Source organism: Gavia stellata, chromosome 12, assembly GCF_030936135.1.
Source record: "Gavia stellata isolate bGavSte3 chromosome 12, bGavSte3.hap2, whole genome shotgun sequence".
In the NCBI taxonomy this organism is placed as follows: domain Eukaryota; kingdom Metazoa; phylum Chordata; class Aves; order Gaviiformes; family Gaviidae; genus Gavia; species Gavia stellata.
In genome coordinates, this window is record NC_082605.1 from 20,657,527 (window position 1) to 20,728,981 (window position 71,455).

The following is a 71,455-nucleotide window of genomic DNA, read 5'->3' on the forward strand; positions in this document are numbered from 1 at the left end:
CTCACTCCGTTAGGTGCAAAGATAACACAAATAATGAATGTCATCTGGAGAGCTGTCTGGGAATTACAGGAAGCTGGGAAGAAGGATCCAAATCTTTCTTGTGCCAGCATCCGACTCAGGCCTCCGTTACCCCTTTCCGCTCCAGACTGACCTTTGCATCTCCTTGATTACTAAGCCTGAAAACTTTTCCTTGCCTGAATTATGTGTGATGGCAAAATTGTTTTGGCTGACTGCTCTCACCTGTCCTGCTTCCCGGTGGCATCTCAGCCATGGAGGAGCTCTGGGTTTGTCCTTCAGGCACGTCTAGACATTTCCTACTTCTTCCCTTATGTCACACCAGAGATAACACCGATTTCTACTACACTAGTACCAAGGATACAGGACACTTCTCTTTCCAGAAACATTACGCAGAGCTCGCAGACACAAGAACACAAATAACACCACCAATAATAAATAGCTAAGGTTTCGGGAAGAATACTGGTGGCTGGTGGAAAGAAGGCAGTATGCCACAGTATTTGCTGTAAGAGTCGGTATTTCAGCTGTCTTTCCCGTTCAAGGCAGCGAGCGGAGAACATGAAGAGGCAGCCAATTCAAGTAAAGCACATTGAAAGGTCAGAGGAATCCATCTAGCTTGTGCAGCACCATTTTGTAAGCACAGAATAGCTCTTCATTAAACTCGCTTTGTGAAAGTGATTGAAGTGAGAAAGGGAAATAGCTTAACATGCTCATTACAATCTCTGGAAATTACCTGTTCCCCACGACTGCTGCGATGGATCTGGCTTTTTTCCAGCTATGCCCAAATCAATATACACCCCGTGTTTTCAGCCCCTGCTTGGGCACTGGAGGCAGGACCCCGGTGTTTCAGCGCCGTGCCGTGTCCAGGGATACACCCGTGCACAAAGGTGCTCCCGCTCAGCCGGGGGCTGGATGCCCGGCAGCACGCCGCAAAGCCGAGCAGCACCGAGGGCGAAGGCTTCGCTGCGGGGATGTCGGGGCAGTGCCTGCAGCTCCTTTTGGCTCTGAACAGTGGACACCTCCCCAGGCACCACAGTCCCTGCGGGCTGGAAGAGCTCCCCGAGCAGACAGGTTACAGAATACCCTATTTCTCATTTTTTAGTCAAATACTGTAAATGCGGCACAGTCCTAATGTCCAAACTGAGACTGAGTGAGGAACTTGGTTGAACCTGATGGGTCTGATGCAAAGAGGAGGTGAAGCACCCAGAGGTGCTGGCAAGCCCTGCCTGCACGGGGCACCCAGCTTGGGGCAGGGAGGGCTCTTCCCCGGCAGGGAGCAGGCAGGGAGATAAGAACAAGGGCTGGGGTGTAACTAACGGGCAGTTATCCTGGCAGGTCTAACCCCATGTCAACCCCTTTGGGAGGCGAGGAGCCCGCTTGTGTGAAGACTCTTAACCCCCCACCTGCCCCTTGTGTTCCCCATTCCTTCTAGCCGGTCCTTTGGCATTGCGCTTCTCAGCCAGCCCCGCAAGGAAGCTGGCCCCAAATTCCTGGCTGACACCACCTATAGCACTACGTAGCAGCCCCATCAGGGAAGCAGGCCTGAGGAGATGGATGAAACACCATTCCCTCCCCTCGCTACAGGTGGGAGAAAGATGAGCTAGCAATTTGCTGCTGGCCTGGCAAGATAGCAGTGAATTACGGCAGCTCCTGAGCCAGCTCAGCTGCGCTGGCAAGCGTTCAGGGAGAGGAGAAACCCTACCCGCAGGCACGGAGGAGGGAAGCAGGTGTGTTATTCCCTTTTGCTCACTTGATGGCAGAGATCACAGAGCTAACAGGGGCCATAAGGTCTCCTCTGCTTCTCTGAAAAGCCACGCGCCCCCAAGGACAACCGATCCTCTTACTCGTGCTTGGCAAAGCACGCTGGCTGCTGGCACCCTGCCGTGGGAGAGTCTGTTAACGCGGTCCCGTGTTGCACTGGGGGTAAGCGAGGTACGCGGTGTCCCCGGCTCCTCCTGAAAGGCACCGCTCCTGACGCCGGTGCCAGGGCTGCCGAGGGGGCACCACGCACCCGGCGGCGCTCAAGTCACTGCATGAATGTGAGAAATGCCTTGAAAATTGCAGAAAACACTGAACAACCCGTGGGCAATTTTCTGTCACAGTAAAACTTCGGTGCAAATGAGAAACCTAACAACTGGAAACAGCTTAGATGCACTGGTTGGAAGCAAAAAGCAGCCTCAATTATCTGCCACTTTTTTTTTTTAACTCTCTGGATTTCTTCGCTCTCCTAATGCTAGCAATAAATAACAGATACAGACCAGATCCATGGGCAAATAAAGTCCTGCGTGTGATACAGATTGCCCTCAATACGTCTTTGGGCTGAAGTCTGATTTTGGTTCTACCACTGTTTAAATGCCAGCAGTTGAGCAGAGCTGCTCTGGATGGCTGGTGGCACGTTCGAGGTCGGTGCCTGGCCCCTGACAGATGCAGTGAGACTTTCTGAAACCAGCCAGAAAGATCAGCTCAAAAGCTGCTCCACCAACATCCGCTTTTGGGGCTGATGCAGACGATTTAATTGCTATCGTTTCTGGAATAACGCTGAATTTACTGATGGCTTTTAATAGAATGCTCAAAAAAGAATTTCAGGCGTGTCCTTCACAAGAGGCCATGAAGGAAACTCAGTAATAGTACGATAATTGCATTAGCATCTCCAGCGAGCCCAGGGCCGCGCAGTGGTGCCTTACAAGGCACTCAGAGAGGCCTTGCCCTACATACACAAGGATGGCAAAGTGGGAGAGAGAGGACAAGGACCTGTGTCTCGCTGCCCTACATTAATTAAACTACCTGTTATAAACCTGCACCAGCAGTACGGCTGCATCAGCAGAAGCTCTGTGCTAGTCAGGCCAAAGGTGTTTTATCCAGCTCACAAAAACCTGCCCAGTCCTCCACGGGCCTGGTGTAGAGCTGGTAAGCCCCTGCACACCGCAGAAACACAAAAAGCATCAATGTGGACATTTTGCCACCTCCCCTCCCCTTAGGTTCTTAGGAACCCCAGCCAGACCCCAAATGTCAGGCTCCTGACTTGTGGAAGCAGCTTTTCCTTGGTGGAAGCAGCTTTTCCTTGATGGAAGAAGCTTTTCCTTGATGTTCACACTGAAACGTTCGCCACGTGAGCTTGCTGCAAACCACCTTCTCCTGCAAACCTCCCTGCCCAGCAAGGGACCGCGCGCCCGGACGCGCCGCTGCAACAGGCGCTGCTGGACTTGCCGCCCCTGTGTGCAGGCAAGTCGTGTTAAACGGCTATTTAGTATGGCTAAATCTAGCGAAAGCACGTTGGTGAATGTGACACACGTATCGCTAAGGTACGGATGTACTGGCTCAATACACAGACGCGGTGGGTGTCAATACACGTGTGTATGGGCTTATGCACACCGGTGTCAGGCACAGACGCGCATCACCTCCATAAGCCATCCGCGGCTTCAGCCCTGCGCCTCCGGACGGGGACGCGGGGGCTCTCCGGGGCCACACCGCAGCGGGACGGCAGCAGCGGCCGGACCGCCCACCGCACCCCACCGCAGCCCACCGCGGCGGCGCCGCGGGGATGCCCGCGCTCCCCCCGGGTGCCCCCGAGCCCCCTCTCGGCTCCCGCCCCGCGGCGGGAGGAGGGCGGGGGCCGGCGGGGCCCCCGGCTCCGCTCCGCTCCCAGCCCCGCTGCGGCAGCGGGACCTCCGCGCCGCTCCGCGCCGCTGCGCGCGTGACTCAGCCCCGCGCTCCGCAGGGGCCGGGCTGCGCGGGGGGCGGAGGCAGGGCGGAGGGAAGGAGGAGGAGGAGGGAAGGGAAGGGAAGGGAAGGGAAGGGAAGGAAGGGACGGCACGGCGGAGGGAGGGGGATTTACCCCATTGTCCTCGGCGGGAGCTGGGCAGAGCCGCCGCCGCTGTGCGCAGGCTCGGCCGGCCCCTCGCCCGGCGCGGAGGAGCAGCTCGCCGGCGGTAAGGGGGCGGCTCCGCGCCGCTCCGCGCCTCGCCCCCAGCGCGTCCCCCCCCCATCCCCATGGGGCGGCGGCGGCGCCGGGCGCGGCCCTAGCGCGGCCGCGGGGCGGGGGAGCCGCATGGCCCGCGGGGAGCGCGGCGGCAGCGCCGCGCGTCGCCGGAGCGGCCGGGGCGGCGGCGGCGGCGTTGGCGGCGGCGGCGGCGGGGGGAGGACGGCGGCGGCGGGCATGGGGGCGCCGGGCGGCGCGGCCCTCGGCCCCGGCGCGCTGCCGCGGCGCTGAGCCCCCGGCCCTGCCTGCGCGGCGCCGCCGAGGAGGAGGAGGAGGAGGAGGAGGAGGAGGAGGAGGAGGGACCCGATGGCGAACAGCAGCGAGCTGGGGAGCAGCAGCAGCCCGCACCTGCCCAGCGCCGGCGGCCTGCTGAGCGCCTCCGGGCTGAAGCTGGCCACCCTGGGCTTGATCCTCTGCGTGAGCCTGGCGGGCAACGTGCTCTTCGCCTGGCTCATCCTCAAGGACCGGCACCTGCACCGCGCCCCGTACTACCTGCTGCTGGACCTCTGCCTGGCCGACGGGCTCCGCTCGCTGGCCTGCTTCCCCTTCGTCATGCTGTCGGTGCGCAGCGGGGCCGCCTGGCCCCACGGGCCCCTCAGCTGCAAGGTGCTGGCCTTCCTGGCCGTGCTCTTCTGCTTCCACGCCGCCTTCCTGCTCTTCTGCGTGGGGGTCACGCGCTACATGGCCATCGCCCACCACCGCTTCTACGCCAAGCGCATGACGGGCTGGACCTGCCTGGCTGTGGTGTGCATGGTGTGGACCCTCTCCATGGCCATGGCCTTCCCCCCCGTCTTCGACGTGGGCACCTACAAGTTCATCCGGGAGGAGGAGCAGTGCATCTTCGAGCACCGCTACGTCAAGGCCAACGACACGCTGGGCTTCATGCTCATGCTGGCGGCCGTCATCGCCGCCACCCACCTGGTCTACATCAAGCTGCTCTTCTTCATCCACGGCCACCGCAAGATGAAGCCGGCCCAGCTGGTACCGGCCATCAGCCAAAACTGGACCTTCCACGGGCCGGGAGCCACCGGCCAAGCGGCTGCAAACTGGACGGCTGGCTTTGGCAGGGGGCCCACGCCGCCCACCCTCGTGGGCATAAGGCAGGCCACCCACAGCCAGATCAAGAGGCTGCTGGTGCTGGAGGAGTTTAAGATGGAGAAGAGGCTCTGCAAGATGTTCTACATGATCACCTTGCTCTTCCTGCTCCTCTGGTCCCCCTACATCGTGGCCTGCTACCTGCGGGTCTTCATTAAGGCCAGCTCCATCCCCCAGGTCTACCTGACCACCTCCGTCTGGATGACGTTTGCCCAGGCAGGGGTCAACCCCATCCTCTGCTTCATCTTCAACAAGGAGCTCAGGGTCTGTCTCCGAGCCCACTTCCCATGCTGCCAAAGCATCCAGAGCACCCAGGGCACCATCCTTTGTGATCTCAAGAGCTTTGGGATGTAGGGGGGCTTTTCTCTTTCTAAAAAAAGAAAGATGGATATCATTTTCCATGTTTCTGCATACGATCGCGAGAGTGTGACCTGTGGGGGACATACTAAACCACCACCCAGCACCCAAACCTTAGGCTGTAAGAAGCTATTTTATTTATTTTTCTATATTTTGCGTATGCTCTCTTCAGAACATAAAAGGTTGCTCTCTATGGGAACAGGTACTTGAGCAGAACACCCCCAAACCTTAGGCAGTAAGAAGCTGTTTTTCTTTGTGATTGTGTGGTTTTTAAAAACAAAACAGGGCTCCGAGTTTCTGGTCTTGCTTCTAACGTTTCTAGACATGATTCCAACAGATAACGGATTAAGGCCATGACATTTTTCTTTCTTTGTTTTCCTATTCCTGTCTGTTTTGATAAAGGCTTAACAATTTTACTCATGTAATATTTGATAAGGGCCAAGACAATTTTATACTAAAGTTATTTTTGATGACCTCAAGAGGTGTTGTTTTATTATTATTTGATTTTAAGTGAAGAACAAGAAGAGGACGTTCCTAATGTGGTCAGAAGTCGGTTTTTGGTGGGAGCTGTTGGGTTCATTCATTCTCAAATGGTTTGAGTATTTGAAGCAGTTACTTAACTTTTGCTTGACATGCAAACAGTGTAGAACTAATTTCAATTTTCTTGTTGCACTATTCATTTGGTAATATTTCAGAACTATTTGTGAAATGTGATTTTAAAATATCAACTTTAAAAATAATCAACTATAGCAGTTTTTAAAACCTAGATTGAAATTCATATTTTACTGCCTTTATAGGAAGTTATCTACAAACCTGGGTAATACTTGTACATTTTGACTGTTTTCTTTAATAAAATATTGAAAACCTTTACTGTATGTAATTGTTTCAGAATGGCAGCATTCTGCTTTGCTGACAAGTAACTTGTGTATGTGGAAGGTTGTATGTCTTGTGTCTGAGTAGATTTCACAGCTGAGGTTATTATGGACAAGCACAATCCTTATTTGCTGTTAGATCTCAATTTAGGTGTTTATACCAATAAAAGTGACTAAAGCTATTTTTAAGAAGACTTAATGTTATGATGGGCAACAGGTTTAAATAGTACAATTCTTTGTGTCTACTGAAACCAAATTTCTGTTATACCTAATCGCTTCTCTGTTAATGATAGAAAAAGAGTGGATAACTGTGGATCGCTAATTTTAGTTGGCAAAGCAGTTTTTTAACATGGTGGCTTGGCTAATACTGTACTCATCTGTAAACTATATTCTTAATGGGTAATTTACATTTAATAAGCATGGCATTTTAACCTGCTTTATTGTTCTACAAAAACTTCTCGGAAAGTATTTTAACCGGCAGCCTGATGGCAGGATCCTGACACAACTTTTTTAGCCGTCCCTGACGTGCTTGCTTTCTGATGCATCATGTAACATTTAACAAACATCGATCGTGGCAGTGCTGGAGCACGTCGCACACAAAATGACAGAGATAAGCTCGATTTCCGTGAAGAAATCTGTGTCTGCGCTAAGAGCGTTTCAGCAGAGAGTAGCGCAAAGTTGTTAGACATCAACTGAGAAATAGTTGTCCTGACTGAAGCGAGCACAGAAGAGACGTGTGACCGTTAGATCAGAAGAGGGATAAGGTGACAGCTTCAGATTTAGCCAGGGAGTGAAGTGAGGTGGGGCTTCTGGTTTGGTTTTCTATCTCGCTTTCCACCCCCAACTCGGATTTGAACAGCAGAGCGGCGATGTTTCTCAAAGTGCGTAAGGAGGAGTTTGCAATCTGAGCTTTCGGTAGAGCTGCAGAGAAGGTAGGCAGGAGGGAGATGGAGCTGTACCGATAACTGCCAGAGCTGGGCTAAGAAATACGACCGCGGATGGGGTATCTTGCAAACAAAACGAGACTTAATGATCATTTCCAAAGCTGTTTGAAAAGGCGTCTTGGTACAGAAGGAAAACTGTCAAGAACTTCAGATCACAGCAGAAGTTGGTTGTCAGTGCTCATTATATTTTCATCCTGGAATATCAGATCATAGATTAGCGAATCTTAGAGAGTAATAGGGTCGAGTTGTGTTACAAAGACTTAGGGGCAAGGCAGCGATGTTGTTGCTGGGAATTGTGTTCTAAGTGTACCTTACATGCCTGCTTTACTGTTAGGCCTTTTCAGCAGGGTTCCCACTTTTGCAGAATCATTATTTCCTTAAAACTTAAAAAACTTCCTCTGTAGGGGCCTAGAACTGTGATGTCTAACTCAAATCGTGCCTTCTCTTTCCTAATCCTGCTGGTACCAAAGCCAATGTTTTCTTTCTCTTACTCTATTAAAAATGCCTGATATTTTTGCATCCTATCTCTCTTCCAGGCTATAAGTAGTACAGTTATGATTCTATTTAAACCAGAGATGGGAGAATAGTTATTTTAAAAGCTCTTTAAAAGCTGCAAGGACTAGATTTTTTACTTCTAGAAAAATTAAGCACAAGTTGTATATAGTCAATCGTATATGCGGGGGATGAAAAATCACCTTCGGGTGACCTGATGGTTTTATTTAGACTTAAACAGCATATCAAGCCGCGCTGCTGTACTGAATGCCTATCTCTGTGCATAGGCATCCCCCATCTCAGCGATACTCTCGCTAGATGGGTGAGTCCGGTTCTTACCCCCCGAAGATAACGGATGCTTTGCTGTCACCCATCAGTGGCAACCAGACCCAGCCTTGCAGCAGCAAAAGGATACAAAAAAAGTTTGAAAAGGATATCTGTATACTGTGCCTTTTGCTTGCATGTGGCTTCCAGGGCTGTCTCAGGACTTCTGACATACTCTGCGGGCAGAATCAGCGCTGTTTGAAGTTAATTTTATAGTTTAGGTACTCGTAATACCAGGCAGATTATGATCCTGGCTATGCTAGTACAAAAGAGAAGGAACTCCAGTAGCTTTAATTCGGGGTTTACATGGGTGTTGTACAATAGGGCTTCATTCCAGAAAACGTGAAACTAAATATCAAGGACAGACACATAGCAGAAAATGAAACAGTACTCGGTGCCTGCACACCAACAAACACTGCTTTGCAAGTCTATCCTGCTGACCGAGGGTGCACCGAGTCTGAAAAACCAGAAAGGGCTGGAGAGGCACCAAGGGATAAATATTCCTTCCGAAATCTGAGAAAAGATAAAGTTGCAAAAAAATAGCATTTCCGAAGCACAGTATTAACATGTTCTCACAGCATCCTTTAGGCTGCAGAGGGGGAAAGTGGGTCACAGAGATTAAATGCTTTGACCAAGATCAGAGAAGGGGTATCAGAGAGGATGAAAACCTGCTCTGGATAACAAAAGTAGACAAATAATGTTAAGAGAATGGGCTGAGCACAGGGGGCCGCCCCTGCTGCTGTTGGGACCTGTGAGGAATGGCTGTAAGCCTCCATGTCCCCAGCTGGCCACCAAAAACTGGAGTGCTGCTGGTCTCACTCAGAAGTGCTGATGGCTGAGACTCAGTGAGAGCTGGGTGTTAATAATTACCTCCCACATCCACCGGAGAAGCTATTGCAGTTTGTTGTGCAAGTCCTGGGCTCACTTGCAAAAACTGGGACGGTCTGAACCCCCCTCCCCATCCCCACTGACCAAAACGCAAAGTACTTGGAGGGTCTGGTGAGCTGCACGGCACCGGGGCTCTCCTGTCTACCTGCGCTTGACCAGAACATAGATCGAGTCCTCTCTATACCCCTCCAGGCATATGTAAGATAGTTTTCCATATTCTGGGCAACACGAGTGCTGAGTATCACAGGAAATACCAACATCATCTCCCCCAGAGATTCTCCACAGTCTGGCTCAGAGGTCACAGCCCATTTGGTTTTGCATATCTGTGGTGAAGAATTGCAGAGAGCTGTGCTGCTGGCATCTTCACTCACTCACCAGGTATTTAACACATTCCTTGCAAACGTTCCCAGTCAAAATCTTGCTGTGCTGAAGTCAGTGGAGGTTTTTAGCATAAACTTAAATGTCAGGCCAGCTTGAAAAATGACACTGGTCTGAAATCTCAACAAGTACTGGCTATGGCCATCTCTTGCTTTACAACACTCAAAGGCTGGAGTACTGTGGGGTGCTGCTGGCTCTGCTGCTAGATTTGGAAAGCGTTTGCTAGGAAAGGGGCTGAAATATTTGGCCCCAGCCAAATTACATTGTTGGGTACAGGTCTTATTCAGTGGTCGTGCTAGAGGTGAAGGATGAGCAAGGGGATGAACAGCCCCCAAACTGTCATTTGCTTTTCCAGTACCAGGTCTGCACCAGGGGAGACAAAGCTGCCTCCCAGAATGGTGTGAAGTCAGTAGCTTTGAGAAAAAGGGCAGAAATTTGGCTTAGTCTGATAGCAACAATTCTTTCCTGGGGCTCTACCTGGATGTGATACAGCTACACCTCCAGAAGGCTGCTCTGCCATATGCTGCGGGACTGCCCTGGGACGCGTGCCGAGCTCAGAGGAGAGCAAAGCTGGCATTTTCCCTTCCCACAAAGGATGCATGGAGTTTGGCTGGACCTCTGCCACTTGCCCCGCATGGTTAAGCACAGTCACCTTGCTCCTGTGTAGCACCTGCACTTGCTCAGAACTGCCAAGAAACCACCCGGAGAGAAGTGGCTCCAGACAGAGTAGCAGCCACATATTGGCAGAACACGATGTTAAGTATCTCAAGGCACTTCATTAACTTAGGCTGCAGATTAGATGACACTGTGGCATATCAAATACTTCAGAAACCATATTAGTTATGCTGCAAATAAAATGATTAGAAACATGGGAGGGGGGCTGTGTTCTAATGGAGGTCCCCTAAAATCCTCAATTTTAGCACAGCTTCCTTTATAGTTGCTCAAAACACTGCACAGGCTACAATTCACTCGATTGTGATATGAGCCAGGAACCATCTCCCATGCTATGCTTGTTCTTAAGCTTCAGAATACTGTAAAATACACATAGTTTTGAAACAACAGAGCCATCAGAGAAAGACCATCAGTGAAGACGGTCTCTTTAAAGCTGGCACAGAGTTGTACTGGACTGGGGCTGTGCCAATGGAAGTCGTACCCCAAACCTCCTTTTATGCTGGTGACCTCTGATGCCATGTCATTCATGAAGGACCTTATGTGGGGTAAATCCTTACTCATCCGTCAGTTGTAGAATTGGTGACCAAGAGCTGAATTTCCAACAGGCCTGACGTCTGCGGCACTCTGACTTTCCCTAAAGCTGATGATGCTGAGCGTCACTGAGCCTATTTTCACTCGGTGCAAGTTATTAACTGCCCCACACCTTGGTACTTTATCTGAAAAATGATTAATTATTCTTACTCACCTTTGGAAAGCCCAGAACTACTGATGGCAAGAGCAGAGCATTATCATGGGTGAACAATCGCTGACTACATAAGCTTTCATCGCTTAACTTTAAAGTCAAGCTAAGCCTTTAATGCAAGCTGTTGCATTTCTGTATTTCTATTCATGTTTAATGACCTCAGTACTTGCACTCTGTCTTTGATCTTGTGAGTCGTGCATGGTTGTATTGTGGATGTATTTATTGGAAAGCCACTTTCTTCAGTGCCACATTTTTCACCTCTACCGTGACCAGGTTGATAGCGCAGAGCACTTTGTGTAGGAGGCTTTCAAGTTCAAAGCCAGTCTTGCAAGGGTACGGGGAAGCTGTGAAGTCCCAGTTAATTTTAGGCAGTCATCACAGCACTAATGGAGTAGGCAGAAATCGAGAGATCGCCCGGTGAAGAGAAAGCCCGTCCTAAAGTTTCTGAATGTTATTTACTGGCATGTCATTAAAAAAAAAAAACAATCCTGTGTTTGTGTGAGGATGATTAACCGTTAGAACAAATCATCCAGGGAAAAAATGGATCCTCCATCTGTGAGACACGCAGCGTGAGCCTGCGCGCCTGCCCACGGCACACCTGCCCGGGAGCCTGCTGCCTGCCCAGCCGGGGTCCCTGCGCCGGGGTCCGGGGCTCGGCCCGAGCACGCAGGGCGGAAAAGAAATCAGAAACGCCAGTAAACAGCACCAGAACCCTCTCTGTCTCGTGATGATTCACCCCCTCCTTTTGCTAACTGTTTTACAACACCCGTTTTATCGTACCTTATAAATACCAGTGCTTGCTTCCCTCGGAAATTTTAGCAGAGGTAGAGCTAAAATGGCTTTGTCATTAAAAAAAAATGCAGAGAGGGAAACACAGGAAGATTCAGAAGGAAGGGCTGAAGTCTGCATGCTTTCTGACAGTGAGAGAGGAATGATTTAGTGGAATATTACCTCACTCCATCGAACCACTCAATCTGTCCCCATCTGTCACCGAGTGCTTGCAGGAGGGTGATGGAAAGGAAGCAGTCGAGCAGCTTGATAGTCGAGTAAATCAGGTGGGCTTTTTCCTTCCCCCCCCATTAGGCTTTGCACACTCACGCTACGCAGCAGGTCCCCCAGCGTGCTGTGCCGAGGGCGGAGCGGGGACGGTCCCCTGGGTGCCATGGGGCTGCGGTGGCCCCGGGGCAGAGGGACCAGCTCTGGGTGCCCGCAGGGCCAAGCTGCCCCGGGGAGCGAGCTCCGGCGGAGCCGCAGAAGACATCTGGGTGTGGAGGAAGGCGGATGAACGTGCAGTATGTTCAGCCAAGCTGCAGTGTGACTAAAGGCGGAGAACGTGGGCACCCGAGCCAAGGAGCCAGCAGAATCGCAGGCAGAGGTATAGCTTGGAGCCGTGGTGTGAAAGCAAGGAGGGACACGTTTAGGCTGAGCAACACCAAGGCGCTTCCCGGCAGGGCGATGAAGGGTGCTGCCGAAGCCGGGCTCTGCAGGACCTGCCCAAGGCGCTGCCAGCGGGGATGGAGGTCTCGGCGCTATTTTCACCCCTCCCAAGATGCTAAACTCTCAGCCAGACAGACTTTTTCTTACTCTCTGTTTGTGCAATATCTGTCTGAGCATAAGTGCTGATGTAAACCAAATCCAGATAATTGAAGGTTCTGTTGCAATGTGTGAAAGGCTTGTTAGCGACTTTGGGGAGTTTAATAAAACCAGGGTGGGGAGGGAGGTGAAATTATGACAGCACTGCAGTCAGGAAGTTTTGCCATTGAATTTGAAGGGGTGGGGGACCTTCCTCTCAAGGTTTCACCCATGTGAGAGAAGAAATTGGGGAGCGGAAAAAAAAAAATCTACTAATTTGACAGGATGCGGTGAAATTTTCAGAAAGAGTGAGCATGCTTGCAGCTGCCTCGCCAGTGCCTCTCCCTGAGCTGGCCTTTCTGGCAGGCCCCGTGAAAGCGGTTAGAGATGTGCTCTGCTGCCTGGGCTCTAACGTAGCCTAGAGGAATAAATAAAGGGTGGGCCCAGCTTTGCACCCCTGAAATTAATAGCAGCTTTGCTAGTTTGTGAACTCTGCAGCAAGAGCCACGGCTGGCTGCTCGCACTGGAAGAGCCCGCAAACATCTGCATGAAATGACATGAGTGCAGTCATATGTACAAGAGAAAAAGTAAATAAAGAAGGCTCAACCCTACTTGCTTGGCTGGAACCAGGCCATATTTTCAGTTTGCTTCTGAACTGTGTTACAGCCTTGGGATTTACAAAGCCACATTACATTTAAAACCAGATTTAATCCCTTCCACGTGTTGCAATGCTGCGGCAGAGGCACGGCGCTGGGTGTCTGGAGGCCTGGATGGGATTCCCAGCCTGGGAAGAGATACGCTGCCCACACGGTGCAGCATAGAGCCCCATGGAGCCCCCAGGATCATGCCTGCGGGGTGCTGGCAGGGACACAGCCAGGGTCCCTCCTTCCCACGCTGCCCGCTGGGACACGGTTCAGGGGCAGTTATGCATCCCAGGATAGCTCAGGCTGCAGCGGTGTGGGTACGCACTGTGTACAGTGCAGACACGTCCTCTATCTGGTCTGTGAGACTTGTTACCTCCTGGGGACAGGGACATGCCCGTAGCACACTGATATCTGGTGTCATGGTACAAAGAAGTATCAATCTGGGATGCTCCGGGCCCTCCTGGTGCACAGTTAACATGTACCCAGTTTCCCAGGCAAACTAGGGTTTGCAGAGGAGACTTTCTATCATTTTTACATTTTGCATGCATTCATTTTTTCCCCCCATACTAAGCTGTCTTACGCTCAGACCTTTGGGAAACCCCTGCCATGGGGGTGTTTACAAGCGTGCTATATGGTTATGTTGCTCATCTCTCCTTTCCTGCACACTTTGCTGTTACCCTGCTCTGTATTCCTTGCCATGAAACACACTGCCATCTGCTCTCCCTTCAGTGCACCAGCCTTACTCGGCTTCAGCCCTTCACATTCAGCCTTTCCCAGCCATAATGACCAGGCAGAGTGGCCCAAAGGCTACCACCGTCCTCCGAGGCAGCTGGATCACATGGGGGAATCTGCCCTGCTAAATCGTTGAGATATATCCTACAGCATTGGGCTGAGTCTGCACGCACTCAGGACTCTCCTTGAGAAATGATAGATGATTTGCTGTATATGTTTGATGTGCATTAAACTCATCTCCATTCCTGCGCTCAGAATTATTGATTAGTCTAACAGCTGTACCCCCACTGGCTTGGCATTTCATATCTATGTAATAGAGAAAGGCACATTGATTTTGCTATTATCAAAATCCTCTTGTATTTGCACAGTCTTTTCTCTTCCTGCAATTTTCTAATTCTTTCTGGAAAACATGTTACACATTGTCAAGATCAAATTCCTCAGACATCTTGTTTAAATCAAGGGATTCTTAGCGCCTTCTGTTTCTTTTGAATACCCATCTGTGCAGTAATAACAAACCAGAGAGCTACTGGGGCAGGGGGAGACATTAGTGAGGACCTCAGTCTGCAGTCATACTTGCCTTTATCATACATCATTATGGTACATTATGCTGATAAGGCAAATTAGCAGAGTACCTCTTGATATTGATAAAGTATGCTACAAGATCCTCTAATACACTAGAGTTTCAGCATAATAACAAGTCTACCGCTTTTAGCCCACCTACAACAGGATAAAACCAACTCTAATTTTCTGTCTTACCTTAAAGTGCTTCATAGAGACATACATTGCTCTAGACCATCCTCTCAACCACCAAGATGATTTTCAGCTGTGGGTTAACCAACCTCACTTCAGCTACTCCTGCCATAAAACCAGGGTTGTGGTTAGGGTGACCTGTCTCCTAAGTAAGCACCCACGCAGATCTGAGTGCCACTTGCCACACAACCAGGAGAATTTATTGTGTCAACCCTTCACTCAAAGACTTTGTAACTTCGTTTTTTTTTTTGTCTTTAAAGTGACAAAATTTCCCAGGGGGGAATTGTGGGCAGGAGGATGCTGATGAGGCTGACGTTCAGCTGGGTTTTCTCCTGCTCAGCAGCAGTGCTTTCCCTCCAGCCCCCCCAGGCTTACAGGTGCTTGCTCAGCCAGCTGTGCACCCGCAAACCCAAAACACCTTGCTTCACTTTTCCTGATAAGCATGTAATCAAATTAAGGCAGCAACTCATTATACGTGGTGGTGTCCTTCCCTGAAATGGCTCTCTGCTAACCCAAAATCTGGTAACAAACATGGAAACTCCTACAGTTTGGTGTGAGATCATCATTATTCTATAGCATATCTGTAACATCAATATTAATATTATGTTAAAAATTCATGCACATGTTTCTATTAATAATTAATAATATTACTTCAATATTAATAAAATTAAACCAAATGTTGGCACAGAACTCCTAAGTGGAGTGAATAAAGGAAAGTGTTTAAACCAGGCTTTCTCTGAACAAGCTACGTGTACTGGAGAATGTGACTTCTCCCTTTCACGAAGGTGTTTCCAGGGCTGCAAGAGTTTTGTTCTCTTTTCTCATCTGATTTCTCCTCAAGTCAAAAGCTGGCTCAAGGGAAAAGCAGAGGGGCATGCATAGCCATTTACATTTTGAAATACTTCTTGTGGTCACTGGTTTACCTATTATCACTGTGAAGCAAAGGTGAAGGGGGTTTTCCCCCCTTCCACTGCAGAAGGAAATCAAAGGGACTTTGCAGGTGTGCTTGGGTTAGGAAATCTCCCCTAGGATGGGAGGAAAGATAATTGATTAGAACAGAGTTTAGGAAAGAATTGGGATGCAAAAGCTTAATCTTCCTTCCAAAATGATCTCTCAAATCAAGTAACCTTCATTGTGAGTGTCAATTAATGAGAATTAAATTACTAAAAGGGGAATCGTGGCAATAATGATTGCCAAGTGAATATAGTGGGGATGTAGGACAGTGAGGTTTTGCCTTGAGCTCTTCTACACCAGCAGCCGTGCTCCGACAGCAGCCGGGAAGGTGTGGAGAAGCCCCTCGAGGGCAAGCACAGGATAACGTCTCTCTCAAAGAAGCATCTTCCTAATGCCCTGTCCAGGAGTGTCTGCAGGACACGAGTACTTCGACCTCCTGTACACAGTGTGAACTTTGAACTCATGTAATTGGGGCTGTTCTCATTACGCAGATAAATGCCTAATCCCACAAGTTAATTGGCACAAATTACAACTACAAAGTAGCTCTGCTCTTGTCTGATAAACTCTCCTAGGAGTTCGATTTGGCAGGTCTAAGGCAGTCATCAAATATAATTTCCCACTCACTCACAATGATGTAAACCAGGATTATTACCTTCAGTGGAGTCACTGGTGATTTATGCCAGTGGGAGATGAGAAGCAGGGCTGGTGTTTCCTGCTACGGTTCATCGTTTTGAGTACCATGACAATGTGCTTTGGTAAAAATGAATGGAGCAAGAGATGGGACACATACATATTTGGGCTACTTCTATTTTCTTTCTTGATTTTCCCTTTGAGTGTAAATTGAAGTCCATGGTATAAAGCTAGTATTATATTGATAGGCATGGACAGAGAAGCAACCCCCAGGCTCCCAGTGCGTTCCTCCTCTGCAGACTCAGACTGGGTGGGTGCACGGGGTGTTTGGGGAGCCCCACTATTTAGTGACAGTGGTAGGATCAGGTTTTGGTTTGTTTTTTTTTTAAAATCCAGGTTATGGGAATTTCTGCAGTGCTCACAGGTCACTAAATTAGCATGGGAATGAGGTGGTCTTTCACCACCGCAAACCAGCCCTTTGGGTTAGAACTGAGCTCCGCTAAGGCTCCAGATCTGATACAGGCACTTTGTACCTGATCTCATTAATGCAAACCACATATAAAATTACCATTTGGTGGCACCTCAGAGTTTCTTTTTTTTTCCCCCTACAGGACCTAAGTCTGTTGTCACTTGCACAGCTGCTGCATCACCACTGCAAAGGGTGAAGCAAAATATATAGGCTTTGGAGCAGGAGCCCTGGGGTTGGGGGGATGCAATCCTCAAGACACTTATTCTTCTAACGTGTGCAAGATCCACAAGGATCTGGCCAAACAGCAGATCCAGTTGTTCCTTTCTGTCTCTTCAGGGAGGCTATGGAGCCCAGTGGAAGGTACCTGGTAAACTCGCTGGGACATTTCTCATCTTCTCTAATACAGGTGTTTGCTTTAATACAAATGTGCTAACTTCTCTCAAACCCCTCATCGTCATCAGCAGCAAAGCACTGATTGTTAAATGATGAATGACTTCACTTTTCCAGTTCCAGCATATGTTTGCATGTCTGAGAGCAAGAAATGTGTGAAACTCACACAAACTATTGGAATTCCAGCTCCAGGGACTGACAAGTAAATATGAAGTTGCACAGTATTTCATAGAAAACCCACAAATTATATGTTTGCCGGGTTAAAGTTGATCCTTTGAGGCATGTGCCAAGAAAAACCTCTCGTATTAGCTACACCAAGAGTCCCCCATCGTCTAAGACTGCAGCTTGGTTGAGGAGTTCATGCCTTGTAAACTGTTGAGTTTCCCTAAAAGCAGCCAGAGGCATATGATCTTTTGCTAAGCTATCCGTAAGGAGCTCTGCTAGCTCGGGTGAATCAAGTATGTGATAACAGATTACACTGAATAAAAATGGAAAACCACAATGACAAAATAATGTTATAATATTAAAATAAATCAAATCATATACTGCCATTATTCTGATACAGAATTTTTACAGAGCAAATTTGATACATATACAAGAAGTCAGGCAGCCCATTACAATAAACTTCAGGGTTCCTTTTTTAATATAAACTACATCTTAATACATAATTTGAGATGATCAGGTAGTTTTACACCAACTCAAGTAACAACAGCTTCTTCTCATCTTAGAATACTAAAATAACAAAATCTTTTAATGCTTTGAATATTGAAATGCTTTGGTTCCACCTGCCACTTTTAAAAAGTGTAAAAACTACATCTATTGGTTAAACTTTTACCCTAGAGATGCGCCTAACTTACAAATACAGTTATATTACTAAAGATATGAAATGTAATGTAAATACAGTTTTTTGGCAATCATCATATGCTTCACACTATGCAGTTATTCAACTCTCAGTTCGATTCAGGTATTCCAAAGTGTAAAAACGTGGCCAAAATTTTCCAAAATTGACAACAATCTTGGATGTTTTCATTCCGGGGTTAAGCTGGAACCATGAAGACCACGAGACGGTTCAGAAATCGTTAAGCTCCTGCTCTCAGAAAGCAGTGTTGTCTCAGCAAATCTCATTTTGCTCACCCCGAAATGAAAGCATCTGCCACCGCGAGTCCCTCCTGAAAACCTTGGCCACTACAGCACAGTATCTCATCTTCAGTTTTAATGGTGGTGAGGCAGGAAAGTATGGTAAAGGGTTTCCCCTGGCAAGTACCTTGTTTGTCACGATAACAAGAAAAAGAATACATCGAGTGGGTCTTTCTAGCGCAGAATAGCTCCTGCTAAAAAAAGACATCTTCTTTTCTGAAATCTGGTAAACATTTGAATTTGCTGGGAGAAGTCCGTACGCAGGCCAGGCTGGGGAGACACGGGCAGGCGTGGTGCATCCGCCGCCCGGAGAAGGGAACCTGGGGACAAAGAGCACAGACGTCAGGGACAGGGAGCACAGGCGCTGGTGCTTGAGACGGATGGACTCGGATGAACAGTGGGAATACAGGGAACGCTGCCCACCTCCCTCCACGGCAGGAGATCCCCACGAGCTGCAGCACAGGGGCCGGAGAGCAGATGGCAAAGCCAACCCCGTTGCATTTCCCACTCAAGCCACAGTTAAGAGCAAAACGTAACAGTCCGTGTTGCTTGTGTAAATCTACATCTGTGACACATGTTCTCCACTTACTCCTGTTTCATAAAGGCATCTATTGTGAAACTACACTGGCCTTTAGCATCACGTTTTGTGGTGTTTACTGTGCAGGGGTTTCTGCTTGCCCTGATTCCTGCATTGCCATATGGCACAGAGCAGCCTGTCAGCCGCGTAGCAGGACCTGAGACCCACAGGATCCCGTGGTAATTCAGGCTGGAAGGGAGCTCTGGAGGTCATCTCGCCTGACCTCCCTTAGGGCAGGATCCCCTTGTCACGGGGCAGAGGTCTCATTTCATCCCACCCTCCTCCAGCTGTGCTGCGTCGCAGGGAGCACACATACAGACTGCATTAAACAAATTTAACTGCGCCACAACGTGCACATGCACTGACACTCTTTAACAACTTGATTACAACCTCCGTCTTTAACAGGAGCCGTGCCTCCGCCAGCACACGAGCCGAGCGGGACAGCCCGGTGGAGACGGCGTGGCTGGGAGCCACGGTGCTGCCGGCCAGCAGCGTGCGCTGAGCATCCGGCGGGATGCAGTGAGGGAAGCACAGAGGTACAAAGCTGCGGCTGCCAGCTGGGCAGGCAGCCCTAATTCCCTCATTTCCTGATTTCAGGGCATTTTGAGCCTGCAATTTTAATATTCCAAGATTGCTTTGTGTCAGTGTGCAATTTTTCTCTTTAAGAAAGTCGAAGGGAGAAAGTCCCACATGTTCCCGCATGCATCACACCAAGAGCCTGCCTGACTCCAGTGACACCCCGCCGGGTGCAGAGGGAGAGCGGGGGGCTCACATCGTCTGTAATGCCCTGGGCCAGCACCAGCTCCCTGCCCAGCACCGTCTGAAGAGCAGCCCCGGAGCGAGGGACGCCGTGGGCCTCCCCGTGCCACCCCCCACAGCCGCTCTGCCTCCGGAGAGGCCACGGACCATGGGTACTGGGGAGTCCCCCCGGGAATCACACCTCTTGGGTGCCCACGTGCAGTGCTGCAGAAAAACCCAAAATCTGAGCTCCTGGGGCTGGTAAGGCTGACTCAGAGGTACCTCTCTCAGCTCCAGCAGCTCAAGTGATTTATTCAAAATGTTACATTTGCCACAAGGAAAGGTTCATTTCAGCAGGACTCCCATGCTAAAGATGTGGCTTAATAATGCACCTGGCTGGGGACAGGCAGCGGGTGACAGCTCTGCAGGACGGGCGCTTTGCCGGGGCATGCAGCTTCTGCCTGAGCAGGCAGAGCCCACGTGCCCGGAGCTGGCGACGCCGGCTGAGCCGGTGCATGCTTTGCCACGCCGTGTGCCCAGCACCCGGTTTTAATGAGCACGGGCAATGGGAGTTTGGAGGTGAAAAGAAAACAAGGGAGCTCCCGGGAGAGATGTGGGGGTCATGTGCAAGGTGCACAGCAGCAGCAAAGCCACCCCCATGCTGCCAGCTCTGTCTGCTGACCTGCCAAACCTCACCTGCCCGGCCCTGCCTGCAAACCCTGCCTTCCTGCCTGCAAACCCTGCCTTCCTGCCTGCAAACCCTGCCTCTGCGATGCCCGGGGAGGTTGGTAACGGCATCCAGCCAACGCCATCTAGTTGCTGAGAAGGAAACTAGAAGGTGGAAACCCACCCACCAGCCATCTCCTCCAAGGTATCTCCAGGCTCCTCTGCAGGTCCCCAGGGTGGTGGTGTGGCCATGGTGGTGCCAACTTTGTACCTTACCTGCCGGCAAACGAAAGGGTTTGGGGGTCTCCCAGCTGCCCTTTACCCAAATATTTAGGGGAGAGGAAACATTGAGCAAACTCTCCATGCTTAAAAATACCTAATTTCCCATACTACAGTAAATCAATTGGCTTTGTGTTTGTCATGAAGAACAGTGGGGTGAGGAATCTAAATCTAAAGTGAACCTCATAAAGCTTATAAACATCGGTCGCTGTGACCCCAAGTCTGGGGTGGACAGTTGTCTTCTCTGATTGTAATTATGTGGGCAATTAGCTCAAAATATATCAGACAGTATAAATTATTACCCATCAGCACTAAGCTCATAAAAATCCTAGAAGACAATTTCTCCTATCCTGAGACTCCTGTAAATGTAAAGAGCCCCGACAAGAAAAACCTGCTACATTACACAGTAAAAAAGAGAATTTGGTCCCCAGCATCACAGCAGAAGATTTAAAAATTTAATTGTAATAAAACAGAGCCCCGCACTTCCTAAAACTGATAAAATAAACCATAGATACTGAGCTGAGAAGCCAGGCACTAGATGAGAGAGGCAGCTAACTAGCTGCACATCATAATCTAAATTTATTGCCGTGGTATCTTTCACATGTGATGACTCTTGGGCCACATACTCTTCCCTGAGGATGGCTCTGAAAACCACCAGGTTCTCAAGCTCCTTGGTAACACCTGATTCAATCTTTTGTATACAGATTGTATTATTTATAACTAAGGAGCCTTTTTCATGGTATATGTAATATACATAATTACATACCCTTAAATAAATGTATTTGTTAATATCATTATATTAATAGCATAGTGTGTCAAATAATAATGTACTAATATGTAACTATGTTATATATATGCACGTATATATGTATACATACATATACATTCGGAATTAACAGGTAGAATAGAAGTGGAGAGAGCCTGCGGTGAGTTTTCTCAAGTACAAGTGTGTGCCACCACTTTCTCCCTGGCTTTTGAAGTCACCAGTGGCTCTCAGCCTCTGGAGCGCAATGGGACATTGCTGTTTGATGGCAGGGACCGCGCTGCAGTGAGTGTCCCAACACCGGCTGGTGACCTTTTTATGCTTGTGATGGGATCTTGTCCAGTTCCACTGAGGTCGGTGGTGTTTGCTACGCTCCCGCTCACACGCATAGGCATTGGCAGGGTTGGGCTTGGGAACTGCTAAGGCTGTTTTGGATCGTGCAATGAAGCAAAACAGCAACAACAAACTAATAAGAAAACAAACTGAGAAGTGGGTATTACTTTCATCCGCGGATTCTCTTCAGCATAATTCTGACAGTATTGTATTTCCTTACATAGATACCTTCAGCACTATTTCCATACAGATGCAAATGGCTGGGTATTGTAATGCACGGGATTCTTCCCCGCCTTTTCACCACGTATAGTTTTTATGCAATGTGACATACAGCGCAGTACATTCCTATTTCTTTCTGCCCTGTCAGCTCCGGTCCCACAGCCCCCCCCCCGATGACGTACTCACTCGGTGACTCAAAGGATGGCACTCCTCTCCCAAATTTCCCATCGGCGTGCACATTCGCAGGCTGCGGATCCAGAGGCTAACCGCACAGCACATCCCTCCTCCGCACTGCTGGTCTCGGTCGCAGGCCTGGAGTTCAACACAGCATGGGGCAAATAAAATTAATAATAAATATATTCCAGAAATAGGACAGATCAGGTGCTCAAGAGCTACCTCTGACACCCCACAAGTTATCGTGGCTCATTAAGGCTGAATAATAAGATTTAAGGCTGACTCGCAATACTTGTATCTATCTATCTCCCACGGATCTGAACGTAGAGGCTCCTGGCACGTTTCAGAGTTGAGCCCGGGATGTTCAAAGCCACGACCACATGTGGAGCTGCTCAGGGCCGAATCGAGGACTGTCAGTGATTTACAGTCCCAGCTTCTGAGCACTGATGGACCGTGGCATATCCCGCTCTGCTTTCCCAGATGGGAGCCTGAGTGAGCTCAGGCAGGTGAAGGACCAAGTGCACCAAACAGTCAGGAATCCTGTCCTACAGAGAAGCTAAGATAGGAAATGATCCGTTGATTTAAAGACTTTTAAGTAACTATTCCTTCTAGTTTCTTATGATAGTGAGTGGTTGAGTGGCTTTGCAAATGTTAGACCGGATGATAGTTTTATTAGAGAAGTCCAAGTGGAAGTAGCTAAAATAGAAGTTTAAATACGGATTCTGTGGTTGTTATCTAGAATTACATGTAACTAAAAGAGGTCTTAAATGTGTAACAGAAAAAGCTTTGCATAAAGTGGCCATATCCAAGAAAATACTACTGTGGTAGCATCCCCACTGCAAGGGCGGGGGGGAATAGTTCAGCCACTTACCCAATACAGCTTAGATAAGCACAAACAAAAATGCAAACTATTGGGTATGTTTTAAAAACCAGAAATCATGAAGTGCAATTTACATGTTAGGGTTTGGAAACGGGTTACTGCACATCTTCTGCTTATTTTTTAACCAAAAGCTTATCAGACTTTTTATTATACGAATTTAATGCAAAAACCAGTCTCCTTTCTCCGGTGAGAAATTCCATTAGTTAAAGGTTCTGATTACACCCCGAAGGTAAGCTTAATTAACTCACTACTCTTCTGATGTCTGACAGCAGGAGTGATAGACCAAAGGCACTGGTCAGCAGTATATAAACAGGCAACTTGTAAAAATGTACATAAAAGATGATAACGGCTCTGGGGAAGACTGCATATCGGAACAAGCATTCGCTTGAGGAAAAAACCCTTACAGATCTTACCTTGGGATTTACCTGATAAATGCCATTAGACTGTACTCTACTGGGTAAATATTACACTAGTTCAACCAGCAGAAGCCAGATCCAAATAGCTATTTGCAGATCAGCTAGCAATTTAGGAAAAAGCTGTTGCATTAGGGTCAAGCCATTAAATAGTGTGTGTAACCCAAACAGCTAGCACTCCTCCTAAACACACCTTTAACGAGACAGACAGCTCTATGCTACAGGTGAGCCCAAACACACAGACTATGTATACTTTTAAGACTAATATGGCCATAAAAGTACTGCTACAGCCTGCCAGGTAGATAATGTTTGCTTTCTAACCTCTCTCTTAAAAGAAAAAAAAAAAAGCATTCTAATGGTCTAATTTTGCCCTAATCACAAAAAACTGCAGGTCCAGTGATTTTGGCTGCCTCCAGCACACCAGCATCCACTGCTCAGCTGGACTCGGAGGCTCTGCTATTGCTCACCAGCCAGCTCCTGACCCCCTTTTTATCTCAGTTGTATCTCAAACCCCATCCATCTCCGCGGGACTGGTCCTGGAGTGAAGTGCCACCCAGCCCTAAAACAGATCTGAGTACGTCCTAGCCAGCGTACACTGCGCTGAACAATTTCTTTTCAAAACCTCACACACACATATATACATCTGGCAGAACTTTTAAGACTCCCCTTCCAAAAATGTATGACAAGTTTTGAAAATATTCAACCCAAATGCTCCTGCCCACACCTTATCTCCAATGTGTAATTCATACCGCTACTCCTAATCTTCACAGGACACAACATGAAGGACATTCCTCTTCAGCACCCCATTTAAACACAGTTTTGTGGAAAATTCAGCCGGAGGAAACAGGCCCAGGTGAAATGCCAGCTCCAGAGCCAGCTGAAGGCAGCACACCAACCACCGCTGAAGTGAGGAAGGTTTGAATCAAGTCCTTAAATTGCAAAGGAAAAGCACCTTTCAGGCTTAGAGGATGGGGACAGGAACACCTACGTCAGCTCTCGTCTGAGATTTGCCCGTTCATCAGAAGCCAAAAATGCATCAAAGTGATTTAAGCAGAAATGCACTGCCATAGTTAATACAGTAACATTTGCCTAGTTCTAATCTATTTTTACTTTTTGAATCCCCCTTGTCCTTAATCTATTATTCAGCGCTTCACAATTACTTTATTTAATGGATCAATTATGCTTTAAAGGTGTAGCCACAACTTGAATAACAGACTTATACCAACTGGTTTTCCATTGCTGGAAATATTTCTACTTAAAAGGAACTTGAAATTCTCAAACATTAAAAAATTCCTTCACACTCTCTGCTCTGAAAATTAATCAGTCCTGGGAACTGATCTGACCTCCAGAGAAATGCCTACGAGCTCTTTCATGGACTTCAGTGATGTCCGGACAGGGAGCCTGGACAGCCACGGAGTAATCCGCTGCTGTGAGTACAACTTCTGATGGTTACAAAAGACATGTAAGCTCTCGAAGGAATGCAAGCGCTGGGTTATTAATCCAAAGCAAACACTAAAAAAATCATTTTACTTAAGAGTGATGCAACGCTTTGGGTTAAATAACGTCTTTGGAAAAAAAATATTTTCACAACCAAAGTAAATCTCAAGCCTAAAAACAACAACAACAACAACAGAGGACTCATTTGCAATGGGTGGCTATTGAGAAAAAAAAGCAGCAGAGTCATACTCAAAAAAAAAAAGCAGCGTTTTGCGGTGATTGCAATAGCGGTGCCTGCCCTGTAAGCGGTAGGACTGGCGGCACGGGGGGTGCAGCAGCAGGAGGTGCGGTGCCCCGAGCCAGGCCCTGCCGGGGCAGCTTTGGGGGCAGCCGGGGCTGGGGGCTGCATGGCGCAGGGCGGGGGGGCCGCCTCCAGTCCTGGAGAAGCAGCGGGAGCCTCTGCACACTCACGGACCAGCCTGGAGACACCCCCACACCCCCCGCCGAGTCCAGCATCCCTCGCCCCAGAGGGTCGGACCCCGCACCGTGGCATCCCTCACCCCAGGGACCCGCAAGTCCGGGTATCACCCATCGCAGGGAGACGGCCCATATCCCGGCATCATTCACCCTAGAGAGACCCCCCCCAAGCTCTGCTATCACTTCGTCCAGAGAGACCCCCCAGCTCCGGGCAGCCCTCACCCCAGAGAGACCCCCACGTCCTGGTATCACAGAATCGCAGAATCGCTGGAAAAGTGGAGAATCATTGGAAAAGACCTGTAAGATCCTCAAGTCCAACCGTCACTTACCCCAGACAGACCCCCAAGCCCTGGCACCTCTCACCCCCCGGCACAGCCCTCCTTCCCCCGTCCTGGTTATCACTTATCCCAGAGAGACCCCAGCTCCGGGCACCCCTCACCCTACGCGAGACCCCTCTGTCCTGGCATCACCGACCCCGGACAGACCCCGAGTCCCGGCAGCGCTCACCCCAGACACCCCCAGCTCCGGGCAGAAGGCAGCCCCCCTGTACCCTGGCACCCCTTACCCGCGCGGCCCCCCACGTCCCGCCATCGCTCACGGCAGACAGAGCCCCGGTCCCGTCCCCGCTCCCCCGGCGGAGCCCCTCCAGCCCCCCGCCGCTCCCGCCGCCGGCGCAGCCCCCGCCGCGGCACGCTCTCCCGCCGAGCCCCCGCCCGGCTCCAGCCCGCCTGCGGCTGCCGCTGCCGCTGCCGGTGCGGCGGGTCCCGTCGGTGCCGTCGGTCCCGGCCGGCCCGCGCGGTGCCGTGCGGCGGCGCTCACCCCGGTGATGACGGCGCCGTGCCCCGCGGCCAGCAGCAGCGCCAGCAGCAGCAGCAGCACCGGCGGCGGCGGAGCGCCGCGCAAGCTCCGCATGGTGCCGTCCCGCGGCCGCGGCCCCTGCGCTCCCCGCGGGCGCAGCGCGGCGCAGCGGAGCCGGGCGCGGCGGCCGCCCCAGCCGTTTTAAAGCCGGGGGCTGCCGTTGGCGGCAGCGTGAGTCACCCCCGCCCGCCCTGGCAGCGCCGCGGCCGCGGACCGCCGCGCGCACCCCACCGCGCCCAGGTGCGCGGCCGCGGGACGAGCCTCCGCGGCAGCGGGGGGGCGGCAGCCGGCGGATGGCTGGGGGGCAGCCCGCGGCGGCGGGGGGACATCCCACGGCAGCCCAGGGGATGTCCCAGGGCTGGTCGTCCTCGAATGTTAGGGGACATCCCTTGGCAGGTCTGGGGGGGACACCCTTCAGCAGGTCTGGGGGAACATCCCTTGGCAGGTCTGGGGGGACATCCCCCAGCAGGTTTGGGGGCACATCCCTTGGCAGGTCTGGGGGGACATCCTGCAGCATATTGGGGACATCCCTCAGCAGGTCTGGGGGGGACATCCCCCAGCAGGTTGGGGGGCACATCCCTTGGCAGGTCTGGGGGGACATCCTGCAGCATATTGGGGACATCCCTCAGCAGGTCTGGGGGGGACATCCTGGAGCATGTTGGGGACATTCCTCGGCAGGTCTGGGGGGGACACCCCTCAGCAGGTCTGGGGGAACATCCCTTGGCAGGTCTGGGGGGACATCCTGGAGCATATTGGGGACATCCCTCAGCAGGTCTGGGGGGGACATCCCCCAGCAGGTTGGGGGGGACATCCCTTGGCAGGTCTGGGGGGACATCCCACAGCATATTGGGGACATCCCTCAGCAGGTCTGGGGGGGACATCCCCCAGCATGTTGGTGACATCCCCCAGCAGGTCTGGGGGGGACATCCCGGAGCATGTTGGGGACATCCCCCAGCAGGTCTGGGGGGGACATCCCGGAGCATGTTGGGGACATCCCTCAGCAGGTCTGGGCGGGACATCCCGGAGCATGTTGGGGACATCCCTCCGCAGGTCTGGGGGGGACATCCCTCGGCAGGTCTGGGGGGGACATCCCGCAGCAGGTCTGGGGGAACACCCCGCAGCAGGTCTGGGGGGGACAGCCCTCAGCAGGTCTGGGGGAATCATCCCCCAGCATGCTGGGGACATCCCACAGCAGGTCTGGGGGACATCCCAGTGCTGGTTGGGGGACATCCCGGAGCAGGTGGGGAGCAGCACACAGCAGGTCCAGAGGGATCCTGCAGCAGGTGGGGGGCAGCACACAGCAGGTTAGAGCACATGCCGCAGCGGGTCAGTGGTAGCCCACAGCCACTGGAGCCAGCCTGGAGGCCTGTCTCGGCTCCAGTGCCCATGTCCCCTCTGCTCCTGCTCCTCAAGCTCCCCGGCCTGCCGCAGCCCCAGCCCCAGTGTCCCCCCGCTCCTCTCTATGAACAGGAACCACCTGCAGCCCCTAACCCGGCCTCTGCGGAGCCCCGGCAGTGCTGTGGGCACGGCCATGGTGGGGGGACACACAGGCTGCACCTCACCTTGTCTGGGGCAGAGGAGCATCAAAGCAAATTCACCCTACAGGTCCCGTAAGAATTGAATCAACCCCGGTTCCTCCTTACCGCACTTAGCCCAAGAGGTGCCAATGCTGAGTAAAAAAGTAATGCTGACGTGTACTTCTTCACCTTACTCCTTTGTGGACTTATCTGGGCACTCTGGGGCCCAAAACCCCTTTGAACTCATGTTCTCCTCCTCCTGCCTGCGCTTCTCCCCCCTGCCGCGGGCAGCCCCTGCCCCTGCCTGAGCCCTCCTGGCTCCCGCAGCACCCAGGGGCACGGGGAGGAAAACAGCCCTCTCCTTCGGCAGGGCTGGCTCCCACCCAAAGATCTGGGGGGAAGATGGTGGGAAGAAGGGGCAGGGGGAGCAGGGACCCCCATTTCGGAGGCAGTGCGCCACTAGCTCCTTCCAGCCCTAACGTCTGGCCATGGTCTGATTGTCTCGGTGAGCTCATCTTTTTAGAGGTACACCACTTAAATTTAACACAAGCCAAGGTTTAACGACTGATGGTGCTGCCTTCGGGCACCTCCGTCCCCTGTGGAAGGAGGACATCAGAGCCTAGTGACAGTAAAACACGTGCAGAGTTTCCTTCCCTGCCTCTCTCTCAGTTTTTCTTCTCTTTTTTCTTTTCCTTACTTTTCCAGCTCTTTCTACTTACCTCTTTTTACCTTTCCTCTCACTCCTAACTGCCTTTTTGTCCCTTTTCCTGCCTCTCCGTCCCCACTTCCACCTCTCCCACCCCTGCGTGCCACCCCCCCCGCCCCTCCAGTGTGTCTGGTTCTCACACGTAGGTCCCTGTTTTCTCAGATTTTTCAAATTCTCTTTTTCCAAACAGGAAGGCTGAGCCTTTGCAGAGCCCACATTTCCCTGAGTCCTCAAACAGTCTCATTCTTTGGCTGAGGCGAGTTTAAGCGCAGCTGAAGGGGAGCGTATAACGCACCGAGCGTCTCGGCACGCTCCCGCTTGGTTCAGTCCCGGTCAGGAGCCGTCGAATCGATTCGTTAGCGGCATCCCTCGGGGGCTCAGTCTGTCTGGAGGTGTTTTCATTACAAACGTGGCCTTTTTGCTTCTGGCTGTTTCGTAAAAGTGCACTCCAGACAGATACGGGCTGAGTAAATAGAACCTTACTCCAAGGATGCTTTAAAAGCAAATTGGGATAAGCCAATTTTGACATGAAAGTATTAAAAATAACTTGGACGGATCCTTAGCTGTTGTAAACCCACGTGGCTGGCCTGAACCATCGCTAGTTTAAACCAGGTGAAGGGATTAGCTTGTTTTAAATGTTATTTGTATCCTACAAACTAAAAGTGAATATAAAACAGGAATTATTATTTTCACAATCCCCAGGTGCCCAGAACTTTAAAAAACAAGTTATCATTTTCAGCTCTGAAACCTCCCGATCCTTCAAAAACACTACAGAATTGAGGGTAAATAAAAAGGGGGGAGGGAAGAGTTTTGCACAGTTTTATGTAGACTCAGTCATTTCTGGTAAAAGCCATTTTCCATAAAAGGTATCATTTATGAAAGGTTGTCTGTCAGTCATCAGCCCAGAAAGGCAGTATTATACATTAAGATGGGTATGCTGTAGACTTACTAACATCCACCCTAATGCCGATATTCTTACTACCAACTTGTGCTAAAACTCATTTGCTATAAGAAGAGATCTTACACATCTATATGGCCTTTAGGTCATTACAAAATTGTGATGAAACATTAATTAAATCCAATTAAAAGATTGCTGTTCTTAAAAAAAGTGAAAGTTGAGGATGTGAATCTCTGAATTGCAGTATCATTACCTCCTAAATAATTGTTCAACTACAAAAGTAGTAAAAATCCACAAAGTGTCTTAAATCTTCATATTGCCCATCTCGCAAATGCACCAGAATTTCAGAAGTCCTTTTATTTCTTTTGATCTGCTTTGAAGGATAGCCTCATGTTAGTTTTCTCAGTTTAAAAGGGTTTTTTGCATAGTTGGTTTTTACTGAACCAACTCATTCTGAAACATGTAACATTTCTCTTAGTATTTGTTTCTGCCTTTGCTGGACAATACCAAAAATGCCCCGGAGTGCACCTGGGGACACGAGGGCCAGCACGGTGTGTAACCAATTAACCACAATTAACACAGATACCTTCCCCATTCCTCCCTGTAGACACTTGTCCGACTGACGTCTGTGATACCATCCCAGTGTAAATGAGTCTACCTCATAAGAGCTTTTTTCCTTCCATACGAAAGCACTCAGCAGTAGGATCCAGCGTAGTCACCCTGTAGGAAAGGCTTCAGTGGAGCTACAGCTTTGGCTGTGCTTGGGTAGGGTTAGGCTTTTTCCCAGGAGGGAACCCAAGAAGTCTCATTTTCAGATCACCTTCACAAATCCACTAAACGTCATCTTCTACCAAAAAACTCTGCTATCAGAATTAGGAAATATCACTCCAAATTAATCACGACACTTTAGATTTGACACAGTACATTAACGATCATCCAAAAGTCCTCAGCTGCTTTAAGAACCCGGAGTGCAATACCTATTTTTAGCTTTCAGTGCAGTTGGTAGCTCTCTCTGGTTCCTCTCAAAGCCTCAATTTTACTGAAAGCTTACTGTCTGTGAGTAGGCATTCAAAAAATTATTTGGCCTATTCAAGTGATAATGCACTACAGAGTTTACAGATTTTTGAAGACTAAGAATGTGAATACATCAGCTATCTAAAAAGATAATTTTCTCATAAAAGAAATGAGAAAAAGCATATAATGTGAAACAGGAGAATTAACTTTTTGTCCTAAAAACTCTCTTAATAATGACAGTATCTAATTTGCTTAATCTTTCACACTATGTATCCCACAATGGTCTGAATTCAGCAAAGTGGTGCAAGTTTGCTGACTCTCGTACAGGAAGAATATACTTATCTATATCAGAAGCTTATATAGATTTTATAGTCTAGGTGTGGAAGTTCACCCAAGGTGTGGAAGACCTCAAATCAGTTGCCTGGAATAACCTCAACACACAGTTCGTGCAAGAATATCCGAATTTCTAAGCTGTAACCTGGGTTGGGATGCTGTCCTTCTCTCACCAAAATTTCTGCTTTATGTCATTTCTCACCACCCGACATTTCTGCTTTATGTCAATAATTAATGTTCAGTGAAGCAGAGGCCGGCCCAAATCATCCCCTTCGCAGGCGACCAACCCAAGACCCTTCTCGATCTTTCGTCCTCTGTCTTGGGGATGGTACAGAAGGTACAAGAGGCCCTTTCTGCTTGTATTGGCATTAATTTGGCTCCCCAGCATTTACCCAACTACCATTTACTTTTTTTAAGTTGCAAAGACTTTTGTAAATTACTGCTAAGTTTTCTACCTCTCTCTCTGATGTGGCTGAAGTTGGCCAATGTCTTCAGAAGTTACCGGCAGCGGGCTGGCTGAGAAACGGAGGCTTCGTACCTGCAACTCTCACTGAGACTGTAAAACCCAGCTGCGATCTGAAATGTAAATGGCTTAGCAAGTCTGGGCACCCACTGGTATGATTCTAGATTATATAGACAGCAGTTTGCGTAATTGTGTAACGTACAGAAAATGAAAGGTAATTTTGACTGCTATACGCAAGTCTCACACTTATAGTTGCCTTCGGAGATGTCCATGAGGCTGCTGCTTGCGTGAACTTGTAGGCACGTCTGAGAGGTCAGCACGTATCTGCCCCGGGATGGGATGCAGGCGAGGAGGCGGCGTGGAGAGCAGCAGCAGCACGTCCACCCACAGCCACGCAGCAGCCAGTTCTACAAGAAACAAGGAACTGCTGACCGTGAAGGGGACACCTTGCCATCCGCAGTTCAGAGTGAGCCACGATGGTCTTTCTTCATAATTATCACACCCCAGGCTCACGTCTGGCCTCTTCTGACATCAAATAAACTAATTAATTTAAAAAAAGTCTTAAGAGACGTGCAGATTTTAGGATTAGAAGAGGCACTGTAGTCTGAATTCCTACTAAATCAAGCCATAAATTTCATTAGTGAATCCTAAATATAGAGACGTAAGTTGTGTTTTAAACTAGCACGTATCTCAAGAGAAATCAAGCATTGACTTGAAACAACGAAGAATTCGCCACTTCCCTCAGCAAACTGCTCCAACTCTTAAAACTTTGTTTCCCATTTCAATTTCACTGATTTGGATGAGCAGATGATATTATGCCCTCTAATATCAGGAATTTTCACCTTCTGCATGTAATTATAACCTGGGAACAAATTCCATGACACCTTTTTATTGACATTGAGCCCTCTTACTCTCTCACTATGAAGCAACATTTTTGTCACCATTGAATTATTCTGGTAGCTCATCTCCAAGCCCTTTCCAATAGATGAAAAAACTTTGTGAAGTTTCTGGCGTGATTCCAGGAAGATTCTCACCCCATACGATTAGCCACACAGCTCTATTCTTAGTTATATATTCTTGCAGACAGAGTCAACTATCAGCGTATAAACAGAAACAGCCTCGTGAATACGCTAATAAAAATGAAACAGATTTGTAAAAATCTTCAGCAACAAAAAAGCATCTCAAAGTGTTTTTATTTCTGAGGTCAGATAAGAATAGTTGTAATGAGCTGCTGTTCCAGCGGTATGTTCCTAGTGCTCCTGTGTCTCATTACGCTGCTTTCAGTGCTGCCGTTGTCATAGTAGTCCATGAAGAACCTTATGTAAGGAATAAGATGATGGTTCTGCGGTATGTTAAAAAAGAGCGTTTAACAGATAAGTGCTAATGTTCTAGATTAGGGATTCTTACTCCCTTACTCTGCACTGGATCATGTAACCGCATGAATCATTTTGATTGCGAAGTACACGTTCTCCCGTCAGCTCAGAGGGATTGAAGTGGAATATTACAGAGTCTACTCATGAAACAGCGGCAGCGGTAGAACAAGAAAAAGCTGCAAACACACAAACAAAACGAACAATTTCTAGTTGCTCTTGAAAAATCACTCCTTTGACTTGTACACAGATTTTTATTTAGACTTCTACACATCCGCGTGACTGTATTTGCGAAGCCCAGGGCAGCACAATTCTGAATGATGCAGCGGGAACTGCGGATTTATGTGATGGGCAGGGACTCAATGCCTTTCTGTACTTTTCAGATATGTCTTTAAAAAAATGTAGATTTTTTGCCAAGAAGATGCTGTTCTGGTTTGGGGAGTTAGCAGGACTTCGGGGAAACATTCTTTCAACGTTTTTTCTTCCTCCTGATTGCTTTTGGTAGGAAACATCTTTCCTTTGCATGCCAAAATGGGTTAGTGGCTGCAGGCTGTGGGCAGGGGACCGGCTGGTGGAGCCATGCTCTCTCCCTGCACACTTGAACCTACCGAGTGAGGTAGTTTTTCATTGAGATGGGACTTACTGGGCCACAGGGGAAGGCGATGGAAATGCTTCCATAGCCATAGAAGTCTACCAAATGCAAGAACTGCGGGCGGGTTATTCAGGAGGGCATCGTTGTAGCTCTGCTCCCACGGCAGACAGGCGATTTATCGTATGCCTCAATGGGAGCCGGCTAGAGCAATGCTGAACATGTTTTGTAAGCCTCTGCTTAATAAATAAACCAGCCTACCTTTCCTCCCTCATGGGTCCCTCTGGTCCCTGCCAGTTCTGCCTGTACCCTCAGTGGGTCCATGCCTGCAGCCCGCCCTGCTGCCTGCACGCCCCGGGCCATGCCGCCTGCGTACGTGCCCTGCCTCCCGCACCTCCCCAGGCACCGCACAAGTCTCCTCTGTGCCCCTCATATGGAAATCACCGGTAGCACTATGAATGCTGCTAATACCTGGCTTCCCACTATCTCCAAGGGGACCAAGAAGAGGTCACTTGTTCACTTTTTATTTACTGTACTGTACTCGTGCTCATGCCTTCCTTGGATTGCCTGCAGCGAGCAGGCAGATTTTTTTTTTTTCTCTTGAACACACAGTTTAGTTTCTGTTTTGGTTTTGTTGCTTTGCTCTTCCAGTCCTTCGCTGGAACGCAGCGGTGGCCAGCAAGAGGATACAGGGCGGGTTGTGCTCCCGCCCCTATTAGCGTATTAGGTCAGGAAAGAATTCCCCTCGAAGGCAACACCCAGAAACAACAGTCAGGTGTTTGGTTTTTACATCCGGGGTGTTGCAAATTCCCAGAATCAACTGGGAATTTCACCCCTAAAATCCCTTGTCCTGCACCTTCATTCTATCCCGCGGTCTTCTTGAGGCATGTGGCGGCTGTAGCTTTTCTCCTATTAATTTGGGGTATTTATGGTAGGTCTGAGGTGTGGGGCAGGGTGTGGGGTGTGATCTGCAGGGAGGGAAGTACAGGAAATAGTGCAGGTGGGACCATGTATCTGTACATGCTGCTGGATGGGGCGTTCACCACTGCTAACAGGGGATTAGCAGCTTCATGGCTCTCCAGCATTCCCTGATGCTCTGAACGTCGGTCATCCAAGGCAGAAACATGGAGCACACACACACAGAAGGATCTCATCCACTTTCTGATCTGCCTTGGCCTTCAGGTCACCCATGAGGTTTTTTCCTCTTACTTTCTCTCCCACTTTTCTCATGTTTGTCTTTTTCTCTCTCCCCTGTGCTTTGTGCTGCTTCATCTTTCACTGCCACAAAAAGGTGGGTATTCCCAGCACAGCAGAGCTGAGGTGCCTCCAGCACCTGGAGTACCACTGAATTCCTTTTTCTCCCTTTCATCCAGAGCAAGATTGCTCAGAAAGGTGAAAATTCCGGTGAAATGGCATGTTAGCAAAAAGCATGCATTAAAAACCCTGTGGGGATGGCTGCAAAATGCTACCCCTCACTAGAGCCACCTCCAACACGGGAACTTCACTTACTACTCTCTTAAGTACAAACTTAGAAAATTATAATGTCTCTCTAGTGACTTACATTTCTGAGAATCCCAAAGCACTTAGTAAATCGCATTCTCCTGAATGACTTTAGCTGTGGCTGGGGTACACCAGATCTGGGGTGACAACTGGCAACCATTTAACTTCACATGCCCACATTAAAGAACAACTCTGGACTAGGAAAGAAAAAGGACCCACCCCATGGCGTGGTGGTGGTGGTGGTGGGGTTTGGGTTTTTTTCTTAGGATGCAGAAAGTAAAGTGCTAATGTGGAGCTTAGATCTATTGGGGCTATTCTCAGGAAAAGCCACGGAGTCTTTTGCATCGCCAAGAAGTCAGCATCTTGGTTTTATCTTTTAGCAGAGTACAGGGGGCCCTGACAAAGAGCAGTCACTAGGATGAGTCCTGCACACGTAAGCGAGGGCACTGCCTTGGGCTGCAGTCCTGCAAACGCTTTAACCGCTGGCTTGGCTGGCTTAGTCTGACCAAGAAGTTCATGCAAACCCCAGGGTCAGGGCAGGAGGAGGTGGCTGCGGGCAGGAGACGGGCAGGGAAGCCCTGGCTGCCTCTGCAGCTCAACGTGCCCGCCAAGCCCTGGCTTTTGAGGGAAGAGTGTGATCTACTGCCTCACCTCCTGAAGACGAGCTGCTACAAAGGACAAATTATCCACCTCGCCCTCCTACTCCCCGCTCTGTTCTTCTGCCAGCTCACTTTTCAAGAGCCACTAGTGCAAAGGGCAGCTAATTATTCCAGGAATTCAAATTGGTTGCCTTTATGGTAAAGATCAAACAAAAACAAACCCCCAGCAATGCGGGCTGGTGTTGGCTGCCTGCCTCTGCGAATAGCCGAGTGCTGGGAAGATGCGTTTCATCCTCCGAACAGCTCGTTATCTGGGTAGAAGTAGCTAGACCACAGATGGGGAAGAATAGAGGGAGAGGAGGACAAGGACAACGTGAGGACAAGGGAAAGGAAGCAGCAAAAAGGAGCATGGTTGGGGTGTGAGAGGCGAAAGGTGCGGCGGAGGTTGGCCGTGCTTGACCATGCAGCCCGGCAGCACCCTTAGGCAGGAGCTCTGCTGTCTCAGAACTGCTTTGTCAGCTGCTGCATATTGTCTTCATTCTGTCTCCCGGGTCACCTTAGGGCATGGCACGGGGCTTCGGGCCGTGCACACCCAGGTTGGGCTCATCTCTCCCTACCGCAGACCAGCCTCGTTAGCCAATGTCCCCAAGCCGAACACATGGACCTGCACCACGTATTTCACTGCCAAGGTCCACACAGTGCGTTTTCCCCTTTTACTGACTATGCCAAAACAGCAAAGCCAGCCCAGGGACACGGGGCAATGACATTTTTCATGTTCCCAAAAGCCAACATCTCCTGTCGCCGAAGGAGCCTCCCTCCTGTGACCAGGGTGCCACAGAAACAGCTTTGCCTGAGGGTAACACGGTTGTGGTGGATGGTTGAATAAGACCATAACGTTGTTTCTTGTTGCCTTGACAATACACTTGAGCTCAAAAGATCTATTTTAACCTTGTGCTGGGGTAATACCGGCTGATGAAACCCTGCTGGAAACAAGGCAAGTGACTAGACTCACAAAACCAAGTTTTCACACATGTGGTAGGATCATTAGGATAAGTTGGCTTTTGCCCCCGGAGAGGGGCTGGCTTTGTGCCCGGGAAGAGTCTCCAGTCTCTCACTCTAAAGGCTGGATTTTCAAGTACTATATAGCAAATCCCTTCCCAGTACACCGCTAGTTTTTGAAAATAGGGCTGAAAATACAAAAATAACCCCAAATGTTCAAAACACTCATGTTCTTTAACTAGACCCTCATGCAAAAATTGCTGAGTCTGAAGATGACCTGCAGCCAGCTTCCCCCGGCTTCGGGGCTGTATAGCCAACAGGTTGTTGCTTACAGAGAGCTATAATTCATATTTTGCAGAGTGCTGTTTCTTTTACATTGCTATTAATTCCAATCATGGCATATCTAATTTAGGAATTCCTTTGTGACCAATACATTTCAGTGCCATGACAGCAGCGTGCAGCAGTGAGAAACCAGTTAAACACGGTTTCCTAAGCTCAGTCCACTACTTGCTCTCCAGGGAACAGCACCATTTCCTAAAGCAACTCCTCCCTTGTTCACTCCATGTAGCGTCTTCATGAATAAATCAGAAATGGGCTTTTTTGTGACCGTCATTGCCCAGCCAGGGTTGTCCTGCGGTGCTGGAGGTTCAAGAGTGCTGTTTCTGAGAAGCATTGAGACATCTGCTCGAGGTCCCTCAACGTGCAGTTGCATGAACAACCGACTGTCTTCAGACCTGTCGGATGCATCAAGAGCGGAACAGGCAGGTACTGCTCCAGCTCTTTCTAAATCCAACTCTTTCTAAACCCAGTTACTCAACTTCCTGCAGCAAGGCAGGGCGATTACGCTACAGATGATGAAATATTTCCTTCAGTTTACCCTAAATTCCAGCGAGTGATGTAACCAGCAATCCCTTAAGTTTGGGGAACGCAGTAAAGAGCGGGAATGAATCAGTTCTCAATGGACCACTCGGGTATTTAAATCCCCCAGTAAAAAACCTTTTCTCTTCTACCTATTTCAGTTCCCTTTCACATCTGCCATCGTGGTGTCCTTACACACTTCACCCTGCCAAGGTTAATTGTCAGAGCTGGGACAGTTCCAGCTCATTTCATTGTCTTGTCCGAGATGACGTTTTAAGCAGCAAGTGCTTTGTGTTTAACTGGCGTAATGTCAAGTGACTTACCTCTCGTAGCCAATGCTGATAGCTTGTTCAGTCAGAAATCTGCCAAATGGCTTGTTCACGTAATTACGATAATTGCCTAGGAGAAAAGATAGAGGAGTGTGTCTTTCACTGAAGAAAATGCATAACTGTTAGCCTACACTGACCTTTTCCTGCTGTTTCCTTCTCCTGTGCGAATGAATGTTATTAGCTGAAACTTCCCCATGTCTGCTCCTTGTTCTGCCCTTCCTGATTACAGCTTGGTGTGACATGGCCAGCAATTTGCATGGATTTTTAAAAAAGCAGGAGCAACTTTCGTGGACGTGGATTTTACTTTTCCTTAACTGCATAAACAGGATATTCTGTTGAAAATAAGGCTAAATGGAGCAACATATTCAATCATGCACATAATTTTCTCCAACGGAATAGTCCTGTTTGCTTAACGTTAAACACAAACTTAGGAGAAAACAAAGTAAAGCACGTGTTTCAATAAACCAGGAACTTAAAGAAATCACTCCATACATTATCATCTTTGTCGGCATCTTAAAGAACTTCCTCTACCAGAAAAGTTGCCCAGAATGAGGACGGGAAGAGCAAGCCTTGCCACAGCCAAACCCTAACTTGAGTTCAACCAGCAGCATCCAGGAATTAACTCCTTGTCCCCGGGGAGCTGCGGCTTTCCTTTGGCCTTGGGAGGGCTATGGTTGTTTACGCTTCTTCCTCTAATCCAACATAAGCCAGAGAAGCTCTTGAGGTTTCTATGTACAAGGACAAATTCGTCATGACTCTCTCAGTAGCAGGACAGAGCAATCCCCCTGCGTAAGAAACGCCCGCTCCCTTTGCCTCGGCTTCCCCACTGCGGCTCCCAGCACGCTGGATGCCTGCTGTTTTCTGCAGCCCCCCTCTTTGCTGTGCCCTAACAGCTCTCCATTTAAACAACTGAAAGCCCACAGATCATCCTCGGATCCGCAGGCCGTCAAGAGACACCGAAATAGGCTGCAGCAGGCGAAAGCCGTGGCTGCAGTGCCGGGAAGCCTTTGAAGTTGACATCACTTGGGTTGGAGGTGTTTTGAACTGTGGAGAGGAAACGATAGAAAAAGAAAAGGCTTTTATTCTGACAGTCAAGCTTAAGCCTGCCCTTACTGTATGTAAAGTGCAAACTCGAAACTTAAAGAGGGAAGAAATAAAAGGGCTCGCTTCAGCGGACAGTCGAGTTTGACTCCAGCTCAGCTGTCAGAGGAATAAAGCCTTTGAAGAAGAACAAACCAAATCCTCAGTTCTTTCCCCCAGCGTCAGCCCCAACCGTTGCAGCTTCAAAGGCTGGGCTATGCCATGGAGGTCCCAGAGGGGAGAGTGGGGCCGCCCCAGCGCCTCGGCTGCTGCTCGAGCCCTTTTGCACGCCGGGCCACGCCACGGCTCTTTGCTCAACGCCACGGGACCCCCGAGCTGGCCTGGCTCCCCTGGTCAGGCTGCTGCCCACCTGCACCCCCAGACCTCCAAGGGAAGGAGGCCTCGTTCCCCGACCCTGCCCGACGGTGTTTCTCCCCTTTGGGGTTAGTCTCACGGCAGCGCTGGGTTCGGGTCAGTGCCATCTCTCCTGTGCTCGTTTGGGACATGAGTGAGTAATTGCTGTCTCCGCTTTGCACCTCCAGCATCTGCTTCTACGCTTCCAGACATGCGCTGGTGCTCCAGGCGTGGGGGGTGACCTTAGCGTCAGAGCCCGCTTGGCGGTCTTCTGCGGCTCCGAAGGCAAAGGTGTGTTAAGAAAATTTGCATGTAGAGACAGCAAATTGGATGGGCAGAGCTGGACGTCAAAGGAAAAAGAAAGCAGCTCGTAATTATTCGGGTTGTATTTGCCTTTCCAAAGGGCATAACATTTTATGTGATTCATTAAGATTAGAGCCCCGGGTGTATTCACAAGGACTGTGTTAGTATGGAAATTAATCATTTTAAGGCGCATGGCTGAGCTTTGATGGTGGATCCTGCGAGGCTGCGCAGGCTAGCCCTTGGGTGACACGAAGGCGCTAGTGCTCAGCACAGCCTGCCCGGCTCCAGCCTGCAGCAGGGGCTTGCTCTGTGCCGATGCGATAGCCGAGGGCGCTGGCAATCCCAACCGCAAGCTTGGCTTGCGGGGGCAGGAGAAGGGAGAGCAGCGGTCCTGGGCCCCACCGCTCAGCAGCGCAGCACCGGGAGTGAGCAAGCCCCGAGCTATTTGTGCGCTCCTGCCTCAGCCCTTGTGGTGTTTTAACAGTGACCGAAGCAGCTAAATTAAAAGGAGAGCATTGAACCGCTGCTACTGATGCCGTAATCTTGCACGCTGGTATTTTTGGTCCCAGTCCCCCCAGCTGGTGCTTCTGCATTTGTAATGGCCAGGAGGGGATCGCTGAGGCAGCGGGTAAGATGCTCTGGCCCGGTAAGCTGCAGAGATCAGGTCTTGAGGGTGCTGGTCCTTCCGCAGGCTGGACTGCGGCAGGAATAGCCGCTGCCTTTGGCGCTGGGTTGCACGCAGGCAGGAGCAGGTCCAGGTCCGGGCTGCAGGATGCTGCACGCTGGATACAGTACACGCCCATCTCTGCACCCCGAGCCACATACCAGCCCTTCCTGACACGGTATCTAGTCATAGCTGGGAGAAACTAATTTATGTTTTGAACTTCTCTGAATATGTAAAAAAATTATTTCAGGGTATTTTTAAGATTGCTGTATAATCAACTCAAAGATTCATCACTATTACATTCCTGCATAGCTGCAAAGTCCGCCAGTAATTACAGCTTTACAGCAGCCTAACCTTTCAAGTATTTGTATTTCACGTTGCATCCTTACCAGGAGTAAGAGATAACCGCACTTATCCGCAAAATGCCTTGGGTAAGACAAGATCATCAGGAAAATGGCAAAATGTAAGGTGCATGCTCCATGTTGCACTGACTTCCCTGTCACTTTTGCTCAGTTTATTAGCAGAAAACATACTTTTACTGCACTCCTGCCTTCAGATTTAATCTACTGCAGGAGGTGCACAGCCGAAAGGGGTTTTTTTGCTCTTTTCACTTTGTGATATGATACTGATCACTCTGAAAAAAGCCTTTCCTCTCTGCCGGCCCGTTGGCAGCAGCAATTTTACCCGGTGACGCAGGGAAGGAGAATAGCTGCGTGTTACCAGCGTCTCCAGCCCAACCTAATCCGCTAGTTAACCAAGGCTGCCGCAAGCATCCATGGGACGACGTTTCTTTTGGCGTAAAGCGAATCTCTGGCAAGTTCGCTCAGTAAGATCTCGCAGACGTTCCACAAATATATTCCGGACGTAGCAGGAGTCGGGGGACAACGCCAAAGATCTTTATAACGGTGGTGTTAGCTTTGTTCTTCCATACAGAAACAGAGCTTTTCTACAAAGTTCAATGCTTTTTTTTGATCAGAAAGGTCCCACCTTGGTTTTTCTGGCACAACCATCTCTCACCATCACTAAATGTCATTATGCGTTGAAAAGACTGACGGAAACTGCGTGGCTGTAAGAGGAGGAAGTGCTAAGGTTGTTGCTTTTGTTTCCAAAGCATGAAATAAGGTATTGAATAATGAGTTTTCCCTTGTGTTGCTTGAGCTCTGTGGGGAGATTGCTACAGCTGATTCCTAGGCTTGTATCTCACAAACTTACAAGCAAGGTCACTTGGTCACATACCAGGTACAGGAGCCCCGTGTGTCCTTTGTGCAAAGAGAGTTAGAAGCAAAAAAGCACAAGCCCGGATCTCTGAGTTCATCAGAGACCCAGCCGGAAAGAGCCTGCAGAATAAATGCTGTAATCCCTCATCTCCCAGGGATGGAGCAGCTGTCTGACCCAGGGCACCGCTGGTTAACAGGATAAACTTGGGGAAATTCTGGGCTCGGTTGCCCAGAGACTGCACGTGGTCTGCCAAAGAAACTGTTTCTCTCAAAGCTGAAATGGTCTTCCACAAACTCCCCATAGGAGGAAATAATAACCACAAACTTTCTCAGCTTGACACCACAGGACTGGCCACATTACAAATGAACTTTTCCCATTCATCCTTGGGTTTCATCATATTAAGAAGAAAAAGAAGAAACACTGCAACAAGAGAGAGGCTGGGAAGAAAGAGCAAAGCAAAGTAACATTAGTTATTATGAATAACATTTCAGGAGATCCTTTTTAAAAATAACACAAGCACTTAACATCCTATATCAGAAATGGTGGTTCCACGTCTGGTATTTCAGAATAAGGATCATTAACTATCAATAATATATGCAAATATTAAAGAAAGAAGAGAAAAGATATTGCACGGGTAAGTGAACTAATGGGCTGACAATACCTTATCTTAAGCAACTCTGATTATTATTAAGCATTTAAAAAGCGCTTTATCAAACTCATACCAAGACACAAACCCTCCTTCAGAAAGCTGTGATGGTACCTACAACAAAACCAACAACATCAGGAACGCTGTTACAGGGTAGGAAGGGCGGTAACAGCTCCTTTGGACGCAGCAAGGGGGGACGGCTGTTGGTTTGGCTCTCCAGGAGCACCCGGTCCCTCCTGGGCCACTGCCAGGGACCCCCATTTCTAAGGGCCCCGGGAAGCCTGGAAGGGCTCAGGCAGGGGTGGGAGCTGCATCTGGAATCAGTTCCTTTGGGGAGAGCATCCCAGGGTGGGCTTGGGACCAGGAGCTCTTTGTGCACTGGCAAGGGACTCACAGGAGGTCCCCATTCTACCTCCAGCTGCAGCCGGGTGCTCGACACCGGCTCCTGTACCCTGACATGCGATCACATTTGACAAACAGCAGCAAAATTAATGTCGCCATCCCCCAGTTCCCTCATTTCAGCCCTGAGCAGGATTAGTGCTGTCAGGGACGTGTCGGGATGTGCCGCAGGGGTGGACGTAAACCTCCCTCGGTTTGCACCTATTCGCCTGCCAGGAGCAGGGTGGAGAGCAGACCTTGGAAAGAGGCAGGAGCTCTTAATGTTTTTATTTTGCTGTTTAAATGTCTTTTTCCTCCCTTAATTTTACAGCCTCGAGTCCATTACTCAGTCCATGTCTGAAATTGAAATTATGGGTGAAAAAGGCATCAGTGCATTTACTTGGATTCATCATCTGTCAAGTGTTACAGAAGGATTAAATTGGGAAGGAAATTTTAAAACCATTCTTCTGACATGAGTCACAGGAGTAAGCTATCAGAAGCCATGTCAAAGGCACTGCAGTTGGCAAGAAACGTATAGCATCTTTATGATTCTTCCTTTTATAAAACCCAAACCATAAACAATAGAAACAAGGGAAGGGAGAGAATGTAATTTCATTAGAGTAAATGTGACATAAATTTAATAATAAATAATAGCCATTATCTATAAAAATATGAAAAGCCATTTTCAAAATCATTAGCTCTAATCACAAATGAATTTTGCAGCTTCTTTCCTATTTTGCACCTCTGTAATGAACTCTGATAAATTCAAGGGACTACATGTTAAATAAAGAGATAGAAGGGTCTAATTTGCTGCTTCATTAAATCAGCTTATTTCTGGAACATCTTGCGTATTGCTCTGAATTTCCCGTCTCTGAAAGGTGGAGACAATGAACTATCTGTCTCTAATGTAGTGTGGCACACAATTAGGGATTCAAAAGGATGTGAATCTCTTTCCATCAGAGATACACGCAGCGATTATTATTTTATTACCAAATACTGTCAGCATTACATATTTCCAACAGCTACCGTGACACCTGACTTGCATGTTAAATTTGCACAAACTGTTGCAAAAAAAGTCAGATGGAGCTTATTTACACCGCATTATTCCTTCTTACGTAGGCCTTCAGTACGTCTGGTACAGTTAAATATTCACGGAGCTCAGCACTGAAGATTTGCAGTCGGGCAGGATATATAGAAGATGGCCTGCCATTCGGCTGTATTTTTAACACGGTGATATAGCACAAGCTCAGCTTTACAAACTCTGCTTGCAAATCAACAGAGCCTTTAAGAGCATATCTGAACCCATCCCTAGTCAGCAAAGCATTTACACATGCAGATCTGAGACATTGGCCTTCTTGGGGATGAATTTTAATGTAATTAAAGAGCTTTCAGCTTCAGCTGAAACTTTTTTTTTTTCAAAACATGCATTAACCCAAAAGTTCTGTAACCTCTACTTGGCTCTGGCTAAAAGCGGATGTGCAGCAGAGAGGTGGCTGAAGCGGTCCTGGAAATATAAACAGACTCAAAAAGACAAACTTTAACCTGACAGAATAATGTGGATGTATTTTTAGATGCAATATGAACTTGGGTTTTACCTGCACAACCAGAATATATCTAGTTATTCACAGGAGACTCTCACCTGGTAATCTGAACAACAGCAGAAGGAAATGATTGAGGCATTTCGGGTTGTATTCTGCCTTCGTATATATACACCTATGGCATAGTCAGGATTACTGCTTATGTACCATGGGGCTGCCAAAACAGGTCTGCAAAATCACAGAATGATTAAGGCTGAAAAAGACCTGTAAGATCATCGAGTCCAACCATCAAACCAACCCCACCATGTCCATTAAACCATGTCCTGCAACACCACGTCCACACATTCCTTGAACACCTCCAGCGATGGTGACTCCATCACCTCCCTGGGCAGCCTCTTCCAGGGTCTGACAACCCTTTCAGTGAAGAAAATTCTCCTAATATCCAGCCTGAACCTCCCCTGGCACAACTTGAGGCCATTTCCTCTTGTCCCATCACTTGTCACTTGGGAGAAGAGACCAACACCCACCTCCCCACAACCCCCTTTCAGGCAGTTGTAGGGAGCGATGAGGTCTCCCCTCAGCCTCCTCTTCTCCAGACTGAACACCCCCAGCTCCCTCAGCCGCTCCGCATCAGACTTGTGCTCCAAAATCCTACTTGCATTCCAGCCGCTGAGCAGCCTCTTCCCTGGATTTAACCCTCTTCCCATTGCCCTTCTCTGCGCGAGATGCCTACAGCAGGTTTCGTACCCAGGGCTGACAAGCTTTCCTAACGGTTCAACAAATTTATTTTAAAGGACAGCCAGGCAGTCATTATTTTATACTAGGTTTTTAATGATAATTTCTGTGAAAATTATTTTAATGGTAGATGAGTATCGCTAGTAAGAGAACAGGGTAGCTATGTGAGGAATTTATGGAGAGTCTTCAATACATACTCTTAAGATACCAAGTACAATTGAAATGCAAAGCACAGTACCCTTTCTCTTTTAATGATACTTAGTGAAAATCTTCCAAATGTCTGAAAACCTCATCTGGGAAAATAAAGTAGGAGTTTAAAAGAGATGTGCAAATTTATTGGCATGAAGATGACAGAGCAAATTGGCGGGACATAACTGAACCCAGCTCTGCACCGCTGGAGGTACATGCGCTAAAATTTAAAGCAAACAGGCACCGTGATCTCCCATTATGCCTTTTGCTTCACTGACACGTGGGCATCCTGCTGATGGAGGACCGTCCCTTCCACACACGTGCCCACGCATGGGTTGGTTCAGGTGCAGCACACACGCACGTCCAGGGAGCGCGTGTTGAAGGCCATCAAAGGCTGCCATGCAGATTACTAATGACACGTGCTGCCCTGCCTCACCTTTCATTTTAGAGGTGAATGACACAGATCAGCGTAAAGGTTTGTGATAGAAATAAGGATGGATCCAGCCTTGAAAACCTATGAATAACAACTGTGATCACCTTCTCATGAAGAAGAGAGTCTTCAGCCACTTGCAGGATCCAAACTGCTGTGCCAGCATAAAGGAGAGCAAGAGCTGTAATACATTATATGACTACAGGGTGCAAAAAGGAAAGAAAGAAACTACCCAGAATATTGGACTTGAGAATTTAAACTCACAAGTCAGGACATTCAAAATCATGGTTCCCGTAGCACCCATAACTTACCTCCTTGCACATATGTCGCATGTACTGCTGGGTATGAGGTTGTATTTATGTCTTGCTCTTTCTCTGCCAGGAGCAGAGTTATGGCTGTTGGGGGAACCATAAGTTTGATTTTCCTGACTTTTGTGCATTGAATCTTTAAGAAAGGAAAAAAACCGAACCCACTCGTTTGGATGGTAGCAAACATGTCTCTCTCTGTTTGCCTTTATTTCCACTTTCTTTTCTGGTCCTCTGCCTCTTCACAGCCAGTTAAAAGTGTGGATTTTACACAAACAAAGAGGAATAGTTGTTAAAAAGAAGCAACCTGTGCCTTCTTTGGAAGAGGCAGTGTCTTCCCATACAGTCCCAGTCCATACGGGACCTTGTTGGGGAGGCTGCATTAAAAACACTAAAGCCTTCTAAATAAGTTTTCATCACTAAAATATTGCTTGCAGCCACCTTTTAAAATAAACTCTACTACTTTCTTGTGGGTGACTTGCAACAATCTCTAAGACACAGCTATCCCTGTCCGGAATGTGCTTACATCATCAGTTCAAAGTTTATCAAAACGTAACCATTATCTATAAAAGGAGCAAGCCACGGAGCAAGCCAGAGCCCCTATTTCAGAGCCATTTACCAGCACTCGTTGCACTGTGGCACTGAGAGGTGAGAAAGACTTCATTTTCCTCTTCTGTCTGCAGGGGTAGTAGCTGTTAAGTGGCCTTTTTGCTGGAAATAGTATTTGGGAGATTGGCACATACTTTCAAAAGAAAATTTCTTCTTCTGTTTCTCTGCTCGAGCTTATTAAGTAACGCCTGTTGCACTTGCTCAGATGTGGTTACAGTGAAAGGGCTGCGTCTTTGCGAAGGCTGTGGGAGCCCTTGTGATGGTTCCCAATGACTTTGATAACCCTCGGGTTGAGTCCTAAATCGCTTTGCTTCTTTGGCTTCCCCACTGCCTCCCCAGCCGTCCCAATTACCATGCTGACACCCATCATGGGCAATGGCAGCAGATGCAGCGACACGTGTGTCCAGGCATTTGGTCACAGCTAACTGCGATAAAGAGAGAAATAAGTAGCACTAACAAAGTTAATACTCGGCGTTTTGATGTTCAGTAGAGCACTGCTGCTGATGGTTTGCTTCGTAAAGCGACTAATGCTTCTCATTTCCTTTGGTCATGTATTTATAGGAGGAAGAAAAGAAAAGAAAATTAACCTGGATGCTGCTACTGTGTCTCTACACTGTGATACTTTCCTGTGGAAGCCCTACCCATTAAAAAATGCTTTTGATTTGATTTCCTGGAACATTATGTTATTTTCAACTCCAATATGGGTTTATTTCAGACATATTTCAGATGCTTTGAATGAACAAAGATGCAAGGAAATGTATTACATTTGGGAAAATCATACAAACGGTAAATGTCTTTTCAAATAAGTTATAATGATATTTCAAGGGCAGTTTAGACCTATTCAGATTGCATATTCTCATTACCATTCTTAGCAACAGGCATAAGTCCTTCAATCTCCACGTAGTTTTGTTACTCTCTCTCCACAATTTTCAATTTCCTTACAACTATTCAGCTGATTTATTATTTCCCTCCTGTATTTTAAATGCGTTGTAACCCCATACATTTGTTTCACTCTCTCAGCTTCAATACTCAAGGTCATTAATACCCCCAAAATATCCTTTGCTTATACCACAACTTTAAATGTGCTCTTTCTTGCCCAGTGGCTTGTTACGTAATTACCAGTGGCGATATCATCTTGTTTTTATAGTTTTATGATTAAAGAGATAAAAATGAACTCAATTGAATAGAATGTAAGAAGGTACTTGCAGTATCTGTGGCAATGCTGCTGCTCCTGTTGCACGGGCAATACAGAGAGATACAAAATTGATCTTTCTCACTGTGATGCTTGAAAGTTAACTAAGATGAAATAAATTATATAGTATTAACATTTGGCCCTTCTGATTAAGTGCTGCTTAAACACGCATCAAATTTTAAATCGATTGAGTTGTACAGAGAGGCAAAGTACGTGCCAGTTAAGATGGTTCAAATTTGTCTTAAAAATGGAAGCATCTTTGCCAGCCACATCCCCAGCTCCCACCTCGACGTCTCTGTGGGTCACACTTGGGCAGACACCATCCCCTTGGTCCCGTGCCCGTCTGGGAGCTGGTTCAGCCTCCACATGCCAAGGCAGCCCCCGGGGAGCCCCACGGGACCCCGCCACGCGCGGGCACAACCCTGGGCAGTTTTGCTGTAAAATGCAAATCTGTGGTTCACCCAAGCCTCCAAACCTGCCAGTGGAAGTGAGAGGCTCGTGTGAGGTCACTCATCCCTGGGTACGCTGCAAACGTGGGGGCTGAGAGCCCCCCGAGCAGGCAGCATCCCTCCCCTTCACACGAAACCAACCCCCCACCAAACCATCGTGCTCATCCTCCGAGCACATCGTAGATCCCCAGGAATACACCATTTGTGGGAGTTTACAGTTTCCTAACTCGGCTGATGGAGACAGCCCCTCTGAGCGAAGCTGGTTGTACGGGCACGGCAGGACGTTGCAGCGGGGACCCATTTTCCAGGGCCGGAGGAATGCCGCTGCCGGCAGGCGCCGGCTGGCCAAAGGGCTGCGCTGATTTAGCGCAGCGTAATGACTGCTGCCCGCTGCCATATGGGAGTGTCAACAGCATTTACAGTGCCGAAACGCAGAGCTGCAGGGCTGGAAGGGACCTGGGGAGACGAGGCAGCCGGTGCCTTGCCCCAAGGCAGGATCAGGCCCTGGCAGACCCTCCCTGACAGCTGATTTTCTAACTCACTCCTCCCCGGAGAGGGCTCCTGCCGCCTTTCCGGGTCACCCGTTCAACACTCCCCAGCTCCACCAGCCAAAGGACTTTCTGACACCCCATCCGCACCCTCCCTGCCACCCGTTCCTGCCAGCCCGTCGCCAGCTCCACAGCCGAGCCTGAGCAGCACCAGCTCCTCTGCAGCAACGATTTTCATATAGGCACACGGGGAAATGGTGATGCAGAACACTTCAGTTGTGATTTTTTTTCTCTGCGTTCCTTAGTAACCCGTTTTGCGTGCTGGAAACAACAACTTAACTAACGTCTGAGCCCCCTAAATTGTTGAAGAGAGCAGAGCAAAGACTACGAACGAGGGGCATTAAATGGACCCAAGCAGGTTCATGGCCAGAGAGCCCTGAGGGGACTCCTCATTTCATGCACATCCTTTCTGCTCCCAGCCCCTTTGCACCAGGTGTAAATCCGATGAGGGGAAAAAGAGAAGACAGTGCCCTTCTGGAGCCATCCCTGATGGGGCTGAGATTACTACCACTTGTTCCACTGCAGGCTGCAAGAGGTGCGAGCATGGGACATGCCAACCTCCCGTGGCGTGTTTACCGGAGGGATGAACCCAGGAGCTCAGACGAGACAGGAGAATATCTGCTTTCACTCCCGCTGACCCAGACCCTCCCGTTGAATCACAGGCTTGGCTTAAAAACAAGAGGTTTATATAAACATATAGCTTGCTTTCAATTTGAAGGTACAATTCCTTCTTCTCTACTAAAAGCTTGTGTGTTTTTTTCCATTCAACTCCCAGACCTGGAGCCTGCCCGGTGCAGGCACGGCCAGTTTTTGGAGCTGGGATTGGGGGAAACAAAGCAAAAACCATCGCTGGGCGACTGGTGCCAAAATCCCCCATCCTGCCAGTGCCTGCGATCGTGTGGGTCTTGGACCCCATGGCTTCGGCGTTTCTCTGGGCAAGCACCGTCCTGCCCAGACAGAGGAGATGTCCCATGCCGCCCGCAGCAGCATCGCCCCGGGAGCCGTGGCCAGCGGGGACCCCGGGGATGTGGCGCAGCCTCTCCAAAGCAAAGTTCAGTCTCATGTTCGACTTAGGAAAACAAACAAAAGGAAAGGAAACGCTATCCTATTACTCACTCCCAGAGCAGTGGGGCTGTGCGGCCGCGGGTGTGTTAGCTCTCACGACTGCAGGCAGCGCAGCCGGAGCACCCCGAGACAGGCGCAGACGGGGGCCGCGGGCTCTGACTCGCACCCGCAGGTGGGAGCCGCTGTGTCAGCGGGCTCCTCGCCACCCACAGCCACTGTCCCGTGGCTGGCCGGCCCATCTGCGTCAGCGGCAGGTACCGTAACCGCGCCGGCTCCCAGCCCGCCCCAGCGCCGGGGGAGCAGCCTGAACGCAGAACGAGCCTTTGGCTTGCCTGGCTCTCTCCTCTACAGAGCTGGAACAAGTTTTCCCACCAAGTTTTCAGCTTTCTTCCCCCGAACTGACCCTGCTTTACCTCCGCCACGGCAGGGCACACAGGCTCCTGCTGTACTTCCAGCAATACAGACAATGCCCCATCTCCCCGCTCCTCACTGTTTCAGTGTCTTCTTACGCTTTTTGTCCAAGTAAAACAGCCTTTGCTTCACTTTTGCTGGAAGTTACAGTAAAACGCCCAGATACAGACTTCAATTGTTCATTCAACTCAGGCTGGTGTAAAAAGGAGGTCCCTGCAACTGCCTCTGGGCCAAGTACCTCAAATACTTCCATCTTCCATAGCTGGTTTTCCTGGAAGAGGCTGCAGCAACCTCTTCGGTAGCTTTATTGCTGCCAGAGATCATTGCAGCGGAGCTCCTGCTGCCCTGCCTGCCACGCCTTGCCCTCCCCACCTGGGGCCGTTTTAAAAAGGGAGTTTTAGTGAACGAGATATTAAGACAACAAAAGAAAACCACCCCAAAGCCTGCACACATACACACAACCTCCCTCACATCATCCCCCTACAAAAGCAAGCACATTTCGCACAAAGTCACTAATTCCTGTCGGAGCCAACACAGCCACTGGTGCATCTGCTCTCCAGGCATGACCCCTTTGAGCTGGAGCTGCCGTCCTCAAGGACCTGCTAATTTAGCATTCCCTAACGAGGGCTACAGACCCACACTGCTGACTTGCTCTGTGTTATCAGGACCATTAAAACACTCATTAGAGAAGGACTCCGTTTGCTCTTTGGCCTGTGCAGCTCGACTGAGTTGCTGAGTGTCTGGTCAGGCTCCTGGAGGAGCATCCTTACAAAAATAACATCTGATGATAAATTTACAGCTACAGCAACTGCATATTAAGTGCATTTTACTCCAGCTAGTTCTGTGTCACAAGTTGTCAGTACAGATTGGTGGGAAAAGAGTATGAAATATTCATGAAGTTATCAATGGCACCAAGATATCTAGTTAATTATGTTGCTTAGCACTTCCTCACAGGCTCTAAGTACCCAGTGCCGACTGGCTCGTTAGTGTAACTGCAATCTGATTGTGCCTTTGTGGCAGTGTTTCCTCCATACCACTGACACACCACTGCGCTCTTGGACCAACTCCATCTTAATTAGCTTTGCTGCCACTGGACTTAGGCGATATGTTGTAGAAGTCACTTAAATTAACTTCTGACTCTTCCTCAGACAGATGGGACCTCGGTACCCATGCCTGCCTATTACGTTCGTTTAATCATTCTTTAAAGGGCTGTCACAAAAAGACAACACGCCGTACTGTCTGGGTGCGTCAGAAATGTGACCTTAGCTTCAGCGCTGGTTTTTGAAGACAAATGGATTTCTTAGAAGGTATCTGATTTTCACCAGGCAAGTTTAATAATTTGGATCGCATCTGAGAGGTTTCCAGGTAGCGAGACCCTATTGGCTTGTGCTTCTCACAACCCAAAATAGCCTCTGCTTTGAAACTCGCATCCCGCCCTGTCTCGGGTGCCCACCGCTGATCCCCAGCGTGGGGCTGCAGCACAGGAGCAGCTCGGGCCGATGATGGGGCTGGGGTCCGTGGTGGTCTGTGCTGTTACGGTCCCCACCACGATGCAGGCTGGACACGTTCTCTGGTCCGTACACAGAGCCCTGCTGATGGGCTTTGCATGAATGAGCACAACAAGGGCAAACTAAAGCTCCCCGTGCTCCCCTGGCCGCGCAAAGCTTGCGTCGGAGAGCATCAGCCCACGGCTGGTCTTTGTCACTCAAAAGACAGAGTGTCAGTGCCCTCTGTGGCCTGTTCCAGCCATGAGCTGTTACAGAGGGAGATGCGGTAGAGCTAAAACATGCTCAGACCGCATCTGGACACTGACAGGGGCTACAGCATCACCTTCCTAAAGCTGTGTTGTGCTAGTGACTGCAGGAAAGCTGGAAGAAGCGCAAATGGTGCAGCACAGGATATTCTGGAGTATTCCATCTCAAATTCTGGACCAGAACACTTTAAGAAGTTTCTACAAATGTTAGTGATGCTAGAAGGGGGGCTGGGGTGAGGCTGTTTGGTACCTGGAGGTCACTGCGCTGGAGACCTGGCCCCATTGCACCTCCAGTCCCACCAGCCAGGGCTTTCGCTTGCCACAGATGTGTTCCTCTTCCCACTTTGGGAACAGCACCCGCTGTAGGATCTTCTCACCCAGCCCTTGCTTTGGTTCAAGTCTGGAACCTCAAAGGGATGGTGCAGCTCCAGTTGTACCCCTGTATTTGGGTGCAGGAGCAGACCCAAATGAGTGAACTGATGCTTTCAAGTCAAGAGACTTTTCTGAGACTTGCCCATCTACTAGACTTTATCTGAAGCTGTGACCGGACACTGCGTTTGCAGGGTTTTCCAGAAAAAAAAAAAAGAAAAAAAAAAAAAAAAGGTTCGCATTGCTTCCTCCCTGGAGGTTTGCTTTCAAGTTTCAGCTTCAAACAAGCCCAGATTTCAAAGTTCAGCCGGCTCCACCAGCGTGCGCACATTGCTCTGAATGCAGACCATGCAGGGCGAAGGATTTCCCTGCAGCTTCCAGTGGTGCTCAGCCCCCACTGCTCCCTGCCTGACACACTGCAGAGCTTAACAGCAACATAAATAAAACTATATCACCTGCAGGAGCCAAGCTGACACTCATTTGCATGTACATGGGTCTGGGGACGTTTTCCTCATTTCTCTCAAGATATTTTGTAAGATACCAGCAAAGCCATCGTTCTTTTCTGCAGCGATAGCATCTTACTGGTAGGACCATATCGCAACATTTGCAAGACTCACAGCCAAGAGCTCCAAAAAGCAGTGCTTCCACCAGTCATTCGAAACACTTCATCCTACTAAAGGCTTACTTCCGTGCTGACACTGGTGCCAATTTACTTAGATAACTCTAACTTTTGAAGGCGGGCTTAATCTGCCGTACTGTGGCCTGTCTGTTGCAAGTCATCTTTCCTTATTTCAAGGAATTTAGATCCTGATGCAGCAAGGCACTTAAGTACATGCTTAAGTGTCATCTAATTCAATGCAAGGGTTCTAGCACTTGCTGAGTCAGAGTTATAATGCTGTAAAATCCTCTACTGCCGTGTGGACAGCACTGTACGTGGCATGGTGCCCCTTCCACGGGGTACGTGCTGTCTCTGGGTCATGGTCTCGTTAACCTAGAGCTGCCCCACTGAGCCCACTGGTTTTCTGGGGAATTAACAGCAGCGATGCTTCCTAGCTGCAGCCACGTTTCTGCAAAGTCTGCTATGAGTCTATCAAACTGAAGTGGGTTTGGATGCCTTGCTCCTAGTCCTTGCTCCGTGTTGGTTTGCACTGAGTATTATATGCATAGAAATATCCACGGTTTGGCGTTCATTCCCTAACCCATGCCAAGATCTCCCATTATTTCTGTGGTGATCCCTGAGTGTTGGCCCCCCCATGAAGCAAGATCAGAGTCACTGTCCACAGACCCACAGATCCCACCTCTCACTTTTCATGGCTCCAGGAACGCCGTTGCCCTCCCTGTGCAAACTGCCTTTTCTATGAAGGAAAGAAACAGCTATCCTCTGCACAATAGTGCACAAATAAGGACATGATTAAACCATACTGGGTGCTGAGAGGCAAACTACTGTACTATGATGTTCAAAAAGCCAGAATAATGTGATGGTTATAAAGACAGACAGCTCAGGCAAAGATTGCCTAGAGCACAGAATGATTGTCAGGATGGGCAAAAATGTAGAAAATCATGTGAGTGTGTAAGCTGCCAAAGCCAATTAATCCAAAGAACATTTTGCAACCATTAGGCTTCTATTACTGTGCATGCATCGTAATTACTATGGGTCTGCGTGGATATGATGGCAGATCTTTAATGATATCAAGTTTCTATTTGAACTTTAATTATTTTTATTGCATTTGTTTGTGTTGAATTGTTGCAGCATCTACAGTTGGAAAAACTGACTTATTTTGTAATTTGTCATTTTAAGTGGCACTGCACCCAGATCTTCCTAGAAACAAAGTAGAGGAGTTGGAAGGGCTGCTCAGAAGAGAAGAGAGATGCTGTGGTGCTGCCCTGTCTCATGTTACTTTACAGGTAACTCATGCTGTTAATATCAGAGCCTGAAAAATAGCAGGAACGTGGTGATCAAGGAAACTTCTGCTGATAAAGAGGTACAGAGAGCACTTTCGCTAGGCAGCTTTGCCTGGATCATCATCCTCTATGGTAGGATTGGAGTAGCCAGAGCTTAGAAATAAAGGTGAACCCAAACCTTACGGAAAGGACTGGATCCACATCTTGTGATTGGCTTGAACCACTGTTGCAGCATCCTGGACTAGAACTATCAGTAACACTGTGTTGGATAAAACTGAGATTTCAACTTTGTTATTTGGGCTTATTCTCTGCCCAAAGACAAACAACATGTGTTTACGTGAAATTTAGCTTCACACTTGCTTTGGCAACCCATCCTCCCCATTAAAGAGTACAAAAGCTATTTTGTCAAAGAAAGAACACGAAAATATAATATACCTCAGCTCTCTGTGCTGCAGACCTGAGTAAGGTGCGACAACTATTTGTCACTTCTAGGGAAATTAAATGGGGACCATTTTTTAAACCTAGTGAATATTCTTTTATGTCTTCTATCCACGTGATTAAAACTACTGCAAAATGCTGATAGTAGGAAAAAGGTATGACAGATTAGGATAGCTAAATGGGCTTTGTTCTGTCCTAAAAATGTAAGACACAAAATCCACTCACTTGCCACTAGTTGAAGCATCGTAAAGTTCTGAAATTGAGTCTCAAGTCTGTAAGTCACCCACCAGGTCTTGACATCTATGGAGCTGACGTGTCTTCTATACAGTGGGTTGCCTGCGGAGCACCTTTCCAGTTAAAGTATTCATTTTTGTTTCCTGGATGAGAAACGCTGACCTGCACTCTTTGCAGTCATTGCTACCTTCCTAAAGCTCTTCCAGCCCTTTTCAGCTGATTTTCAACCTAAAACTCTTTGCTGGTTCCCTCTGGCTTCAGACCTGCCCACCAGCTGGAGCAGAAAGAGCCATTTCCAGCCTCTGTTTAGACTCTCAGTCCTCACCCTTTAACTTTTTCCCTCCAGGGTTATTTTCTTACATCTTTGTACTTCCCCTACTAACCAGGTGCTATCGGCACTCCCCGACCGCAGCCTCCCCACTCCACCCTGCGCAGGCACCCCACAGATGAGAGGCAAAACCACAGAAACTCGGGGCAGCACCAGCCCCGTCGGGTGGTTGGGGTGCCTGACCCACCACGCTCTCCCCACCTTGCAGCATGGGGGGATTAAACAGAGATCAGACCGTTCCCTTTAGGCAACATTTACTAAGTTTAGCACATGGATTTCCAGAAGAAATTGCTGCTGGGAGAATCCAGGCTCTTTGTTCCCACCACCAACCTCCATCTCTCCTATTTCTTTGCAACCATTCAACCAAACAGAGGGTCTTCGCAACCCTTCGGCGTTTGGCAGAGGGTAAAGACAAACACACACATAGGTGGAACCAGAAAACTTATTTTCTGCCTCCATACTATTTATTTTCTTGCTGTTGTCCCTAATGTCCCCTCGCCCCCAGGGAAGCTGCAGGCAGGCAGGCAGAGGACAGGCTCTGGGCAATGGCCTTTAGCATTGTGCCAAAGATCTGCCTCTTTCTTCATCAAAATCTCCCCTGAATTTTTCCTCTCCAAACCTATCAGTGGTAGCCAGCCTGCAAAAGATCATGGCAGTCCTTCGGGGAAAGTTGCACTGGACCAAAAGAACTTACCAAAGAGATCTCTTAATTTCATGATTTAAAAAAAAAAAAAAAAAATTAAAATAGTAAAGTCAAGATACATCAGAACTGCAGCATTGCTAGTAGAAGCGGTCATCTCAGGGCATTTGCCCAGCCTGGCCTTTTTGAAGTCTCAAATCCATTAAAGAGATGTATTTCTTCAGACAAGCCATTAACTGTTAAGCTTTTTTCTTTTCAGGGGAACTGATTGTGAACTGTAAGTTACACTTTGTTTTGTTTCTTTACCCAGATGTTATTTTAAGTATCTGAGTTCCATAATTGCACAGTGCTCTGGGCAACTGAGACAGAGAAACACCATATAAATAAGGCTGCCTTGCCTTTCTGCTAGCATTTACCCAGCCCTGGTTGCTTTACAAGAGGAGCAGAAAGAAGAGAGGTAGAGGGGCAGAAAGCCAGTGAGGAAGACACGCGGCCCTGGCAGCGAGCACTGCAAACGGGCAAGGACACCTCTTCCAAGAAGGAGATAAAACAGCAAAACCCCCCACTTTTTGCAGGTCAGAGCACATTGCTTTGTTTGTTTGTTTGTTTTGCTTCTGAAAGAGTCCAAAGAGAGGGACTCTGCTTATCTGCTTCATCTGCACGTTGGCAGATGAAGGTTTTCAACCTGATACTCACGTATAAGCAGCTCCTCAGCCAGCATGAGTCAGGGAAGCATTTGGGATTTTTTTTTTAATACATCTGCATTACTTAGGAATGGCAAAAAGATTTGTGATTGACCAAACTTACAGTTCTGTCTCCCACCTCCCTTGCAGACCAGCCCTGACCTGAAACCCTGCAAAGCAAAGTGAACCCTGAGCTGCTCCCCTCCATCCCTGCCACCGCGGGCTTCTCGCCCCTTTTCTTTTCCTGGTTCCATATAAAACACGCAGAAATGTTACAGGCAGTCCTGTAACCAGCAAAATCTCTGCCCTGCAGAGCCCTTCAGGGCCCATCGCTGACCACCACGTTATGGGTATTCACAGCTCAACCCATTTCCCCAGCCATACAACTTGCTCTAAAGATCAATCACTGACTGCAATACATCCTCATGACTGATAGAAACAATTACTTTAGACGAAGGCTCACAGGTATTTAAACAAGTTAAAAGTGCTTCGGAAGCCTGATTAAAACAAGTGGGCCAAAATCCAAATACAATTTTCTCCCTGGCCAGCCTTAGCAGTGGTCGTAAAACATGACTGGTTGTGATGTAATTAATTATTATTACAACTCCTTTAGCAGCGTTATGGAGACAGAGCACAAAGATCTCGTTACAAGTCGAATGGACAGCTCTGAAGTGATCAGAAAGCCGATGAGCACCTTTTTAAGCTATTAGTTATTTAAGCAATTTGTTAGAATAGGGAGTTGAGTTGTGCTGGAAGGAGAGAGTGGCTCCTTGCTCCTCGCCATGGAGAGAGCTTTCCTGGTTTGTCTACATCAAAGACTCGTAGCTGCACCTCCTACTCATTTGATCTTAATTCAGCTGAAAAAAAAGCTCCGCTTCATGCATTTCTAGGTATGACTTAGACATGAAACATGACGCAATGGTCCTTTGATGCATAAGGAAACATGGACTGGGAATCGTCTGTGCCAGGAAGATTTGATCTGATTTTTGGAAAGAGGTGAACACATAGCGATACACGCACATACATGCAGCTATAAATAAAGCAGGAGCTGTCTGCAAGGGAACGGGAGCTAAAAGCCACTCCCGTGATTCAATTCATTGTTCCAGTTCATCTCTATAATTTTATCACCCTAAAAATATCCACGCAGCCAGTGCTCTCTACGCAAATTATGATAATTTCAAGCAAAACGCAGGGCATCAGTAGGTGCCGTGGCAAAAGCGTGGCGACAAAGCCAGACTCACCTCTTGCTCCCGAGCAGCGGAGCAGCGGCTGGTGCTGGCGTCATGGGATGGGGAGCCAGTGCTCCTGGGGCAGGAGCCCAGGCTGCCAAAATCCCTGGTCTGGCACCCACCCGCTTCCCACGGTCCCTGAGCAGCCACAGCTTCCCAAAGGAGAGACTGTAAAAACCCGCCAATAGGTCCTGTGAGACACATTACATAGTTTAACTGTCTTTTGAGACTTCTCAGTCACTTAAATGTGTTGGAAAGAAATAAATGCTCTTTCCAGCACTCTCTGAAAGGCAGCTGGGCTGCAAGCATGCAGGCAGTATGGTGGGAGCCAGGGCACCAAGGACAACCCCAAGTTTGTGGTCCAAGGCTACCCCAGACCTCCTTTGGACTCTGAGAAGTATAATCATTTAGGTTTGGAAAGACCTTTAAGATCCTCAAGGCCCTGTCCCCACCTTGCTTGCAGAGAAGGACCCCCTGATTTCTTCCTCCTGATATTCTTCTGAGATGGGTAAATAATATTTCAATACAAATAGTTAATTATTTGAGGACTTTTTTCAGCACCATCACTGGCAGTGTGTCTGGGGTAAGTGTTTGCTCATAGGGCTGTGCCATGTGTCTCTCAAAGGTGATAACAGATGATTATTAAACCTTGGTGGCTCCCATTCAAAAGGGGAAACGACAGGCCAGTGGTTTCTAAGAAAAAGCAAATTTTCTCCTATGTGTCTTCTGAAGCAGGATGGCCGAGGTAGGGAGTGTCCAAACCACAGAACACAGAAATGAGAGTGAACGAGGAGGTTTGGAAACGACCAAACCTTAAAGGGTATATACACAAGAGATATCCAGGGACTCAGACATCTGAGCAGAGAAAAAAAGGTATGCTTTCATAGCAGATAGACCATGCTTAACAGCTGGATCAGCTGAAGAGACCTGTGTACCCAAGGGGAGGAGAGATTCATTATTCAGAGGAGAAAATATACCAGGGACTGGAGATCCTCCCAGGACATGGACTTAAGTTCAGAAAATGCTCCAGAGTAGTGAGGAAAACACTTCATAGAAGTTTGCACGAACATGACTGTCTCTGTCAGTGTGTTTCCTCGCCTCATTACAGACCAGAGCGATTGGTTTACGGAAACTTTAAGACTGCTTGGTTTTACCCCAACTATCCTATGTATGGGGGTGACCCAAAGGTTTTCAGAAGAGCATGTCACAGTTACGTGACCTTTGGTGCGTGAAAAGAGAACGCGAAAGAGGGGGTGAGTCACGAAGACCATTTCTGCGAAGGAGCAAGATCCCCACAGCGTCAGCTCAGACTGCAGACGTGGATGAGGATGGCCACCACCGCAACCTCCCTGGAGGCAGGGAAGGCCAAGAGCAGGTAGGACATATGGTAGATGCTCCAGCAGGTCCTGAGCAATGCCTTCTTCCATCAGCAAGCAAACCTGCCTCAAAACAGAGAGGGTCAAGTGCCGACAGGCCCTTCTCTCCCAGCCAAGAGCAACCAGCATGAGCCTGTGTCATGAGTGGCTTCGTGTCATGATGGCTTCAAAGACTCCACCCACTGAAGGAACCCACGGGGCTTTGGTTCGTACCATTTTGTTGGTGTTTGTTCAAAAGATGTCCCTGCTAGGCTTGCAAAGCAAGCCTGCTTCGTAAACATGGAACAAAGCTCAGCTTGGACTCAAAAATTAGTATCCTTCTCAAAAGACTCCTCCATGGTCAATGAAGAGTAATTTAAATGACAACAGTTTAAACAGATCAAGACAGATATTTTTAAGTTCAGTAGTTATGTGTTGAAGCAATGCTTACATTGTGGATATACTGTTCTCAGTACGCTGCTCCCCATCTGTTACACCCTAACGTGGTGTAGGTAACTCCCCAAACATTATTGCTAACAAAATGGCAAAAAACAGTTATATATACTAGAAATCTGTTCGGTTTTTTGCAACAAACAGGTTCTGAATGACGACAGTGGGCTAAAAAGGCACCGTTATCACATTGAATGCCTGACCCAAAGTCTGCTGACTTCCACAGAAGTCTTTTAGTGACTTTAATAGGATCAAGCCCGAAGAGAGTATCACACACCATGCCATTTAAAATCAAGACAAACTCAATCAACTTTGTGAAGTAAAAAGATTTACTTCACTGCAGCCTCCATAAGCCCCCGCTAATGCTGGCGTTCAGGCTTTGAGATCCAAATATTAAAAGCTTCTTTAACATGCAGAACAACAAGTACTCATTTTTGTAAACCTCCTCCCGAACACAGGCATTAGCTCAGGGGCAACAGCTCTGTACCTACTGCTCCTGAAAATCTGGTCATTCGTTTCCTTATTTCAGCCTTTAATAAGCTTCACTTGAGGCAGCTTTTAAAATAAAACCCAAAGCTTGAGCGAAAGTCCTTCATCCCATCCCTGTCAGCACTTCTCCCCTGCCCTGCCACGAGTGCATGTCCACCTCTGAAGCCAAAGGCAATGGGGTTGTGTCACAGAATCACAGAATCACTACGTTTGGAAAAGACCTGTAAGATCATCAAGTCCAACCATCACCCCAACCCCACCATGCCCACTAAACCATGTCCCACAGTGCCACGTCCACACGTTCCTTGAACACCTCCAGTGATGGTGACTCCACCACCTCCCTGGGCAGCTTATAGCAAACCCATTCTGTGAGATCAGCTCCTATTGCAGTGTGTTACTCCCTGGATTATTGAAGATATGGTGCCAGGCCCCGTAATACAAATAATTTCTGAAAGATAAATTATTCTATAGTGTCAACAGCACAGAGCTCCAGATAGGCCAGAAGAAAACAAGCTGCGAGGCATTTTGTGAAGGTGAAGTAATGAAAAGGCTGTTTGCCCGCATTTTACCTTGCACAGATAGAAAAGAAGTACATGGGCACATTGACACTTATCACCTTTAATAGGTGTCCCAGGGCTAAATCCTCACTCACCGTGCTGAAAATGTAGGGGCAAGACTGCAACTTATATACTTCCATAATAGAAGAAGCCATTTATACAGAGATGTGAAATATTTATACTCAAAGTGTTTCATTTCACTTAATTTAATATCACTTAACACTTGGAAAACTTCTATAAATGAAATTGCTAGAGATTCAGATCCCTACTGTGTCCAAATGTATCTGGAAAAGAAATGTGTCCATTTTCTGTGCAACAAATGCTCAACTGCATATTTTCTGGATAATAAAATCTCTAGTCTAGCTATTTAATTATTCAGCTGACTGGTGGAAGAATATGAAGCCATGGAAATCTAAAGCCGTGTGCTGGGAACTCTGGAGCAAGTTATAACAAATGTTTGCTTTAAAAAAACACCAACTAAGCTATTTAGAAGCTTGCACTTATGAGATAATGATAATTTAATAATTATGTGAAGAAGTGCCATCTTTGCTCTCATAATCTCTTCTCATATGGTCAAAAATATTTTCTTTCTTAGAGCTATAGAAATAGAAGTATCCTTCATGCTAGAATTTTCAGCCAAGACCTTAATCCTGTAACAGGAGGTATATGGCCAGACTCAGTCATTTCAATGGGCACCCATACAAGCATAAATCTCCTGTTGTAAAATCACTGCGCTGAAAAGTGCCCAAGTCACACTATTAGGTGCACCCTCCAGTTAATGGGCTCCTTGCTCCCTCCTCTTCTACCCTCCAGGAAGGTCATCACACCTTTGCCACTGCTCATTATACTAATGGTGGAGACCAGCAAGTTGGTGCCATCTCTGCAATGTACCACGTAAAAATGGGGAGGTTCACCGGTTTTAGGGCTTAAAAACCCCATACAATACATACCCACAGTCAGTAATATTCCCTGGCTGCAGAGAGCCTATGATCTAAAGGAGGGGAAGCAGGATGATGGCAGTGTGCCGTGCAGCTGGGACTTGAAGGAAGAAAAGGAAGAAACAAGGAGAGCATCATAGCACTAAGCCAGCCCATGGTGCTGGAGTGCTGCAGGAGTTACACTGCCAGCCATACACCCAGTCGGGGTTTCCTTCGAGTGGAGGGTCCACCAAGATTTGGGCTTTTTTACCTGCTGGTGGAGCCGTGCAAGCAGCCAGCACACGATCCAGGGCCAGAGCCGGGATCCAAATGTGTTCTCATGGCACAGACTGTTATTAGCCACAATGTACTTCTGGCATTAGACAATTTATAATTACATTACTAATTACATCACCAATTGAGTACAATCTGCCATTTCTGGAATTCTCTCCCTAATCAAACATTGCCCTCGAGACATTAAAAATACACTGACATCCAGCAGCAGGAGTGGCAAGTCACAGCATCCTTGTTATCACAGGCTCCCTATTGAGCCGCTGCTGATCAGATAATCCCACAGGAGCCTCAGCATGCTCCATCCAACTCAAACTGTGCCTTCGCTCATGCTGCGGCAGCCAATGCAGCCCAAACAGCTGAGGCGGCACATGGGAAAGAAGCATCTCCCAGGCTGGGGCAAGTCCCTGCCTCCTAGGACTCACATCAGGAGGTGATAGAAGCTCCCGGCTGCTCACATGGATCCAAAAGAGACTGAAAGCTGTCCTCCCTGTGTTGAGTTTTGACCGTCTAGTTCAAGCCACACTTTCCACAGACTCATCGCTGTGCTACAAAATCATCTTTTCCTACAGCCTAGAGACACGGCTGCTCTGATGAGCACTAAGCAGACAGCACAGGTGGCAATCAGGCACCGACTGGGCAGAGACAGAGTGGGGTGTGGGGGCATCATGCACATGGGCTTCCTTCTTCAGAAGGACCTTGTCACAGCAGCCCAGGAGCCCTCGGAAGAGCAATAGCAGCGACCAGGCGCCGGGCCAGCTCTCCCTGCTAAGGAGGCAGCTTACAGCCTCTCCGGGGAGAAAGCCAGCTTCCAGCTATCCAGGGTGTTGGCACGTTTGCCATACCCTCCAGTCCTCTTTGGCAGCAGTGAACGCGCACAATGGGGCTTTGGGAACAGCTTCACTGACTGTCCTCCACCGCAGGTTAACCCCATGTGGAGACTCCCTGGGCTGGCCCTTCAGGCATGGGGAGGCTCCTCTGTATGACCCGTGTGGGTCTGGAGATTTTCCCCATCCCTCAAACACCCTCCTGAGAAATAATCTGAGAGACTCATCTGGTTTTGAAGACTCTTTTGCCCTTGGGGGACATGGCTTATGAAACTGGCCTCCTCTCTTCTTCTCCCACCCCACCTTGCCACCCATTCAGGCTCTCCATTGATCACTCTTGTCACACACTTCACATCCAAACCGCTCACGGAGAAGCTCCCACTCGCTGCTCCACACCTCACGCCACAGAGCTTGGTCCCTCCTGGCTTGTTATGACAAAGCCAACCAGTGAACCACCCATGGTTGGTTTATTTTAAATGCTTATCTATTCATCATGGCTCTTATTAGAAGGGGGAAAAGCAGGAAAATTGCACTGCAAGAAAAAAAAGGTAAATGTCCCAGTAAAACCTGTGCACGATGCCATAAGTCTATTGCTTATAGTTATGGCTTCATGTTTGCAGAAGGATCAGTGAACAAACCAGAGCAGAAAAGGAGAGAGATGGCCTGAGACCTGAGCGTCAGAGGGGTGCAGAGGGTGACAAACTCAGGCTGTGACTCAGGGACCATGCCAGAACCCTGCACCCTGCCCTTGCTGTGGTGCGGCCAGGCTTCCCCGCACAGACCCTGTGGTCCCTAAAGTGCCAGGAGAAAGGTTCCATTGGGTCAGCTGTAATGTGACAGTGACACCAAAAGCTTCTGTAACACATCTGACATCCACTAAGGAAAAATGCAACAAAGAGTTAAATATTTAACTCAGATAACTGTTTTAACCCAGCCATTCCAGATTTAGTCCCCTTCAATATGATCAATATCCTGGACAAGCAAAAGCCAAGTGAAAAGTCATCAGATTTGCAGAGTGCTTCCCCTTCCTGTGCATTGGTCTTTCCAGACCGGATACAACTTCACTCCCTGCATCAATTGCCTGCCCAGGAGGTCTCAGTAACCTCTAGAGTTGCAATATTGACCAGTTTTGCTTCAATACAACTCGTTGGAGGCAGCACTGGGGCAAGTCAGCAAGTGCCTTGGGGCTACCGAGTCCTGGGTGGACAATGCCAGTGGGAAGAGAAGAAACATCCACTAAAATCTGGGAGGCAGCACCCCAAAACACATCACAGGATCATGATCGAGGTGTGCTGAGGCCACCTATGACCTGCTATCCAAAGGGGATGCCATGTCCTCCCATCCCAGCACCATGTCCCCACCACCCCAGGTGATGGCACAAGCCATCTTGGGGAAGATTTTGCCCTCTCAGGTGCAAAAGCTGAGTACGCTCTTTGGATGCTTTACAGAAAGACTGATTTAATCTTTCTTGACAACTTGTCTTCTATTGTGCGGATTTCTTTAAAAGGGAGAGAGCAGCTGTTAATGTCTACAGGAAGGGAAAGAAAACAGCCACCGCTCCACTGGTCCAACAACCCTGCTGCCACCGCTGTCTTGTCAGGGGAAATTAGGCTGGAGGGGTGCGAGTCCTGCGAAGAAGTTGTGTTTTCTTGCAAAATGCTCTTTAAAAGACCTCATCTGGTCCCTTTCTGACAATGATACTTTCCTCCAAAAGTTTCCACCAGCTCAAATTTCACTCAGAGGCAAAGGCCGGGCTCTTCAAAGCCAGGGGGAGCGAGATGCTTCCATGGGAGTGGGTTCCTCAGGAGCGCTGAGCATCCTGGAAGCTGAACTCTACACGAAAGGCACTTTGGGGACAGGCAGTGAAGGAAATACAAATCATTTACCTAATGAGCGGACAAACCTTTTCCTAGCTGTTTTCACTGCATTTCCAGAGGAATAATCTTGATTTCTCCTGCCAAGCTTCTGCTATTGGTCTGTGCTCTTCCTACTGTTGTCGTCATTCCAGCTAGCCCTTGTCTGCTCAGGAAATTCATGGTATGTATATTTTTGTGCATGGTGCTCTTGAGATGTCTGAAAAATGTTCCTGTGAACCAGGCACTGATGTATCACTCTCTGGAGAAGATAAATTTCTGTCTGCTTCCTGCATCCCTCTGTTAAGATACAGTGTGAATACAAATTTGTTTGGAAAGGTTGCATTAAAACAATAATACGCCCTTCTCTTCTTATATTCTACACAACGCAGCTATTCCCATTTCACATTGAAAATACAATATGTTGGTATTTGAACGGATGTTTGGCTTGGTTAGCTGAAAACATCTCATAATTGGCTAATGCTAGCTTTGCCTTTAGGATTTTGTCTCTGATTTTCATAACTAAAATGGGAGAAAATACTTAGTCCTTGGTGGTTACAGCTGCTCTGCTCAGTCAATCGCTTTGCAGACCCCCTCCTCTTCCCTCCAGCCCACTCCCCAGATTCCATCGGCTGCTCTGAATCCCCCTGCAGTGAAACCTCTGGGCTGGATCAGCTCAGGCTAATCCTCTCCAGGGCACAGCACTTGGGCGAAGCATGTCTGAGCCCTGTTGGGAGCAGGCTGCAGCCCGGAGGTCCCCCCGGCCACCTCCCTGAGGACAGGGAGCAGGTCTCCAAGTGCCTCCAGGATTTCCCAGCCCTGCACAAGGACAAGACACAGCTGATTTCTATCCCTTGCAAGGGAGCTGTTTGCAGCAGGTTGGTTTCAGGGGCACAGGCTGGGGCAGAGGCCACATCCCAAATGCCTGAGGTGCCAGGGGACCGTCACCGACAGCCACCCTGCGTGGCTGAGCAGATGCAGGGCAGCAGCGTCGAGAGGTGACGGCTGCAGCTGGAAGCCCCATCGCCCTCCCTGCAGCCCCACTTCAAGGGCCAAGCTACACCTCACACCCGCTAAAGCTAATGGAAAAAGCTATTTAACAGGGCTCTGGGGCCAGGCAAAAATGATGAATGAAAACTGTTTAACGGTCATATAGCCAGAGGCCTGAGTCTGCCCGACTTTCACAGTGCATAAATCCCGACAAGATGAACTCTCTGGGCCTGACAGGCTCCGCGGTTTTGGCTGCATCCCTTTGTGTGCGGGCACCACGATGCCAGCTACGGGCCACTGCCTCCCCAGGGAGGAGATAAGCAAAGCCAAACCTTTTCCAAAAGCAGAGGGGTCTTTTGGTGCTGTTGAAGCACAGGCCAGCTGCTGCCATGCGAGAAAAGGGTGAGTATTGAGTTTATGATTAGCAATCCCTCCCTTTCACCAGATCTTTAAGTCCAAGATGGGAGTCGTCATCTGAGAACAAGAGCAGAGTGATGGAGAATGATTTTAAATAACAAACATATATTTGGGTTTGTGGAAATTAAGGCATTTCACGCCCCTAGTTCCCAGCCCTGTGCCTTCAGCCCCGGGGGTCCGAGGGACCGGCTGCTCCCGGGCTGGAGATGTACCTCTTTCTGCTAGCCACCTCAATTCCAAGCAACCTTCGCTAGTCCCTGCAAGCAAACGGGTCTTGTGCTGCAGTTGAAGCACAGAGGACTTCTGCTTTTATAGCCCCCAACTCTTGCTGCCAGTCCTCACAGAGCCTGGCATGGTACCATAGGAGGGTCCATGAGGAGAACCGCAGGGTGCTCCCTGGTGTCCCCCTATCCCTTTGCAAGCTGTGAAAGACTAGAAACAATACTTCTTAATTATGAAACTAAGCAAAGAAAGCACAAATGTACGAAGATTGTCAATGAACGGTTTGCAAAAGAACTAAAAGTACAGGACTGCTTTCAAGATAAACTCACAATATTTTCCAGGACAATGAACCCACAGGAAACTCTTCCATCAGCTTGTTGGCAGCTCCCAAGTTAAATGCCAGTAATCCGGCAGTGAAGAACTGGCATCCAGCACATCACAGGTTTAGAAGCTCACCAGTTTCACCCCCCTCTTTATGTCTAGTTGCGTTGACCTCATTACAGACATTACTCATGTCTGTAACAAAGATTTACCTTTACACTCGTTTTGCACCCAAGGCAATGCACCCCTTACTCCTACCTTGACTGCAAAGCAGCTCAATGAAAAGCTGCCTTACCCTCAAGCCCGTAAGAAGGTAACCGAGATCTTAAGAAAATCTGCCATCCTTCCTTATAAAAACACATTAAGGGGATATTTATAAGCATTGGGTATCAGCTAAAATAAACTTTTTGTCCCATGTTCATGCAGTGCCTACTTCAATTTACTCCAAACACGAGATCTTTGTGCATGTTTTGCAGAGTCCTAGTCCTTCTGTCCCCAGGTCCCATGACACCTGACATGGAGACCAACATAGTGTTTGTTTGCTAATTAGCATCATTATAGGCAAATTGGAAGCTCTTCAGTCTACTAAAATACGCACTCAGTGCTGCAGAGACACAGCACCTGACAAATACGGACTGATAGACAACACTGATCTCTGATGCAGGTCTGGTTAAGGAGTGAAAAAAGTCCAGCAGTCGACACCATTCCGTAAAGAGCATCTCTCCATCGCGCCCTGCTGACACCGCTGCCCTTCACTGAAATTAACTGGGCAACCCCAGCACAGATATAACCACAAAGGGATTTTTCACAATAAAATAGTCAGATCCCAGATGTTAAAGGTGAGTGGCAGTTAGCAATACCGCCCAAGAGAAATCGGAGGAAATGGAAAAACACATCTAGTCCTTTCCTTGGACTGGCACCTAGCAGCACTTCATAGGCTGTACTCAAATACTCTCAACAGTACTTCATCTTACTCAGGCAATTTTCAATACAGGTACACATTTTTAACATCCTACATACACAACAGGCTCCTTTTGCAGATAATGACAAGAAAAACAAGGAGTTCCCTTAGTGATGATGTACCCACGTAACAGAGAGAGCATCTCAGGAGCTGAGAAGGCAGGAGAAGAGCAAAATAGCAGGCTATTTTTTGAATGGTAAAAAACCCCTGTGATTCTGCTCATGATATGTCGTTGGACAAATCCTTCATTTTGGCCGCATTTAGGGAAAATTACCCTATAATGGCCACAGATGAGACTTTTGGTTGATCAACAGTGAGTGAACAGGGAAGGATTTGGCCTTGGCAAATACTTTCTTCTGCCTCCACATTTGCACTCTACAGCATTTCATTACTGAAGACAGTGCATGGCACGGCATGAAAATCCTCCATTCTCTCCCCTAGTAGGTTGAAATACTGGTACTGAATTTACAATTAAAAAGAGAGAACAGAAACAAAGTGAGCAGCAAAATATTTGCATTGTTGTAAACTGCCAGGTTGCATGAACTGTGAAGTCCCCAGACTATTTGGGGATAATTCGGCACCTTTCAACTGTCACATAAAATTTCATGGGGGATGATGTTTGGCATTGTTTATATGACATTAGCTTCACCTTTTCATCCTACTGGGGACCATCAAATGCAAAACTGGATTAAATTTGGCAGATCACATTATATATGGGGAAGTGAGAAATATTGCTGTATCACAATTGGTTTTCCCAAAGGCACCAGCCAACCTCTGATATTTTGATACTGAGGCGATAAATAATTTTCCACTGGTAATTTCCATATTCAGTAAGCTGAGAACTTTTCCTCGGTATGCAAATGAGATTTATTTAAAGCACCATTTTATGGTGCTTACAATTAGATTGATTTGGATGGCTGCAGGAGGATTTTTGTCTTGGGTGGTGCTGAGTGGGCAGGAGCAGAGGTAAGTCCTTCACGCAACACAGACTCGCCTTCGATCTAAAACAGATTTGCTCGCTGGGCTTGTCATGGCTGGAGAGGAGACGTGCCAGATAGGAGCATGTGGGTGATTAGGAGTTTTATGCCTTGGCTGAAGTCTCAGACGTCAGGAAGCACTGCGGTGACGTTTTCATGAGCCATGTGCCTGCGTTAGCCAGCGACATCGCAGAGGTTGCTGATGCAACCCTCGTGTTGCTGGCTGAGCTGTCTGACCCCTCTCCCCCAAAACAAAAACACCGAAATGGGTTGCTACCATTAGAGACCTATGCTACAACTATTTTACTTGGTTGCAAGTATTTGGGCAGATGCTGAAATCAGCAGGTCACACCAAAGGTTTGAGCGAGCCTCAAAGCCAACCCTGATAGATGGAGGAAACTCCCCAAGTACCAGCCCACCTGAGGACATTGCATTTGGGTTGGGTCTGCAATCTCCTGACTTCTTTCTTATTTTGAGCACAGAATTAAAAGGCAACCAACACAGTCAGGTCCACTAATCTCGTAGCTGGACATAACAAGAGGATAAAAACAATGCCAGAAAGCGAATCATGAATTTGATCACATACATAAAAAGGGAGATCTTGCCCCTGCCGTACTAAAAAGAGAAGCCTGGCACCATCTTTAGTGGGACCTACATTTCCTTCAAGATGACAAAGTTTATTGAATAGACAGAGTTCAAGCTGGTTGTTCCCCAGTCCACCTTCCCTGCATGCTAGATACAGCTGAATTTCTGCACTGGCTTCTTCTAAATCTTGGGAGAAGGCTTGGGCCAGCTCAGCAGGTCACAGTCCCCTGCATCATTTGGTGAAAATCCTCTGAAACATTTCTGATGGGCTGGATGGGAGACAGAGCAAGAAGCAGGGGAGAGACAGGGCTGGAAGGGCTGCGAACAGCAAAAATAAAATAAGCTGAAGCATGTGCAGTGGTGCTGTGCCCTGCTCTTCCACCAGCCCTTCCCACTCCCGGACCCAGAACAGCCCTCAGACAGGGACTCCTGGATGCGCTGCACAAGCCTCAGAGGATGAATTAGCAAGGAATAGAAGTCTTTCCTCCAAACAGCTCCTTATCTCACTTGCAGGAGAAAACAGCCTCCAGTAGCACAGCAGTGGGAATGTCTGGGAGACCCCTTTCCCCCGGCCCCAGTCTGCCCACAGCTCCCAGCCCGGCTGTGGGGCACACAGCCCCCCTCCGCCAGCCCCAGCCGCTCCCTCATCGCTCTCCAAGAGGTGTTCCCTCAGCTCTCCCTTCTCCTGGCTTCTCCTCGCGCTCGCCCGGGATGACAAGGTTTGTTATTCTGAGTCATCCTCACTGCTGCTGCTCCACTGCAGGCCCCGCTGCGAGCATCGCTAACGCGCCTGTTTCCAGTTTGCACGCCACGTGAAAGCAGTTTAAAGGAAATTTAGTCCCATGGAGAGAGCCAGCGCTAGGTTGATATGTCTCACAAACTCTAATTTGATGAGTTATACACAGCCTTTACACACGGAGATGAATTTGGCTCTCCAAATACATTTGCGTTCGTCACTACTGCAAGCCTTGTGATGTCTTTAGGAAAAGCCTGCCCTTGCCCAGCCAGCCTCACGTTGCACTTTCAGTGAAGGTGCCTGCAGGCACTGGAGAACAGCCCATGGATTAATCACGCTTGCACAGGTTTGCTGATGCTGGACCTCTCCAATAGCCCTGCACGCTGCCATATTGTTGCACCAGTTTTAAATTTGCTTCCTAAGGCTCCACTTTCAAGCTAGAAGTTTCCTTCTTTATTTAACTCATCTTACTTGCTTCCTTCTGCCTCTCTCCAGCAGGCAGGGGTGCATCTCAGTGCCTGGTTAAGAATCTCTGCTGACATAAATGGCTTCATCATATTTTTGGTGCCGTTCCTCTCACTTAGATCTGGAAAAAGTTTGATCTCCTGAAGTTAAGAAAAATCAGTCAAGAAAGTTTTAAATCTCACTATAGGGAGACTTGTTCTGCTTCTTTCTAGTGGCATATGGACTACCGCCTGTTAATAAGGTGTTCCTAGCAGTGGTCTGTAAGCCAGGAGCCCTTGAGTCTTAATGCACTGACATAAAACCCACATTCATTTGTACATCAGCCGCTGGGTGTGACCCAGCAAGTACTGGAGGGATCAGATCTGTACTGAATCAGCCTTACGGGTTGTCGTGGCATAGCAGAGGAATCAAGAACCAGCCTATTCAGATTATCACCCCTCCTAAACGCATCAGACTATGCTTACTGTTTCCTTTAGCACAGGGTGTTTCTTGGTGCCTGAAAGTTTACTGCCCATCTTGAACACTTTTATAGGAATTTACATCTTTGAAAGTACAAAGCAGCTGCCTTCCAAACAGCAGACCCCTTCTCCACATCCCGAGCAGAGCACCCCGATTTAAAGGTTGCCATCTGTTTGTCCTCAGAAGAAAACTCAGGAGCGACCGAGCAGTCCATGAAATCAAGCTTGTCCTCCTCCCAGGGAGCTCAGCCTCCCTCAGAACTTCAGCTGCGACTCAGCACGAAAGGCAAGAGAGAAGAGTCTGAGTCACAAGTTTCTCTTCCTTGAGGCTGTTGCAGATATGATAAACCATTTTTTTGTTGTTGTTGTTTATAAGCACTGCCTAGAGTTTAATAAATGTTCATATGTATTATTAATCTGGAATATTAACCCCAATTCCTATAATAAAATGACTCAAGCATTTCAAGCCATCTCAGAGGCTTGCAAAATCCTTGCAAGTTACTAATTAAGCTACATTGGAACAATTGTTCGGGAAATTTTACAGTCAGGTTTCATCTTCTCTTTAGAAAGGGCAAACTACAAATTTATGCAATATAAAATGGAAGCTAATGAATTTGGAGCACATTTAGTATGGAGTGTGCATCTAACAAGTGGGAATAATAACATTAACAGTGCTTTGAGATAATAGACTATTTAAATTCGTATTTATAGAAGCCATAGACTAATATGCAGTGATCTACAGCTTAGATGTTGTTTCCCTAAGGGCACAATCCAGAATATGCAGGGATACAAATTCTCAAGTGGAAGAAATCTCACACCCTTCTCCCAAGTCGTGATACCCAGCAAAGAGAGGGCCTCAGCAAGTACACCGTGCTGGGGATCTCAAGTGCAGAAACATCATATGGATCTGCAGGTTGGCCTCATGCTAGAGGAGAGGTCCACAATTTCGTCTCCTTAGAGCTAGGAGTTGCCCCTCATCTGGTTAACCAGGAAATAACAGATGCTCCTGTCTGGGTAGAAATAGAGGTTCACTCCACCCTGGCAAGGGCCAGTGCCCAGACTGTGCTTAACGGTTGGCATAAGCAAATATTAAAAAGTAAATAAAGGAATCTATTAACAACACATCTGGCAGTTCGGGACTTTATGCAATGATTTTTCACAGGTCGGAGTATCCGGAGCTCTCATCAGCTGTTACAGCAATCCCAGGCTTCGTGACGGGAATCCAGCCCTGCTTATTTCCACAACTGGAAGATGAGTTTTGTAAGGATAAATGCTACATCTAGCAGGGCTCAGGTTCTGGTGTCCAGCCAATTCATAAAGCCTTATAAAGCCTCTTCTTTTCCTCCATACGTGGCTGAACCAGTACTGGCATGTGATGAAAACAGTGAATCCCTTCCCTAAGCCAGCCAACACAAATCATTTAATTCCTGGTCTGCCAATGGCTGCATTTTAGCATTGTCTCACCAGACCTGGAGCTGAACGAAATTTGGACAGCAGTTATTATAGCTGTGCAACACCACATCCTGGCTTTTGATCTCCAGCACTGGCGTAAATCAGGTCCTCAGGGACCAGAAGTCCCTTGGGGTAGCGTTTCTGTGGCCCACATCAAACACTGCTGGGAAGCGTAGATCCAGCCTTTAGTATTTATATCATGTTTCCAGTTGTCTGCAGTGTTACAATGCCAATGATTTATTCATTTATTTATTTCACCCTTTTCATACGGTTTGTAACACAGAGAGCAAGCAAGATGCAATCATGCTGTAGCTACATGTACTATGGGTTTGTGGGAGCACCACCATGTGCTTAGCACGGCAAGGGATGGCCCCCCTTGCCTCCGAGAGCACCCAGGCAAGCACTAGCACCACTCCT

General features: G+C 48.4%; 2 protein-coding genes across 2 annotated transcripts; one reads left to right on the forward strand and one right to left on the reverse strand.

Moving 5' to 3' along the window:
• Positions 1-4,300: 4,300 nt before the first annotated feature.
• On the forward strand, positions 4,301-6,252 carry GPR27 (G protein-coupled receptor 27). Its single transcript, XM_009808855.2, has one exon. The coding sequence runs from the start codon at positions 4,301-4,303 to the stop codon at positions 5,441-5,443; it is 1,143 nt and encodes a 380-aa protein (XP_009807157.2). The 3' UTR covers positions 5,444-6,252.
• An 11,978-nt stretch (positions 6,253-18,230) lies between these two features.
• PROK2 (prokineticin 2) lies at positions 18,231-25,904 on the reverse strand. Its single transcript, XM_059823418.1, has 3 exons — positions 25,812-25,904; positions 21,798-21,923; positions 18,231-18,356 (listed from the first exon to the last, which is right to left on the reverse strand). The coding sequence occupies exons 1-3, from the start codon at positions 25,902-25,904 to the stop codon at positions 18,231-18,233; spliced, it is 345 nt and encodes a 114-aa protein (XP_059679401.1).
• Between the last annotated feature and the right edge of the window lie 45,551 nt (positions 25,905-71,455).

Excerpts from the sequence above, each read along its gene's own strand:
- GPR27 (XM_009808855.2), top strand. The coding sequence starts at position 4,301 with ATGGCGAACAGCAGCGAGCTGGGGAGCAGCAGCAGCCCGCACCTGCCC.
- PROK2 (XM_059823418.1), bottom strand. The coding sequence starts at position 25,904 with ATGCGGAGCTTGCGCGGCGCTCCGCCGCCGCCGGTGCTGCTGCTGCTG. Across the intron at positions 21,924-25,811 it reads ACGGCGCCGTCATCACCGGG|GCCTGCGACCGAGACCAGCA; the intron begins GTGAGCGCCGCC and ends GTTGAACTCCAG. Across the intron at positions 18,357-21,797 it reads GCCATCCTTTGAGTCACCGA|GTTCCCTTCTCCGGGCGGCG; the intron begins GTGAGTACGTCA and ends CTTTGTCCCCAG.